The 72,089-nt window shown below is 32.6% G+C and overlaps 6 protein-coding genes, 2 long non-coding RNA genes and 1 pseudogene across 10 annotated transcripts in view; 2 read left to right on the forward strand and 7 right to left on the reverse strand.

Annotated features, from left to right (window-relative positions):
* Positions 1-1,836: 1,836 nt before the first annotated feature.
* Positions 1,837-5,932, reverse strand: LOC100811047 (BTB/POZ domain-containing protein SR1IP1). Of its 3 annotated transcripts, XM_041011244.1 has the most exons (7): positions 5,778-5,932; positions 5,505-5,573; positions 5,241-5,384; positions 5,054-5,123; positions 4,208-4,810; positions 3,169-3,711; positions 1,884-2,620 (listed from the first exon to the last, which is right to left on the reverse strand). In XM_041011244.1, exons 3-7 carry the CDS (start codon positions 5,258-5,260, stop codon positions 2,105-2,107), a joined length of 1,752 nt encoding a protein of 583 aa, XP_040867178.1. In that variant the 5' UTR covers positions 5,261-5,384; positions 5,505-5,573; positions 5,778-5,932; the 3' UTR covers positions 1,884-2,104. The 3 variants fall into 3 exon arrangements, with proteins under 3 accessions (XP_006600924.1, XP_040867178.1, XP_040867180.1); XM_006600861.4 differs by lacking the exon at positions 5,778-5,932 and having other exon boundaries at positions 1,837-2,620; positions 5,505-5,700; XM_041011246.1 differs by lacking the exons at positions 5,505-5,573; positions 5,778-5,932 and having other exon boundaries at positions 5,241-5,482.
* A 9,931-nt stretch (positions 5,933-15,863) lies between these two features.
* Positions 15,864-19,886, forward strand: LOC100811586 (ribonuclease III domain-containing protein RNC1, chloroplastic-like; annotated as a pseudogene).
* Positions 19,887-22,780: 2,894 nt separating this feature from the next.
* On the forward strand, positions 22,781-30,549 carry LOC100820471 (casein kinase II subunit alpha-1-like). The gene is given in 10 exon segments (NM_001255935.2): positions 22,781-23,100; positions 23,789-23,918; positions 25,699-25,893; positions 26,138-26,295; positions 28,791-28,881; positions 29,020-29,085; positions 29,341-29,423; positions 29,868-29,931; positions 30,044-30,112; positions 30,235-30,549. Coding segments are annotated over 10 exon segments (1,197 nt in total). The 5' UTR covers positions 22,781-22,819; the 3' UTR covers positions 30,295-30,549.
* Positions 30,550-33,097: 2,548 nt separating this feature from the next.
* Positions 33,098-35,041, reverse strand: LOC100499805 (uncharacterized protein At2g23090). Its single transcript, XM_003549972.4, has 3 exons — positions 34,677-35,041; positions 34,516-34,556; positions 33,098-33,468 (listed from the first exon to the last, which is right to left on the reverse strand). The coding sequence occupies exons 1-3, from the start codon at positions 34,750-34,752 to the stop codon at positions 33,349-33,351; spliced, it is 237 nt and encodes a 78-aa protein (XP_003550020.1). The 5' UTR covers positions 34,753-35,041; the 3' UTR covers positions 33,098-33,348.
* A 4,977-nt stretch (positions 35,042-40,018) lies between these two features.
* LOC100776115 (probable prolyl 4-hydroxylase 9) lies at positions 40,019-46,292 on the reverse strand. Its single transcript, XM_003549973.4, has 8 exons — positions 45,979-46,292; positions 45,716-45,835; positions 45,021-45,178; positions 44,308-44,410; positions 43,135-43,230; positions 41,964-42,029; positions 41,765-41,884; positions 40,019-40,331 (listed from the first exon to the last, which is right to left on the reverse strand). Exons 1-8 carry the CDS (start codon positions 46,108-46,110, stop codon positions 40,245-40,247), a joined length of 882 nt encoding a protein of 293 aa, XP_003550021.1. The 5' UTR covers positions 46,111-46,292; the 3' UTR covers positions 40,019-40,244.
* Positions 46,293-47,384: 1,092 nt separating this feature from the next.
* On the reverse strand, positions 47,385-47,988 carry LOC102665824 (uncharacterized mitochondrial protein AtMg00810-like). The gene is made up of 2 exons (XM_006601411.1): positions 47,570-47,988; positions 47,385-47,442 (listed from the first exon to the last, which is right to left on the reverse strand). The coding sequence occupies exons 1-2, from the start codon at positions 47,986-47,988 to the stop codon at positions 47,385-47,387; spliced, it is 477 nt and encodes a 158-aa protein (XP_006601474.1).
* A 17,898-nt stretch (positions 47,989-65,886) lies between these two features.
* Positions 65,887-66,618, reverse strand: LOC121173848 (uncharacterized). Its single transcript, XR_005889369.1, has 3 exons — positions 66,554-66,618; positions 66,185-66,261; positions 65,887-66,104 (listed from the first exon to the last, which is right to left on the reverse strand). It is a non-coding gene; the product is annotated as an uncharacterized lncRNA (long non-coding RNA).
* A 1,023-nt stretch (positions 66,619-67,641) lies between these two features.
* Positions 67,642-68,598, reverse strand: LOC102668867 (uncharacterized). The gene is made up of 4 exons (XR_005889370.1): positions 68,523-68,598; positions 68,267-68,342; positions 68,084-68,192; positions 67,642-67,674 (listed from the first exon to the last, which is right to left on the reverse strand). It is a non-coding gene; the product is annotated as an uncharacterized lncRNA (long non-coding RNA).
* A 737-nt stretch (positions 68,599-69,335) lies between these two features.
* LOC102666357 (uncharacterized) overlaps positions 69,336-72,089 on the reverse strand; it is a 3,206-nt gene continuing 452 nt past the window's right edge. Inside the window, exons 2-10 of the mRNA XM_041011393.1 lie at positions 71,946-72,089; positions 71,588-71,854; positions 70,794-71,489; positions 70,442-70,695; positions 70,186-70,353; positions 70,010-70,114; positions 69,837-69,909; positions 69,644-69,739; positions 69,336-69,543 (exon numbers count right to left, since the gene is read on the reverse strand). The exon at positions 71,946-72,089 is cut by the window's right edge and continues 69 nt beyond it. Coding sequence (XP_040867327.1) covers positions 69,436-69,543; positions 69,644-69,739; positions 69,837-69,909; positions 70,010-70,114; positions 70,186-70,353; positions 70,442-70,695; positions 70,794-71,489; positions 71,588-71,854; positions 71,946-72,089 — 1,911 coding nt within the window. The 3' untranslated portion in view covers positions 69,336-69,435. The remainder of the gene's footprint in view (positions 69,544-69,643; positions 69,740-69,836; positions 69,910-70,009; positions 70,115-70,185; positions 70,354-70,441; positions 70,696-70,793; positions 71,490-71,587; positions 71,855-71,945) is intronic.

Here is a 72,089-nt window from a genome sequence, read left to right on the forward strand (position 1 = left end):
AAAAATAATAAAATATCCAAATTCCCAACTGAAAGTGAATGTTTCTCCAAATAGATCTCTTAAAACCCAATAAATCGTGTTCTTGAAGGAGTGTGGGTGGTTCTTTGCACCTGGCATAAATTTTGGGTGAGAGATCAATGCAAACAGCCAAAAACATTTGATGATATTGCTGTTTTACTACCCTAAACATATTAAGTAGGTAAACAATTTTTTTTTATTCTCTTTCCAATCCAATGTGATTTATTTTCCACCTATCATTCACATAGTAACCAACAAGAAGTTGGAGATCTAGTTCCTGTCTGCCATCAGATGGACATCAGATTCTCCAGCTAATATTAAAACATCCTTTTAACATAGTTTATGTTAGGTCTGTCCCAAAATATATATGTATAACTTATAACTACATTTAATGCCTTTGGAATGTGCATGAATCAAACCTAAACCATGATCTATTTTTCTTGTTAGATGATTAGGCTCTCAGACATCAGCACGGACACTGCTAGGCTGTCACATGAACCATATTACCTTTTCCCAAAGCCTTTTTTATCCCCCAAAGGACTCAATAATTCAAAGACAGACCCCACTAACTGCTGTTACCAGATGTTGTATTCTTCCAGGGATCTTATGGTCGTTGGAAAGATGTATTGTCTGTGTCGCTGTACTGTTACAAGTTGACCCGCTTAATTTTCATGACCACATTTATAAATATGATCAAATTGTACTTTCCTCATATTTACTCTAATAACCCTTGATTCTTTTTTTCTTTTTTTCCTGCTATGTTGATACTAAGCGAAAAACGGATTATTTCTGTTCCTCTCTTTCTTCTTGATCACAGACAGAATTATAAATATCTTTCAAAGAAAAAGGATTATACAATTATCATGAAAAAGTTTTATATTATCAACCAATTACAATCAATCATAATAATAAGTTTATTGACTTTTATAATAATTACTTTAAATGTTATATTAATAGTAAATTATGATTGGACAATAATGTAAAAAAAAATGCTTTAAATTATCCGTGCATGACCATTAAATTCATAGGTTAAACTATTGGCTTAGTTATGTCTTTACTTATACCAGAAAATGATAATTTTATACCTACACAATTTGTTGTACTGATTTATCACCGGTAGAAAAATATTTAGAACAGTTTTATATTGCTTGAAAGTTCTCCCATGTGTTAAATGATAGGGAACTTAACCAAAATTAACTTTTATGCATGTGGAGATATTAAAACTTAACAAAATTCTCATATAGATATTAAAATTTAAAATGAAGACAACTACACTGACTAAATGAATAGTTTAATATTAGAAATCTAAGGGATACAAGGGACCCCAAGTTGATGAGACCAAAAATTTAGAACTCAGAACAATAACAATATAGGACTTCCATAAAAATGTCTCATTGTATTGATGATATGAAAAAAAAAAAAAAAAAAAATATATATATATATATATATATATATATATATATAGAAAATGCACATGATACACTTATTTGTACTTACTATGAAGCACTAACAAGTAACTAATTTTAATAAACCAAGTGATTAACTAACTCTAACAGAATTTTACTCACCTAATAACATTTAACCTTATATAAATATTTGAATAGTCAGCAAGAAGCTATGCACTTTTTTTTTTCTTTTGCACAGCACAAGAGGCTATGCACTTTTTAATTCGTAGAATTAAATGAAATTTCACTACTTGATCAAATTACGCTTTCGTTTGTTGTTTGAAAGAACGAATATGCTGTCATGTAAGATTTTATACTGATTTATGTTTTGTGCACATGGTTGATAAGAACAGCAATGATTTTTCCAATGATAACAGATGATAAATTATTGATTCTATTATTCTTGTAATTATAGAGCATCTATGTCACCTTAGGATGCAACACAATCAGAAATTCTGCATTACTTTTGGTTTTTACCAACCTTTACAAATTACATATTAAAGTTATTATTTACTTAAGCATAATTAAATATAATCTACACAAGTATAACAGTGAAGTAAAACTAGTCCTGTTTACAAGCCTAAGAAAACAAAGATAGAACATTAGAACTTGTATACCCTGCAGACATAACGATCTTATTCTTAGGATATGGAATGGCGTCGATTCTTATCAGGTTTTACGCGACCTTTGGGAGGTATAGTGGCAGCATCGCCACGTGAAAAAGGAGAAAGACGACCAAGCTTTTTGGACACAGAGTTAATGAATGACTTTCTAGGCAGAGGAGGCTTATCAGCAGAGCGTGAAGCATAAATCACAGGACTACTTGATGCTGATCTAATTGAAGTTCTCTCAAACTCTTTTAGTCTCATTTTCAGTTTCACTATCTCTAGTTTCAGGTCTTGGTTTTCTCTTCGCAAGATGGAGAGCTCGTTGGGAGATGAATTTACCTTGTCAAGGAAGTTAGGAGAATCCCAGCCTGCACTGCTATCCATGGAATCGCGAAGGCGTTGCTGTTCGTAGTAGAGAACTTGAACAACCATTTGAACTGGAAGCCTGTCGTTTTGAGCAGCGTGTGCACACGCCTCTCGTGATAACTTCTGGCAGTCCATCACGCTACACACTTTCTTTTTCTCCATATCACTTAGAATAGGATGAGCCTGAGAGTTTTAAATTTCTACTTTGTCAGCAGTATTCATGATAAACTCGCGTGTAAATATTTTACATAAGAAGAATATTAGAGTTAAATCCTTGAATTCAATGACAATACTATTGTATGTTCAATGTTGTTTCAGTGTTACCCCAAATGAGGTTAAATAGCCTATAGTAGATAACTGAGAATTAATTATGTACTTTAAGATGATTGATACAATTTTCTTAATTAACTAATCATCTTCTGTGGGGTTGTTTAATCTCATTTTTACTTGGAGTAAGTTAGATAACCCTGGCAAATCAACTAAATCAAAATCTAAAGCCAATGTGGTGAAGCCTTAGTGTATGTGCTTTGTAGAAGACAGAAATCTAATGTTGTTTTGCAAAATACTAAAATGTGATTGTAAGTTCCTGTACTAACAGAAAACACATCCATAATTTGTTACACATGCAGATAATATCAATGGTTGAGTTGGATTTAATAAAAGTTATATCAGTAGGAGAAAATCAGTTTCTATTATTAGCACTAGTGAGAGTATTAGTTTTAGAACCTCACCTTAAGATAGATGTCTATGGCTCTATACATCCCATCTTCTGTTTCTCTTGATTGGTCAGGAATTAGTTCAGCAACAGTGATGAATTTTGAAACAGCTAAATTTCTGTCAGTGGCTATCTCAGCAAGGTAATTCTCCATCAACTTTCCAACCCAATAAACATCACTTTGAGGAGGAGAAAAATACTCATCATCTGCATTATATGGTGAATGATCTTCCTTTTCAGATTGAAGGTAATTCATCATGATTCGCTGCACCGTATCTACATCAAATAATGTGTCCCCAGTGAAAGAATAAGAAGGAATTAGAAGATCATCTAAAACAGCATGTCCTAACTGCAGTGACATCCTCTTTTCCAAATCAAGCCTGCAAGCAACCGTTGTCTCAAGATATATTGCTGCCCTAAGCAACATAGAAAGAAAGCTCACTGACATTGCATTCTTCTCCCTTGGCAGAAGGCTCACTAGTGTCTCCAAAACAACCCTCTTTTCATGCTCTTCTTGTGCTTCAACTTCAATCTTCTTCCTATCCTTTCCAAATATCTCCTGCTCCAACAAAAGAATGTTTCATGATTCAGTTTGTATTTTGATTAAATGTGGTAGTTAATCATTATTATTTGTTATAATTAATTATACAAATTATGTTTTAGCTTTAAATATATTATTTTATATAAAAAGTAATTTTAAGACAATTATTTTTGTTTAAATTCTTTAAAGTACTAATATAATTTTCATATGTTGTCCATGTAAAAAAAATAATTTACAATGTGAATTAATCAGAATTCATTTAAAGTATAACTTTTAAGTAGTTATTAAAAAGTTTAATAAACTTATCATAGAAGTGACAATATAAAAATTCTTTACAACAAGAACATTTAGAAAAGATACACAATTATTTATAAAAGTTGATTTTGTATTTGAAACAATTATTTGTTAAGGGTAATCACAAGAGTGAATATTTTCAATGCACAAAGTCAATAACATATCAAACCATGTTTATTTGTATGTTTTCAATCTTTTGGGTAAGGGGTCTTAGTCTTACCAAACCTCGTAGAGATTTCTGTGCATAGAGCATAATGACAGGGCCAAGAGCAAACTGTTTAAACCCTCTTGCCATCATTGCAATAAGAACTCTTTGAAAGATGTCAATTCTGAGAACTGTGAGATCCTCAGCCCACCAATGAACCACTGGCCTTTGGTGAGAAGCCATGCCAATGCCATCAGTACCAATAATGTCACCTCTCATAGATGAACAGAATTGAGTCTCCTTGGAGGCTATGAATGCAATAGCATCTATGCATCTGCTCACCAGTTTTGCCTTCTCTGCAATCGGAAGGAGGCGTTCCGACACGTGTAAGATCGACGCGGCCCCGGAAATAGTCTTGAGTGCCACTTCATTCAAGTAAGAATCAGCCCTTCCCACCAAATTTCCAACTGAGTAATCCTCTGTCATGTCAAGGTACTCTGCCACGCAACGAAGCATAGCGATGTTTTCGATGCTTATTTCAAAGTTTATGCCATAGCAGAACTTTGTTGCCAGTTCAAATGCTTCTGCTCCACCAGGGACATCATAGAGTTCAATGAAGGCATCACTTGATTCTGAGACCAGTTTCCCTATGTATCCACTCTTGGAAACTAATGGAAACTGCAAATTGCATATCAAGATATAAGAAACTCAGTAATTATTGAATCCCAAATTAACAATCATTAATCTAAGTGTTATGGTTGTAGATAAAAAGCATAAAATTGGGTGAATAATATTAAGCAAGTAACAGTTGCTTGACAATTGCCAAGAAATAGAAAGTGTTATTCTCCATTTAATGATCCTATCTATGATTAATAATTTAATATATGCTGCAAAGTGTTTGTGTATGAATTGGTTCAGTACCTTATGTAACGAAAAGGAAACTTCGCCAACTTGAATGGTGACATCACTTGGAATCTCATGAGAATAAGCCCTGCAATCAAATAGTTCAAGTCACGAGTTTTAGCAAATGTACGTTACATAAGAAAGTTAGGAACGTTTGTTATAAAGAGCCACCAAAGAAGGAGTTTTAGAAGATGAGGAAACATACCATTCACTTGCTCTCTTCATGGCACTAGAAATAAAATAAGCTCCTAATTCTTTCAGAGACAAATCACTAGCAGCTGTCGTAGATTATTATTTCTCTTGTCATCATCGACCATGTCAGAGACAGAATTCCAGGTGGCTATAGTTTCTTTACCGTACGGTTGACGATGAAGCACAAAGAAAGGTAGCAAAAATATTAAGACAATATTATATATATATATTATATATACATGTTCAGGGCAAAAGGGTAAGGAAGTAGAGTGCTTACTTTATATTATATCCCTTTGAAATATTATTCGAATGAGAAGCTCCATGGATAATGAGGGGGAGTTAAGACCTGAAGATCATGAAACAAATAATTAACTTTTATGAAATCCCAAAGTAGGGTCTTGTTGCATGCAAGAAAATCAACCCTATTGAGGGTACAGCGAGGAATATGTGTTTTTGTGGTGTGTGGTGTGTGGTGTGTGGTGTGTGGTTTGTGCTTTAAGTGAGTTTTGAGTGTAAAGGATGAGATAGTTGCATGTTGGTTGGCGTCTACCGGGGTCTGGTCTGCACTTTTTCTCCACATGGAAAGTCTCAAGCCACAAACAAGGCTGTTTCATGAACACTTTCCTATCATCGCAAACTAACTGGAAGATTGTTGGGGCTTTAAGATATGTTGATTAATGATAAAAGTTCCATACTTAGATGTATGTTTGGAAAATATTTTGTTAGAAAAGGTAAAATTTAGTAGTATTTATATTGTAATGATTTTTACTTCTTAAAAGATATTTCTTCACCTTCAATTCATGATATCTCTGTACTGTTGTGCATACACACACACACAAAAAAGGGTTGTGACCATTGCAAATTGTGCTACACTGAAATGCAAAAGTAAACATATATGTTGATCCAAATATTATCAAAACGGCCAAAGGAGAAAATGGTTGAAGTTCAACAACCACGATGAATATTAATACATCCTAGGCCAATTATTTTTATATCTGAGTTGATTTTAATTCAAGATGCGGATTCTCGTTTGCACTATTCTTTTATTAGTTTTTTTTTACTCTCTGTTTGGTTAAGAAGAAATTAATAACATGGAAGGAGAGGGGAAAGTAGTAAAGAAAAAGAAATTACACACTTCATATTTGTTATTTGTTTTTTTTTAAGCATCAACTTAATTTTATGAGTGTGATTGATCGTGTTACTAATAAATGGTTGATCTGAATGATATTGAACTTGATACCTTTAAATAAGATCTTAGTACAAATCTTATGGATGAAAAAAATGTGATTAATAAAAAAAATATCATAATAAAATATATCAGGTTTTCTGATAAAGATTAGTTATCAACAATATAAATATTTTGTTTCAATATCATGGTTACATAAAAAAAAACAAAAGAATGATGGAACAAAAAAGCTTTACATCTAACTAATTGAAGTAAAAAAAAAAATCTTATTTATTTTAAATCTCACTATGGGATTAATAGGGTACTTTTTTGTTCACTTACTAATTTTGTTAGCCCTAATTATTATCTCTACATCTATTTGTCATTATCATTACCCCAGTTATTACCACTATTACTATGATCATTATCGTTATCATTTGTATTGCGACAAACTCGATATTCATATTCTTCGTCATTGTTATCATATTTTTCGTCACTACTAGTATGATTAATCATTATCATCCTTGTTCCCATAGTTAATTGTCACTTTTAGATCAATAATTTGTAGTCCAATTTGACTTAACTCACCCACAACTCCTCATAATTACATGTGTAAAAATAAAATTAAGTTTAAATTATTTTTTCTCTAATTTATTATTTAGGTTCAATTTGATCTTTTAATTTTTAAAATCGATTCAACTTGGTTCTCTAATTTTTAAAATCGATTCATTATTTTAAGAAATATGTATTTTATGGTGATTTAAAACCACTTAGTGATAGTTTTGAACCACCACAAAGTATAATTTCGTATGATTTAATCTAAAACATCAAATAGAATCGATTTAAAATATTAAAAAACCAAATTGAATTCAAAGAAAACTAAAGAAATAAATTGAATCTAAAAAATAAACACTAATTTAACCTAAAATTAATAACTTAATTTAAAATTATAATTTTACACTCTAATTCTTTAAACTCAAACATATAAATCATGTTCCTAAACCAATTCGATTCTATCAACCAATAATTTCAATTCATGATAAATTAGTAAGTTGTTCATTTATTAACAATATATATCATTTGTAATTAAAAAAATTCCTATGATGTATTAATAACTTGTTAAAATACTTTTTTTTTGCATTTATATTAATTATTTATGACTATCTAATCTGTAGATGAATTAAACCTATGAAAGACCTTATCAAAATTTGGGAAGACCATCATTCTCCTCTATCACCTCCATTAAATCTATAAGAAATATCCTAACATTGACACCTGGGTATTGTTACAGAAGCAGTGGTAGGATATGCCCCAATATAATGAAAGGCTAGCTCATGTACCAATCAAAGGCATTTTCTATCATCTTGCTCCCTCATCATGTATAATAAGCCAATAACTGTCCCTTTTAGAAGGCAGACTTATCATCAGACAGAAAGATCATTCATATAAATCCATTTCAGTACCAAATGAGTTCTTTATGGATCTTTTCCTTGGATTGGCTCTCCAAATAATGCACCACATAAATCTTATGGCCACCTGTCAAATTCGAAGATACCCTACAACACCACCATTGCTATTATTTTCGTTACAAATCGATCAATCCACTGCTTCTGATACTTCTCGATCGTTAACCACTACGCAACAAATGTAAATAAAAAGTATAAACGACCCAAGTGCATGCCTTAAAGTAGCTGCCCATGCTTGTCGGATTGCTTACTTATTGTGTGTGAGATAATAATAATCTCAGTAATTTACACAATCCGACAACAATATGATACATCTTAAACAAGATAATTTACACAATCAGATTCCAATATGATATATCTTAAACAAGATAAGGAAATAATCATCCTTTGTGCATTCATTAAACAACTGTAGCAATATCCGTGTCAAACAATTGTTGGCTCTCTAATCTTATGCAAGGAAATCTCTTCTTTCTGTGATTACTCAATTTACCATTTTTTTTTCACTTCACATCTAGTTTATTATAAGTGTATTTTGAATTAATTTTGTCTGCGAAATTTTATACACGTTGAATAAACTTTTTAAGTTATTATGATATAGTATGCTGAACCAAAATTTATCCTTTCGAATGGATGAAATATATTCTTGGTTAAATTAAAACATTAGTCTTTACACGTGATTCTTAATTTATTTTAGTTTCTACATAAAAAAATATAATTCAGTCTTACACTTACACATTAAAGAATTATCAAATAAATCTGTGATTTACAATTGTTGTAATTCCATGAAGTATTCATCTTTTTTTTCTTAGATAACAAAAAATTTAGGTAAATTGAATCCTTTTAAATATGAGCTTTTTTGTTATTAATTCGACCGGCCTTTTGTTGGTTTCATAATTTTTTTAAATGCCCATGAACTACTAAATTTAACTATATGACTAACCCTTTCAAAAAAATTACATGACTAACAGATTACATTGTGATTATAAATTTATTTGAAAGCTTTTTCATGTAAGAATTAATAAAAATTAAGTAGTATCATGATTAGGAGAAAAAGTTTAATTTAACATATAGAGTTACATGGAAATATTCTCCATTTCATGTTGTATGGATCGTTCATTATCGAGTAAAATTACTTACAGATCCAAATTTCAGGCAAATGAAAGGATATCAATCCTCAACGTAAATATTACTAGCATTTTTCCTCGGGCTTCATTGAAATTATATTTTTTATGTGTGATAGTACTCTGAATTGGAGGTCAGAGAGCCTCCTAGAAGAAATAAGAGAGAGAGGAAGGAATAATCAAATTCTCCTTCATTCCATGCAATACCAAAATCAAGTATATATCCCAACCACAAAGTTTGCTACTAACTGAATCCTAGCATAATGGATTCCCCTCCCAAAATATCCTAATAACATAATACTAATATATATGCCCCTTCTAGAATTCAATAGATCATTCCCCCTTAATCTAACTAGTACTGATGACTAAGACACATAGTCTTGCCATTTCCTTGGAGTGACAATAGTCCTTTTGGGCCTGATATTGGTCTCCTTAATGGGTTGCCCACCGACATGTTGCTCAAGTGTATCAATTTTTACAATAAAAAATATGGTGTTATAGAATATGACTTTTTTAATGTATTATTTATTTATATTATAAAGCAAATATTGATCTACAAAAATACAAAAGTATTTTTTTCAATATTGATCTACAAAGCAAAGCCAAATGGTCAATGAGCATCAACCTTGGTGCTCTGAGTTAGAAATTCAACCACGACCATATTAGTCTTCATTCCTTCATTCCTGTTTGTTCAACCTTCGACTTTGATTCTTTGTAGGTGTCATATAATCATTTAGGATTAGACGATTCATAATATTAAAAAAAATAATACGAATTCCAGAATAACCATTTTGGAGGATTACTTTTTGCCTTTTGAAGAGATAAAAAATCAACAATGTCAAATGCATTCCGAAATAACGAATCTAGAATATACAACAACATAATTCACCCACCCTTACAAAGTAGTCAATACTAGAATTATGAAAACATAATTCCAAATTAAGTAATTCAAAATGCAGGTTGTTACCGGATTACCTAATCCGAAAATTTTGTTATCATAATTTCGGATAGGTTGTTCCGTAATGGCCTATTGGGCAAATAAATAAATAAAAACCTTTTAATTTGTTTATTATGGATTATCGAAAGTATGGGAAGCTATTGCAAAATGATGCATTTGCAAATGAAGGCTCGGTATTGTTAGGGAACAATAATTTGTGCTTATGCATATAGAAGTTGCGTCTTGTGCGAATTGCAGTTTGTGTTTTGTGTTAATTGTTACTGATATGAATTTGTGAGTTTGATTGTATAAAATTTGAACCAAAAGTTGCACCAATTGAATCTTTTTGTGCTTTAAGTGTTTTAATTGCCTTATACCGGATTTAAGCGGTTAAGGAAAATATGTGAAGACCCACCCTTAGATTTCAGGATGAAATCCAACACACTAACACCACAATTGCGCTGAAGTAATGTTCTGAAATACTCGATCCACCCTTTTCTTTTCATTATCAAAATTTCCTATACACCACTTGTATGTTGGGCCATTGCTTCCTGCCGTTAAGGTGTCAAAGTTGCAACAAGGGAGGTGGGCGGCACCACCACATAAAGGGAAGGAGGAAAGAAGGGTGGGTACACTAGGGTTGAGACAAAAAAAAAAAAGGATTTGTCCCTTTAATTTTCTATAGGGGTGCAAGAAGAAAAAAAGGAAGTGCAGGAAGTAGAAGCCTTATATTTTTGCCCCCTAAAAGCTTAAAGAGTCCACACACCTTAACCCAATAGAAACTCAATATCAATTTACACACCTAGATGACTAAGCACCAACTTGACACTTAGAAGTTGACAACTTCAATAGCATGCAAGGAAGGAATTACCTTTCACTCTATCCTTGAAATGAGTGTCATTCATGTCTCTTCCTACCATACCAATCATACAGTCACCTTCATGCTCTGTTCGGTTGTGAGAAGAGAAATAGAGTAGATGATATTCTAGAATAAGATTTCTCCTCAAGTTAGAGATCTCATATTCCAGAACACCAAAGTGTATTTCACTCTTTCCCTTCGGTCGAGCATGACTTATATAGGGATTCTTAAATATGGTAAGATCTAATAATATCTTATTTCCACAAATCACGGAGATAAAATATAATCCAAGTAAGATATGATTGAAATATAATTAGGATATGATAGGATATGACTAGATTCCCCCAGGCTATAGAATGGGGTGCTATTAGTAGATATGGTCGAAGTGGTCAACCCTAGGCATATTGAGTTGGATTTGATCAGTCCATTGGGTTTGGCTAGTAGCTTAATCCATAGGGCACCACTCAATGGAGACTAAGAGGTACATAGTCTACCAAGTATGATAGTACGAAGAAGTATCAGGAGTATATGCATTTGCTATATCCACTCTCCATTTTTACTAAGTACACTCTCCTTCTTCTTATTTAAACCAAATGACTTAAATAACCTTCTTATCTCAAATCCCCTTCTTTCCCTCGCACAATCGTACACTCTCCTTCAACAATGCACTCCTTCCACAACAAAAAAAACTTTCCCTCTCTCTTTCATTAGAATCCTTCCTTTCTTTCACTTTATTTTTTACTTTCATGACAACAAAATATTATTTTCTTCCTCATTTGCTTGGATTTACTAATCTAGTAGCTTTATCCTCTTGCTATAAACTAGGAAAAGTGCTTACAATCTTTGAATCTCCATACATGGTTTGCGCATTTTGTGATTTGGTTAGAGGTTCAAGTGGTGGGGTATAGATACATTAGAGAGCTTTCTTTGTCTATCACTATACTGAAATGATCATCTTTTTGGATTTTAGAATAGATGTAACGTGTTTTTTTCATTAAATTTTGAAAAATACATTTTTCAAATTTTTTTACTTCGAAAAAGTACTTTCCAGAACCTATAATTATGTGTTTTGAAAAGTAAATTATGAAATGATGTTTAAATTTCTCAAATACAAAAATTAAAGCATTAATTTTGAAGTGTACTTTCTGGAATGATGATATAGGGGCATTTTAGGTATATTGAGTATTTATAATACTAAAGGAAGTATACTTAGAAAAAAAGGAGAGTTGATATAGCAAATGCCAGAGTATAAGTTCATGATCCATTGGGCTTGACCCAATGAAGATCGAAGGGTATATAGTCTTTCATGCTCAAGTACGATAGTACAAAGAGTCTCAAATATAAAGTTTATGATCCATTGGGCTCGACCAATGGCTTAGTCCATTCGGCACAATCCAATAGAGCCCGAAGGATACAAATAAAAACAAAAAAGATATAATTAGGAAAAAAAAATAGATATAAAATAAGATGTTAGGTTATTTGGTTAAAGTGAAATACATGAGAAAAAGAATAGAAATAAAATGGTAAAGTTATATAAATATTGATATAGCTTTATCAATATATGTGCATTATAATTATATTTAAACAAGTGAAGATTATTTTATTATATTTTAAATTTTTTGTTTAAACCACGTGTATCTTCCATCACATAAGACAATCATGTTTTTGCTTGAATCATGTTAGATCATTATGAATGGCAATTCAGATAAACTAAGTTAGAACTGGAAATCCCCCTTCTAGTTAATAATAATATTTATTATATTACTTTCTTTATAGTAAGTAATTTTGAATATAAATCAACTCATTCAAATATATTTTTTTTAATAAAATTCAAAAATCAACAAATGTAAATAAAACCAAGTGTATACTATTTATTTTGTAAGCATAGTAGTATATCGTGACATGTCATCCCTAACCAACCATTAGTTATATTATGGAACTAAAAGCTCAAAAACCCTGCAAGTAATAATATCGAACCCAAAACCCTCTAATCAACCACCAATCCATGCTATCGAATCCCAACTCTCGTTTCCACACACACATCAACTCTAATGTTCATACCTCACCCATGTAACTCTCTTCTTCTTTCACACTCTCCCACACCTTCTTTTCCTTCTCATCCTCCCTCACTCCTAACCCAATCCAAAAATCTCCCCCAAACCACTCAATCCCACACTTCAACTTCAAACCCTTCACATTTCCGTTGTAACCATAGACCCACTACAAGAGCTTCTGAAAAACAACTCCCAATGTCTTCTCAAGGAGTTCGTCGAGTATAAGCATCGTTCCTCTTGAACCCCACATGCCCCCCGTCGAAGGTTCATTCTTATGCGCCCGCGAGACGATAAAAAAGTTGTAAATAGGTTTTTTTTGTCGGCAAATATTAATTGTTTGTTTTTGTTAGCAAAGACTACAACCTCCTTTCCATTTTCCTTCACCATCAGATCAATCTTCTATTTTTTCTCTCTTCGCGAACAGGTTCCTCAAGAGCCTTATCATGCAGTTATGGAGAGCTTGTTGGATACGAATGACAACAAAGTTGAGGGAGATTGGATGAAGATATGGAACCTAAATATTCCTCCCAAAATCAAGCACTTCTTGTGGAGATCCCCTCGAAATTGCCTCCCAACCACTCTCCTTGCTGCAAAAGGTGTTCATTGTCAATCTGAATGTTCTTTTTGCTCCCAACATTTTGAGAATGAGAGGCATCTCTTCCTGTCTTGCCCCAAAGCTAAGGAATATTGGCAGCATGCTGGTCTCTCGAACACTATATAAGCTTCATTGGATTCTGTAGATGACTACAATCAGCTTATATTCTACCTCCTCCATTCCATTCCACAACATCAACAAAACACCTTGGCTTTCACGCTTTGGAGCATCTAGAAGGCTAGAAATAAAAAAATCTGGGAGGAAACTGAAGTTCAACTTGTCACACCGATTAGACTCTCCGAACAATATTTTTGTCAAAATGGCTTGTGGTCAAACATACAACTCGTGACAACCAACATCGTAGTCCACCTCAACATATGTCATGGACAAAACCATATCAAGGTTTCATAAAGTGCAATCTAGACATTGCAATATTTAAGAAGGACAAACCTTTTGGTATTGGAATGTGCACCTTTTGGTATTGGAATGTGCCTTTGAGACAACAATGGTCTGTTCTTAAAAGCTCGAACATGCTACTTCAATGGGCTACCAAATCCTACAAAAGCAGAAGTATTTGGCATGTTAAAAAGCATACATTGAATTTCTGAAATGTCACCCTAGAGTAAATTGATCACACATAATATCACAGTTGTCGCAACATGAATTAATTCTTACCATAAGATATTATCAAATTGTAGACAATTCTTATCTTTTATTCCAAACTCTAGGGTGAGTTATGTAAGGAGACAAACCAACCTTGTTTCTCATAATCTAGCAAGGGCATCAAAGTTCAATCCATGATCTTGATGATTGCATTCCCACTATCTTTCCAAATATTATGAATGAAATGATATGATTCTCTTTTTGTAAAAAAAAACTTACTTTTATTAAATTGATTTTTTTTAAAGTTTTTTTACTTATTTTATGTAAAAATAAATAATTCAATAAAAAAATTGAATAATTTCTTTTTGTTATACAACTATATTATTTAATATAAAATTATATAACTACACAAACAAATTTTACCCGTGCGTGCATCGCAACGCAGAGGTGAAAAATTAGTTTTGATATAAGTCAATTCATTCAAATATATACTTTTAAATAAAATTCAAAAATTGACAAATGTAATAAAACACTAAAAGGCAAATTTACGACAGAGGGCCATATTTATAAAGTATTTACAGATTAGGGTCCCTTTTGAAAGAAATTGCAGGGGGGTCTGTTCTGTGTTGGATGCCGCCAGTTGCATCAGCGATTCAGGTGGTGCCGCCACTAACTGTGGTGAGAATGGGGCTGACGTGGCTGGGTGCCGCCAGCACCAACTACGGTACAGCGTGTGCCGCTACTAGCACTAGCGAGACACTGGACAACCCGCCAATGCCAGTGGCGGGACATTTGCAACGAACCTGCATAAAAAAAATCAATTAAGCTTACTCGTTGTTTTGAAATAAAGTGATTTTAAATTGAAGATTGTTTACCTTGTCCACTGCTTATGAGGTCTTTGCATGTATCATCTAAGCAATCTGAAGCCTCATATGTTGAAGAATTTAATGGATTAAATCTTGCATTGGCTTGTTCATAGCATGACTTGCATGTATCATCTAAGCAATCTGAACGGCAAATGCAGTAAAAATAAATAGTGCTCCGAATTAGTGCCCCACCAAAGCATGATGAGATTGAGAATAGTGCTCTGAATTGGCTTCACACATGTGGTGTTGATCCTTCTGCACTGACCTGTTCCTCTTCCTCAGCATTATTATCTCAAAACACCTGCACAACACAAACACACACAACCAACCAATTTCAAATCAATTAGCCACACCCCAGAGGAAAAAAAAATCAAAACTTTAAATGCATTTTACACTGCAAGTGCAAGATTCTCTAGAAACCCAGAAGAGAAAAAACATGCAAATGAAGAAACCAATAATGGAAGCCAAAGCCTTTCATTATTTCATTCCAACCCATATACTCCAAATGCAAAAAGTGAATTAAAAAAACCCCAAAAAACAAAACTTTTTTATGCCATTGAAAGATGAGTGAGTGAGTGAATGTACCAACTCCCAAGTGAAGCCACCACACTAACTAATCCAGAGTGAAAAAAAAAAAAGCTAAAAGGCACAATCAGTGAGATGAGGTATGAAAACTAGAGAGTGAAAAAGAAGAAAAATCTGAGGGAAAGGAAAAGAAAACCATTAACCCACCCAGTTTTCTCTCTGTGCAGTACGACTCCTCTTTCTTCTTGCATGCCTCAAGAAGAGAAATGTCCCATCATTGACATTGGCGGGTTGTCAAGTGTCTCACTGCTGTGTCGGCCCTTTCTCGCCACAGTTAGTGGCGGCACCACCTAAATCGCTGATGTAACTGGCGGCATCCAACACAGAACAGACCCCCCTGCAATTTCTTTCAAAAGGGACCCTAATCCGTAAATACTTTATAAATATGACCCTCTATCGTAAATTTGCCACACTAAAACCAAGTGTATTTGCAAGCACAATATTTACTGTGACACGTCGTCCTAATCCAACCATCAGTTATATCGTTGAAGAAGAACTAGAAGCTCAAAACCCTGCAAGTAACAAGACCGAACCCAAAACCCTCTAATCAACCACCAATCCATGTTAATGTTATCAGATCCGAATTCTCACTTCCGCACACACATCAACTGTAATGTTCGTACCTCACCAATGGAACTTACCTTCTTCTCCTTCTCGTCCTCCCTCACTCCAAACGCAATCCAAATCTCCCCCAAAAAACTCAATCCCGCATTTCCGCAGTAACCATAGACCCACCGCAGGAGCTTCCCAAGAACAGCCCCCAGCGCCTCCTAAGGGAGCTCACCGAGCGCAAGCGCCCTTCACCCCGAACTCCACGCGCGCCCCGCGGAGGTTCATCCTCACGCGCCCGCTAGACGACAAAAGAGTCGCGGACAGGTTCCTCAGCAGCCCCCAGCTAGCGCTCAACACATTCCCGTTCCTAAGCTCATGCCTTCCCTTCGCCCCGCTCGGCCACGTGGACAACATCTGGATGGAGAAGCACGCACTGGGGTACCCTCTGGAGCCCTCGGTGACGCTCAGGGACGATAGCAAACCCGCCAGGGAGCTCGACACGCTGTTGTACTTGGCGTTCCAGCATGAAGTGTGCGAGAAGAGTAGGGCGCGGCACGTGCGGTTCGGGCACTCGAGGCTGTTCTTTCTCGGGCAGTATGTGTTGGAGTTGGCTTTCACCGATTATTTTTTGCAGAGGTAACCGAGGGAGTCGCCGGCGCCGATGAGGGAGCGGGTGTTCGGGTTGATCTGAAAGAAGAGCTTGCCTGGGTGGATTAAGGGGGTTGGCTTCCCGTATGATGATATGGACAAGTTGGTTCGAAAGGAAAGGGAGGCAACTGTAAAGTAAGTAGCTCTTATCTGTTGCTGTTAGTTAATTTTCAATACAAGGAATGCGCTTCCATTTTAGGATGATAGTGAATTTTGTTTTACTGTTTCTTAAAGTCATGAGATTATGTAAATAAATAATCGGGGTCTAATTTGATATCCTTCAGTTTAGTTGCTAAGTTGATATATTTTACTAGCATTTGGGGTCTAATTTGATGGATTTTTCAATACTATGACGTGTTTACATTTTAGGGGGATAGTGATGCTAGTGAACTTTGTTTACTGTCATTTCTTTTAGCCTTTTCCCTAATGTTACTTGCTTCATGTTTTGAAATTAGCTCTCAATGAAGTCGTTGATGGTAGGAATTGTAGTCCATCTAGCTGCTTTACAATATGATATGCTCACTTTTAAGGAATAAAATATTTTAGAAAATGTAAACATGCCTTCATTCCTGGGGTAGGTCTTTTCTTAGTAGGAGTTTACATGTATCCTCTACGTCCTACGAGAGATAACCATGTTTGAGTCCATAGAACACAGAAATATTAGGGGTGGCAAAGTTACCCCCCTCTCAGTATTTAAAGCAACTGTATGACTAGGGCTCAAACCTGAACTCTGAGTATTCTAGGGGGAGGTCTGCTGTGATGTATTTATGTAAGCACATTGATGTGGGGTTTATTTGGTAGGAGTCACCTAACTGGCCAAATTGAATTGATTGATTAGATTAACACATTGTGTTTTTAGTTGCTTTTAAGTTCCTAATTTTGCCCCCTCTCATGGTATAATGGTATTCTTTTAAATGTTAAACAATAGGGTAGGGGATTTGGATTTGGAAATTTTGTTGATGTTATGTTTTATTCAAACTGAATACCTGCCTGGCAGATTTGGACATGGATGCTTGTATGTTGAGGCCGGCTCTTTGACTCTACTTTTTGTTTCTCCCTATGCCTAATCATCCATAATGTGTGCCATTAGTTTGTTATATCAGGATGTGTAAATATTTTTGAGATCAATTAGTTTTTCTTTTGATGCTAGCTTCCTTTGGAGACCAATCTGTTATGATTCATGAATAATAGTAATAATAAAATATGAGTGGCATATTGTCAAAAGGAAATCTAGGACAGAGAAGAGAAAAAAATGCTCATTGGCCTCTCATGATGATATATTTTGCTGTTGTTTTAAATTTAATCCATATACTGTAGAACACCTTAATCAGTGAAGTGTGTGCCCGTGCCAATAATTTGTTTCTTAAATGTGTTTTTTTTATTTGCTATACTATATTGGCAGGTCTGTATTTTGGGCTTTGTTTGGGGCAATCTATCTTTGTTTTGGTATGCCAGAAGTGTATCGTGTTCTTTTTGAAGTCTTTGGAATGGATCCAAATGCTGAGGATTGCCAGCCCAAATTGTGTAGGCAACTTGAAGATATAGATCATGTATCTGCCGAGTTTGAAGGCAAGATAAGCTGGCAAGATATGGTTGCATATAAGGCAAGCTCCACTTATATTCTGTCATCGTATTATTTGTTTCAAAAACCATAGCTCATAAGGAACTGAATATTGTGGACTATGGATGTCAAACCTAATCTTCCTTCACTATAAATTCAAAATTGTTTTTCTACTTTATTGTGAGTTGTGCATGCAAAACTCCTGTTGTACAATATAATTTGAAGAACAAAATGATGTTTACTGCTCTGCATTCTGCCTCCTGCAGATGCCTTGTTTGCACACCCACGACTGTTCAGAGCTTGTGTTCCTCCAAGCATGCATCAGTTTAGAGGAAATTTATGGGATTATGATTGCAGACCCCAGATTATGCAAGTCCTTGGATATCCATTAAAAATGAAAGATAGAATTCCAGAAATTACTAAAGCCAGGAACATAGAGCTTGATCTTGGGTTGCAGGTATATTATTTCCTCTCGTTCTGGTTTTCATTTTGCCTTATCAGGCTATCACATATACGTTGACTTGACTTTTGACGGTTAGGGAATAAGGATATCTTTGATGCACCTCTGAACAAATAGATAACCATGCATGCTTCTATTGCTTCCATCCTTGGGTTCAATATTCATATTACAATGGCCATCAAAGTTGTTTAAAGACAATTAAAGTTGTCAGAAGTGGGGCTTTTATTTAACCTGTAGTGATACTTGAATGTGATTCAGTGGAAATGGGGAAAGTAAATATAAAAAGAATGACAAGTACTGAGGTATTGGTATAACACAATTGATAATGAATCATGCCTGCTAATTGGATCATTTAATTTGTTTGTTGGATGTTTTAGGTATTTTTATTGCTCTACGGTACTTGGTTTGCCTATGCACAGTCACCTTATTAAAACGAAGTTCATCTTAAAAGCACCCAAATATTGAGCATGTTAATTCTTAATAGTTTAATCAAGAAATATTCAATTCATTTACAACTTTCTTTAATCTCCCTTGAACCTTCCTTGGAAAATGTGAAGTCAGTAGATCAGCTTCAAGGTTCCCTAGATTCTGTTATGAGTTTGATGCTATTAATTTCTTGTTGAATTGCAGCTATGTTTCTTGCATCCATCAAAGTACAAATTTGATCATCCTCAATTTTTCTATGAGAGATTAGAATACCTTGGCCAAAAGATACAGGTACTTTCTATTCATTGTATGTCCGTACTAATATTCGGTTACATTTATGGAATGAAACTCTTGTTTGATTCAGGAAAATATATCATATACAGTTTTTTTATGTCTTCTATGCTGCATACTAAATAATTTTTCTTTTTGGGATTTTTTTACAGGATTCGGTAATGGCTGAAAGATTGTTGATGAAGCATTTAGATGCTCCAGGGTTATGGTTACAAAATAGGCATCGCAGGTTTCTTATGAACAAGTATTGTGGAAGATATTTGAAGGCCAAAAATTGCCACCATTTTACTATATATGACGAAAAGGTTCAAGACGCATAACAACGTGCCTATAGACTGAAATACCCAGTCACTACAACTGTTAAACAGGCCCTTCACGGGCTTTCATATGTTGTTTATGGGAAACGTGATGTGAGACGTCTGATGTTTGAGGTTTTTGACTTTAAGCAAACCCAGCTTGAAGCGAAGTAAATATGAAGAGACAATACAATAGTGACAAGGATACACGAACTTTTCTTTTCCTCATATCCTTCGACCACCTTTCCCTTCTTTACATATCTCTTCCTTTCCTTTTTAACCCTCTTGATCTAGGTTTTTACTTATGATGATTTGATCCACCTTGTTATAATTGATTTGCAAGTTCTTTTGTAGTTGCTCTTGTATATATATTCATTGTATTCTATTAATTTTGAGGTCATGAGTCCTAGATTCCTAAAGTTGCATGGATATGAGGATGCATTATGCGTATGTGTCTGGCTATATGTTTTTTCCCAATCGCCTATAGCCAAGGAGTCTAATTGGACAAGTAGGCGATTTAGAATAAATATTGCCTAATACTTGCCTCATATGACAAAATTATGAGATGAAAAAAGAAATCCAAGTATTTGTTGTGGCTCTGAGAATCATTTTCATTGTCTTCTATTGTTCACCTTTATACTTTTCACATAGTGATAATCATGCTACAATTTCATCGTATAGTTTGAGAAACAGTGGTCATCTTCAAAATTTCCAGTTTGGTTGACAAAATTCTGCAGGTTTGTAAACCTGGCTTTTTTTTTCCGTGATGAATTCTAGTCCACATGCAGTTGTACTTGTACATGTATGGGTCCATTGACAACAAGATTTCCATACGTTGATTATTGCTTTCAAATGTTTCTACTTATTGTCATTTTTGCAATATAATAATATTTGTATCGTTACAACTCCGTAACATGCACCGAAAGAATGTTGTGGTGCGTGGGAGAGAGGTCAAATGACCGGCAGAACTTGCTGCAACCAGGTTGGAACATAGTGAATATCATTCATTGATTGGCAAATGTTTATTAAGTCCAAAAATAATTAACTTTCAAGCACTCGTGTATTCTCCTAGTCATGTTTGAGGAAGGCTTAAAATCCTAATTTGGCAGGTAGATTAGAGACAGATCCATCTAGTTTAGTCTTACATTAAAGTCGGTTTGGATACAAGGTTAAAAGTGCTCTTGAGAGCTTCTCTATTGAAAAAGTTTTATGTTTTCAAAAAAAGTTGTCAAAAAATACTTGTTTTGTATCCAAAATAGGCCCCAAATAAGTTTTGTGCTTAGTTAGGTTACTTATTCGTACCAAGTAGTATTTACGAGTTTAATAATTATCTTGAATGTCTTTTAACTTCTAGGGAAGTCTCAAATCCTAGATTACTATTAAGATTGATTTTTTTTATTGTAGATTTATGTTTATAAATACATGGCGATTAGAGTGTGAGTGTTGATATTTTTGCGAGAAAAAATCGGAATTCAGTATTGTTTCAAAGGATGCATGGTCCATTGCAAGCTTGGTTTCAAAGTTAGGAACTTGTCCATTCTACCCTAAATTGACAGTTTGTAGGTTATATTAAAAAAGGGGCAGCAACTTGTTACACGAGAATTTACTTTTGAGAGTTGGTATTCAATTCGTATTGCGCACTTGCTGGTTGCTACCATGGGCTCACATTAAAGACCTATAATAGCATGCATGAAATGAAGCTACTATAAATTTTGGTGCATAGTAGATATTTATCGCTATATCTTTTTAACCTGTTGATACAAAAGTCAATGTGTCATGGATAAAATTGACTTTTTAACTTAAGTTTGGAAATGATCAGATTTTAGATAAAAAAATAAAAACTTCATTTTTAAGTTTTTTAAAGTTAAGACAAGATTATTTGTTTAAAATAAAGGGAAATTTTAACAATAATTTTTTTAATACACTCTTTTCTCAACTAAAACTTATTAGAAATTATAAAATATAACTCTCATTTTATATGTTTTTTTTTAATTTTTTTAATTATGTTATTGATATAGAGTTTTACTTTTTGTTGATAATTAATTCTTATCGAAAAATCTTATTAATCAATCATCTTTAATATGATTCTCTTATTCTAATCAAGTTTTTTACCTTAAAAAAACTTGAATATAATATTTTGTATAAAAAAAAACTAAATTCAGTATTACTCGTACAAATAGTTTATTGCTACTCTTGTTTTATATTTAATAAATCTTTCCTCAAATCTTTGTATTAGAAAGAGTGTATTTGGAAGCCTCCGAAATAAACTAATCAACTATACATTTAAAAATGTTCTGATCGTTGTGCTGCAGAACTCAACGTTTTTTGAATTCAAAATTAACATGATCGATCGTATTAATATTTTTTAGACATGATATGGTTGTAAAATATTCAAGTCATGTTACATGTTGCATTCTGATTGAATTGATACACTGCTCTAAGGAAACATTAGTGTCAGTTTGGCCCAAGCATCTACACCTATTGGTAAATGGAATAAAATAATTTTATTTACACCCAAAACAGCATAAACGGAGACACGACTACGCAGCTTTATTGCGTTTTGTTTTTTTTTTTGGCAAAAGCGTAGAAGCAGAGAAGAAGAAGATGATGCTGACGTGGGCACTTTGTACCGTTCAGGAAGGGAAAAAAAAAAGTGATCCTCAAACCTCAAAGCATTCCAAAAAAAGTTACTCTAAATCGAAGGAAATCAAATAGGTAAAACTCAATTAATTAAACAAGTAAATGAATTATTATAAATTTTTTATATTATTTTTAATTTTTAATTTCTATTGATAAAAGAAACAAATTGAAGGGAGTATTTTATATTTTAATCTTATAATTAATCAGGTTAATCCTACATTTCATTAAGAAAAATAAATTTTAATTAATCCAAAATTTAACAAAAAGATAAATAAAATCTAGTGTATAATTATTTTCGTCGAGATTAAACTACTTCTGAAATAATTCAATGTTAACTTAATTACATTAATCTTCAATGACTGGGGGAATATTAATATTCGTTTATTATATATAAAAATAAAAATAGAGAATGTAAATAAAAAAGTAGTATGTGAAATCTAAATAATATCGCTATACGCACATTAAATATGCGCATTGCGCACGAAGCACCAGCAGCACTACTTCTCCGCTTCTTGCTAGTGTGCACCATTGTCGCCTTGCGTGCGCCGGTTGCGCAGCCCCCTATCTTGCGCATCCCCAATCACCTCATCGAAACTACTAACACCTTCACAATCGTTCACCAGCGCTACAGAACCCAGATCTCGGGTTCCAATCGTCGAGCCATGTCCAAGGCACGCGTCTACACCGATGTCAATGTTCTTCGCCCCAAAGAGTACTGGGATTACGAGTCCCTCACCGTTCAATGGGGGTAATAATGTTCCCAACCCTAATTTTGTTTCTGGAGCCTTCTGTTATGCTCAGATTAGACACAGTTAACAATCAATAGATTGTATATTTCGCGTTTTAGGTTAAGAACTGTGAGTATGTGCTAGTTTTTTAGGTGTTGTTTTTGTAATTTTACTCGTTCTTGATTTTGAATACCTAGAGGTTCAACAATTTTTGTTACATTCCTACCAAATTATGCTGAATGATGCTGTTTATGTTATCATTATATCCAAGATTTTAAATATCGGTCGTGGTCCTGTTGCGGTCATGGTCGTGGTCTTGTTGTGGTTCCGTCACGTTTGTTGATATCACGGCAAATCGCAGAGAAATGCAGCTGATGCGGTCCCAATTGCGATCATGGACAGTTAAAAAAGCTTGATGTTGTGGCCCAAATCACGGTTGCCGACCGTTTTTTAAAACCTTGATTATATCCTTTTGATTGAATCTCTTGTCCTTGCTATGTTCCGTCTCTGTGGTATCTATGAACTCTGAGAAGCTGATTGAGCATGAAGAATCACCTTGTGATTTGAAATTGGTTGATGCTGTTGTTTTCTGGATTCTATTGTTAAATACTTATAAACATTGATGTGTATTAGGACTGATTCTTGTGAGGATTTAGATTTTTCCTTCCAATTATGTTATTTATGAATTCTCCGTGTGCTCTTTTTCAGTGATCAAGATGATTATGAGGTTGTGCGCAAAGTGGGAAGGGGAAAGTACAGTGAGGTTTTTGAAGGCATAAATGTTAATAGCAATGAGCGTTGTGTAATCAAGATTCTCAAGCCTGTCAAGAAAAAGAAGGTGAGATTTTGTTTTTTTACATTGTTGTTGTTTTCGACCTTTGGGATCCGGAGAGTGAATAAAGCCAGCCAGTGAAGCTTCATTTGAACTATTCTCCTAAAATTTGCATAATAAACAGTAATTTACTCACAAATTTCTCAGTATTTTCTTGTGAACTATTGAATAACAACTGGACCACTCTGGCACAATCTCCCTAACACAGTTATGCAATAGTTATTTCGAAAACAGAAAAAAAAAAACTTAAAATTCATCGTAAGAAGAGTAGAAGACATTATATAATCATTTTGTTAACATAAATATATTGAAGAATAACAATATCAGCCATAAAAAGTTTTATCAATAAATATAGGAGTTCACAAGAAAAGAAAAATATGGACATATATTATGATTCGTAAGAATGATTTCATAATTCCTGATATAATTTTATTACATAGCTCTGGTACCATCATATTAGACTACACTTGATGAAAAAAATCTTTGGAAGTTATGCTTTGAAATAAGACGAGGGGCTTCAAAGTTCAAACTAGATGACTTTTTGTTGATGAAAGATGTGTAGTTCTGTGTCCCCTTAAAATATTGGAGGTGAGCTTGAATCATATGTATAAACTTCTCCTTTTGAAACATTAACAACAACAAATCCTTATCTTGCTAGATGAGATCAGCTACATAGATAACTTGACACTATTTGACTCAGTCAAAAATCAATGTTTTAGCGATGTTATTTACCATGAGATCCTTCTTGACCACTTCCTCTAACGTTCTTCTTGGCCTCCCTCTCCTCCTCTTCACATGACTAAAAACCATACAATTTATTGTTCTCACTAGTGTCTCTCAGGGTGTTCTTTGTACATGTCTAAACCACCATTGATTTTCTGTTATCTTTTTGTCAATTGATTGTACACCAATCTCTCCTTGTATACAAGCATTTTTATTTTGTATTTTTGGCCACATTCACCACCATCAAGTGTAGTTGGACATATAGAAGTACCATGGAGTGTGGTCACAAATAATCCCTGATGCCTTTATCCATTTTAGCCACCCTGCATATATTCTATGTGTGGCATCCTTGTTAATTTCCACTTCATTGTGTAGTATTGATCCCAGATATTTAAACTTAGAAAAATGTGGCAAGACTTCTTTTCCCATTTTTAATTCCATGTCATATTCTTCTTTTCTCCTGCTAAAATTACATGGCGTATACTTTGCACTACTCCTACGTAAGTTGAAACCGTTTGTTTCCAAAGTCTGTCTCCAAAGTTCAACTTGCGAGTAAGCTACTTTCCTTGACTCCTAAATCAAAATTATATCATTTGTGAAAAACATACAATAAGGGATAGACTTTTGTATGTCTTCAGTAAGCATATCTCTAATTACTAAACAAGGACTTAAGGCTGGGGGGTCCACATTAAGAGCAGGACAGTGTGGTTCTTGGTGCACTGCAGCAACCTGTTTCTGCAAATTCTAGTTTGGAAATTGTTATTGTTATTGGTAGCCAAACCTTAATTCTAATCGGTGATGTAAATCATTTAGGGTATGAACAAATAGAACTTTGATTCCAATTTTTTGAGTAGGAACTACAAAGAGCTCCTCATACTTTTGGACTTTTGTGATATATCTTCTATTTTTTTTTAAAAAAAAAAAACTCTCACAATTAGACTAACTGGTTGAAGTCTTGTGTTAATTTGAATTTATTTTTTGGTTGTTTGTTGTACTAACTTCAGCTTTCAATTCTTGTGAGATTTTTGTCATAACTTCTGAGATCTTCAACATCATTTTGCAGATTAAAAGAGAGATAAAAATACTTCAGAACCTTTGTGGGGGGCCAAATATTGTCAAGCTTCTTGATATTGTCAGAGATCAGCACTCTAAAACTCCTAGCTTAATATTTGAGTATGTCAACAGTACAGATTTTAAAGTTTTGTATCCAACCTTGACTGATTATGACATACGCTATTACATATATGAGCTTCTTAAGGTAACATTACCCTTCAATCTCTCATGGTATACCTTGACTGATGCTCTGTGTCCTATCCATAATGTATATATTTCTCCTTTACAGTAATTGGAGCATCTTTGTCTTGGACAAGGCTTATATCAATTTTGCATCTGGTTCATGTGTATAGGCTTTTGCTTATGCATCATGAAAATTACTTCACATTAGCACAAACATGTGTTGATGACCTTTTCTTGTTACTTGAATGCTTTAGTTTTGAATGTAGGCCTTAGATTACTGTCATTCTCAAGGCATAATGCATAGAGATGTCAAGCCTCATAATGTTATGATAGATCATGAATTACGGAAACTTCGCTTGATAGATTGGGGTCTTGCTGAATTTTATCATCCTGGAAAGGAATACAATGTTCGTGTGGCTTCAAGGTAATGTTCTGGTCTCTGGCCTATTATTGACCATGGTTGCAACTATATTTCAAAAGTAAAATCAAAGAAAGATGTATACAATGGATTAGCCTGAGTTACGTAGCATAAATCAAAATCAGTTAGGCATCCTTAGCTCATTCAAGCATGAGTTTTTCAATACAAATGGATATTGAAATTGTTGCTTCCCAAGTAGTGGTATATCCACTAACTTCATTCTGAAAATGTGGAAACTTGAGCGAACAGTGCATCAATAATACAAAATCTAGCTCTACTATAATTTTCTTAACTGAAATACAGGTCTAGAAGTGATTTCTTTCTTGGTCAATTGAGATGTGCACTCTATGGTCTACTCTGTTGCCTACTAAAATAGTGACTCTTAGGACTTGCACAAAGTTTATTGTAAATTACTCCAACCAGTTTATGCTAGATAAAATATTAAATATTAAATGTTACGTACAAATTCCAGTATTACTGTATTAGTGAACCTAGCGTTTTGAATAGATCGCCCTATTTAATTATATAAAGATTGCCAATTCCTTAGGGCTTGTTTGGGGAGATTTTTAGTTTTGAGTTTCTTACAAACAAACCAGTTTTTAGTTTTATTATTTTAGTTTCAATTTCTTGTGTTTTTTTTTTATATTTTAATACCAAATTTTAAATCCAAACTATAAAATCACTATTTTATTTGGGTTTATTTGGTGGTGACGGTTGGGGTGGCGGACGATTGAAGTGGTAGCCTATGGTGGTGGTTATAGTGATAGCAACAATGATGGTGATGGAAACCAATGGCGGTTGTGGCAGCAGCAGTGAGGGTGATACTGGTAGTGGTGGCGGCCAGCAATGTAATGGTGATGTTATGGTCATGGTGGTATTAGGTTGGGGGAAGGAACTATGGTGGTAACGACCAATGTGAGGCAATAGTTGGTGTTGGTTGTAGTGGCAACAATAGTTTATTGGTGGTGGTTGCAACAATGATGATGGTATTAGACTATTAGGTCAGGGGAAGACACAATGCCATCAACAACCTCCAATGGTGGGGGAGGCAATGATGATGGTGGTAGCAACTAATGATTGTGGTGGTTATGGAGGCAGCAGTCAGTGGTAGTTGTGGTGACAGTGGCAATAATGATTTACTGGCAATGTTTACAGTATTAACAGTAGTGGTGGTGGGTGGGGGAACAATGAAGGTGGCAAAGGCAATCAATTATGATGGTTGTGGTAGTGACGGTGGCAGCAGCATCAAGAGTGGCAATGGTGGTGGCTTTGGTGGCAATTGTAGCAACAATAGTGGTGGTTGAACTAGTGGTGGTGGTGGGTAATGGCAATGGTAGTGACAGTAGTGTATGGGTTTTTTTTAGATGGGATTGGGGGATTTTTGAGTTGTTTTTACGACTGAACCAAAAATCAAAATAATTTCTGGTTTTAAAAAATGAGTTAAAAGTGTTTTAAAATTGAGTAAAATATTAGTTCAGCTCCATTTTAGCTAAACACATTTTATTTTTAAATTTGCATTTAAAAACCAAAAAATAAAAACCATGCAACCACCCTTATGCTTTTTGTTTATAGTTTCTTGTAAGAGACTCTCCTTAAATGTTTGCCAATGCATTATATTTTCAGCTACATTTTTTATTTACTCTTTAAAGAGACAAATTTTATAAACAACTATTAGACTATTCTTTCAGAAGCCTATAATACACTACTCTCTTCCCAATCATGCATTATAGAATGAGTAGTTGTAAAGGATCATTGTGCAAGACTGTTACTGAAAGCCAAAGGAGAAATAGTTCAGACATATTTTTAATTGACACTGAAGCAGTTTGACCTTAATGACACAGACCTAATGTAGCAGACTAGCAGGCTAATATGCCACATGCCAAAGTGAACATACTTTTAAGATTTGTTAAATAACCCAATTTCCTCATTTAATCACAGTTCCTACTAAGCAATTTAAAGGGATTAGTGTATTAGGCATAGCTGAAGATATTAAGAACACAACAACGAGTCATTTGTTGCCATGTGCGAGGACTGTTTTAGACAAAAGGGACAAGGAAGAACAAATGGGGTTCCAAGAACTGTGTTGGGGCTCCATGAACTGAGGTTTTGATTCTAGTTTGGTGGTATTCTCATTTTTCCGAACCAGCTCCCCTCTTTTCTGTTTTTTTCAGCTGAAATATACCCAAGTTCATTTGTCTAGTCATCTAAATTTCTGTCAACTCATATTTGTAGCATATTTCAGGTCCCTAATCTTCCACTTGGTTTATACTATATAATCATATAGAAATTCTCAGCTGCCTTTTAGGCCAGCATTAATTTACTGTTGCAATGTTTCTTTTAATTTGCTTATATTTGTTAGTTAGAGATAAACTTGACACAGGAAAAATGATCATTTAAATTTTCCTAGACTTCTACAATATTTTGCTATGTGAGGGTGAGTTTTGGAAGTTTTTGAATGACACTGCCAACAACCTGTCATATGCTATGCTTTTATTTCTCAGATACTTTAAGGGCCCTGAACTTCTAGTTGATTTACAAGACTATGACTACTCATTAGACATGTGGAGTCTTGGCTGCATGTTTGCTGGAATGGTGAGAATTATAGCTATAGGCTACAACTTACTGGTTATATGTGACATACCCTTGGCGTTATTTAATATGAAGTCTAATTTTGAATCTACATGTACAAAATCGTGTAATTCTGGGTTATGATCATTTTACTTAATGCAGATATTTCGCAAGGAACCTTTTTTTTATGGTCACGACAACCATGATCAGCTTGTCAAAATAGCTAAGGTAACATTTATGGAGGTTCAGTAATGTATAGAATTGCAAAATTATCTTGTTGATGCTGTGCAAGTTAATGTCATGTTTTAGTTTCTGACTATAATATTTTATCTTTTATTATATGGGGATAATTAAGTATGCCTAAATTATTTCCTGTTTTGCATGCTAAAAGATTGAATTTTAGATCACTTGCCTGTTTCTAGATACTCTTCTTTCCAGATCTGGAGGTTTCATTGTCTCTTCTTTTTTAATGTTAATCCGCAGGTGCTTGGGACAGATGAACTGAATGCATATCTGAATAAGTATCATCTGGAGCTTGATCCTCAACTTGATGCACTGGTTGGAAGGTATCATCTTCTATTTGATTTTTTGGATATTGCATAGCAAGTTTGATTTAGTGAATCCACAACTTTCTGTCACTGTCTTCCATGGCAATTTAGTACCTCATCTCACTCTCAGCTCTCTTAGTCTATGTTTGGTTTCTCGTTTGGGGAGCTCCAAACTCAGTTTGGAAAGTAAACTCATTTTGGTAACATGTTTGGTTACTCCCAAAAGTATATATGCACATGAAAATTGTCTGAAAACTCAATTTTGTAGAAACAAGACTTGGGTTGCTTTTGTAAACACAGTTTACAAACTTAAGTTTGACCCAAACTTTAATTTGTAAATTTTAATCCAAACATGGACTTAGAAATTTACTGCTTTTATTTTGACTTTATCTACTGATGATAGATATATTCAGTATAACTATTTTTACACTTTTTTTTATGTTACACTATTACCTTTTCCAGGCACAGTCGCAAGCCTTGGTCTAAATTTATCAATGCAGATAATCAACATCTTGTGTCTCCTGAGGTAATTTAATCCATGTTCCAACATGTCATTGGGACCTAACCAATTAGTTTATACTGTAATTTAACAATTCTCCGTTATCGGTTTTAATTATTTCAATATATCGGACATGCAGGCAATTGATTTTCTTGATAAACTCCTTCGATACGATCACCAGGACAGGCTAACAGCAAGAGAAGCAATGGTAATTATAAAGAGCTCATTATTTTACCGTAACATGGTTATTTTGTTGTGTATTGCTTAATTTGCACAATATTTTCTGATCTTTTGATTTAACAATTTTTTATGCTTGATGTATTCCCGCAGGCACATCCATATTTCTCTCAAGTAAGGGCAGCTGAAAGTAGCAGAATGAGGACACAGTAACTTAAATCATTGGATCCATCAGCCTGAGTTTCATATATGTGGGATTGTTTTATAATACACCCTCAAATGTGGCATGGTTGCCTTCTGTTAAAATTATAGTTTGTTAGTTTTGTTGTGGAATGTAACTATATCATAACTTGTTCCAGCTGAATAATTTGTTAGCCTGCTGTTGAAAATTCAAATTCTATCTTAAAAAAGTTGTGATTATAACATTACCAGGCAATACCGACACAGAGTATCATGTATTTTTATCAAGACTGTCACCATTGATTCAAGCTTACTTATATTTTTTAGTGAAAAGATATTTGTGTTTTAAGACGAATTATGACCATTAATTATTTTGATTAAATGTAAATAAATATAAAGATTAAGATATGTGTTTTATGTGATATTAGACTATGCTTCATGATCCTATTATGTCTGAAATTTCAGACGAAAGTAGGTTTAAGTCATGATCTTACAAGACATTCTCCTAGAATCTAGCGAATCCCATAAAGAATAAATGAAATTCAAGTTTTGTGAGTTATCAAACATCAAAAGACGCGTTATGCCATAATAAATCTATTTTGACTCAGAAAGTGGTTTTTTGTTGTAGTGCTCAACATAAAAGCCAACCAAAGTAATTTCTAGTATGAAGAAGGAAGTGCATTTAATGCAAACATTAAATGTTCCAACGATCACAAACTTTAGACGCAGAGCTCAAGTGAAGAATTTTATCCATTTAGAGACAAGCACTTAAAGATGAAGCCCTACACATACCAAAAGCTTTAAAGAAATGGGCTACCATCTTACACTTACATTCAAATTCTTTATGTAAAAAACTTTTAGTTTATTCTCTTGTAAAGTTCATATCTTTCAAAACACATTAAATATCTTGAGAGAAATGACTAAGTGTTTAGCTTGTATACTTGTTTGTTAGACGATTAAGATCTAGTCAGTGAGCAAACCAACAATAAATCTTTTGATTTGTATTGGAGCCAGCAGTGACTTGGTAGGACAAAAAATATTGGATTGTTGAAGCTTGGTGATAAACTTTGTTTGTAGAGTTAGACGTGACAATGATTAGTGCTTGTAATTTCATGAAGTTAGTGAAACTTAATTATTAACCAATAATTGAATGTAGTTTTAAAGGTAGAAACGAACCAATATAATTCTTTGTATTTCATATTTCTTTTGAATATCTTGTGCTCTAAACTCACCTAGGTTTGAATTTGATTTTGTTTAAAAACACAATCTGTTTTGTAAAATCTATTTCTATAGTCTAAACTTGTTATTGGGAAAATCTATTATTTGTTTTACAAAATTAAATTTTCAGATGATGATTTTGTTTTCATGAAAAATGTTAGAAAATTTTTAAAATCACAATTTAACTTTTTTTCTTATGATATTTGTCTTACATATTCGGTAGCCAGTAGGAGTAAGTTTAGAAATTAAGGAATATGACATTCTTAAGTCATGATATGTCACAAGTGTTAATAAAAATTCTAGGTTAGTGACACTTAATATTAATGTAAGTATAAAACAGTTTTATTCTGTCAATCAATCACAAATTATTACTAGTATAACTTTTAAAATAATTATTGTAAAAATCAACAAACAAACCTATTATATATAGCCATTATATTTAAACGATAACCTACAAATAAAAGTCTACCAACAACGATTGAGAGCCTATTTATATTTAGAAGATGGTTTTCATTCTACTAGCTGAATCAACCATCGTTACCCAGACGCAGCATATATTTCATCAAGAGCTTCCCAATTAAGCTTCCTATATGAAAAGGGCCAATCCCATCCCAGGTAAGAGTTCTTGCATTATTATGGTGCAGTTTTTTTCAGGAAATTTGGAGCCCCTCTTAGTAAACTCACGGTGGCGTTGAAACTGATCTTGTAAAGTGTGAAGAATCACATTTTGTTTCTTAATTGGAACGAGAAAGGTACAGGAGATAACGATATTGTTGGCAGTTGTGTATGTAACTACGGTAGATTTTGGATTTAACTTGAAAAATAGATGCTCCTCCAATTGATTTACATGAAATTCTTTGTTCATTGATTAGAAAAGCTACTTTAATTTTTAAAATTTTCTCTAAATTTATATTTAACTCAACTGCTCTTTCTTAGAAAACCAGCTACCAGCCAAATACTATACAAACTGATGATGAAGAACAAAAACAAAAAAGTTAAGCCAAATACTATCTAAATCGATAATTGATATTCGTTGTTCCTACGTAATTTGATATGGAGGTAAGGCTCATAGAGTGTGGACTCTTCTCAACTGTGGCAGCCCACTGTTATCAGTGGTGTGTACGGATGGCCATAAAAGGAACATTAAATCCTCACCATGCAGCTGTTTTCTTTACATTGTATCATCTTATATCGCATGCCATGGTTGTGTTCTGTGAAATATTAGTCAGAGTCAACAAAAAACTTGGCAATACAGATTTGAATGATATATTATTGACATCAAACTTCAAGATTTACTTGATTTCTGTCCACTTCACCACTTCGGTTTCACAGGAATCATATTCTCTTGGTCATAAGATAGAGGGAGGGGAATTTCTGTCAAGCTTAGCTTGACAAAGCTCTTAACCAATTTTTCTTGGTCTTGAGTTATTCGCTTACTAATGCAGTTATTCATTTTCCTTAATACCAATGTGTCCACTCACAAATTATATTTGCTTTCGGGGCTAAGAAAAATAGAAGGAAGCAAATAAGATTTCAATAGACATTTTCCCCAAATTTTAGGAACGGAGACCCTTATTTTCATATTTGTCATTCCTAAACACTTTCATGTAATCTATGATTCTGTAAGAAGATTAATATTGACACTAGCAATCATTCATAAGTTACAATTAGACAAAAAAAGAGAAAATTAACACAGTTTCTCACGCTTAAACAATGGAAAAACTTACTAATTATCCCCTCTCGTCTCTCCCTACCCCCCAAGACACAAACACACAGACATATTTGTTATAAAAGAAATTGAAGATCTCTGTGGATAGAGACTATATAACAGGCCATATATTGATATATCATGTCTCAACATGCACTCTTTCACTTTTTAAGATGAGGAAAACAAACATGGAGATCAGATTTGGGGTGTTTGGCTTCAGCATGCTCCTTGCACTTCACTTCTGATGTGGTGCATATAAATGTTTGCATGCACACCTTGCACTGCAATCATCAATCACAACATTATAATCGGTAAAGAGCTCCCTTATGCTGAGTCACTACAGTTTATGCAATGAGAGAGGAAGAGCTCCCCCGTATAGGAGATCCAAAACCAAACAATCAATGGTCTTCAATGTGTAAATTTTGACAATATTGTAATGGAACATCATTCATAAAGTGTAAATGTAAATAATTTGACAAAAGAATATCTTCCAAGACAGATTGAACAAGAAAACAATTATTAGGTTGACATAATGTAGTATACAGTTTGTGCATTAGAAAAATAAAAACAAATAGGCCAACACTTCAAACAAACTGCATTTTGCATACTAAATATATAATCATGTTTAACAAAGAATCAATCCCTCAAGCCCTGTTTCAATAAACTTCTCAGTACTTACTTACAGGAGAAGAAAATAAGATAAAAATGAACTAATCATCTGATTCTTCTCCCATAAGTTAAAATTGACTTATGGGTAAACTAATTTATAAAAGCTACATGAGATAATTTATACTTATGGGAGAAAATAAAGACCCTGCTTGGATTGGCTTCTCCAAAACCACCGATTTTAAACTTATGCATTAGCTAAATTTTAGGTTATAGAAGAAGCTTATTTCATTTTTCTTTCTTATTTTCTTCTCTTACAAGAGCTTGTGGAGAAACTCATCCAAACAGAGCCTAATTCATTCCACCTCCTTATTTTCTTCAACTAAGTGTTTACTGAAAAGTTTTAACCAAACAGGGTCTTAGTAATAAGCATATATTAGTAGCCAAACAAAATTCGATGAATTTCAACATGCACCAATTGCTGAATAAAAGACAACAACAACAACAACAACAAGGTGACTTTATTAGAGATATTTCTCTCGGAAAGAGAAGTAAATAAAAGACTTTCAGCTAAGTATTTAAGCATTAACAGTGTCCTCGCATGAACTTAACATAATTTTCAAAGCTTTATTTCCAAGCCATCATATTGCTCTATTTTACAATCTTTGATACGAACACGGGGTTATAATATAACACAAAGAACAAAACAGCGGAAATTTTACCTGAATAGACATGGCTTTCTTGTTTGAATCCAACTGGCTTCCTGCACACATACCAAACGATTATTAAAATCAATAACTCCATCAGATCTAACACATATAACCCCGCTAAGGTATTCGAAAAGAGAGAGAGAGAGAGAGAGAGAGAGAGAGAGAGAAATTACCCTTAGCGGCAGCCCTCTGCTTCTCGAGGTTCTTCTCGCGAGCCATCTTTGACTTCTGGGCATTGCCTCCTCCCATGTCTGAGTCTGTCTGACCCGAAATGCAAAACCCTAATTTTTTTTTCTCTCAGAGGATTTGAGTGCTGAGCGTTGAAGGAAGGAAGGAAGGAAGGAAGAAAAAAGAACGGATATATACGGGGGACTATGAACAACAAGTGATTCTCACGCGCAATTGTTTGGTTCATTAAATGTGGGTTTTAAAGAGCTCTTTTCCGCCCCTAGTTTTTCCACACCGGTGTAAGTGTAGGGATCCTCACGTGGCATCTGTGTCAGCACTCAGCACGTAATTATTATATTACGCGGCAAATGTCACAGCTAGATGCCAATACTAATGCACTCATGCCCATTTACCACAAATCATGCTTTTTCTCTTCTTTTTTTTTTTCTTTTCTTTTCTAATGTTGTATTTAATTTTAAAGATGAAAATAAAAAGATTTTTTTAAAATTAAGATAGAGTGTAAAATTTAAAACGTCTTACATGAAACACACATATTTTTCTCTTATTTCTCTCTTTTCTCTCTAAATAAAACTACTAAAACCTTAGATATGGCTCTTTTCCCTCTCTAAGAAAAACTTTGTTAATAAGAATTTTTTAGGCTGTACTCCTTTCTTATTAAGAATTCTTGCTAGGAACGATTCACTTTAAAAAGTAAGCAATTTTCGTTATTAATAAAAATTAATAAGAATATATATTTATAATTTAATATATGGGATAAGATTCGCTTACACCGGGCTAAATCTAATGTTTTAATGTTGATGGTTAGTTTTTTAATAATTGAGATTATTTATTTTATTTTTTAAAATGAGTTTTTGGTTTTAAAAAAATCTTAATAAAATTTAAATTACATTTATAAGTAAAAGATTTTTTTGGCATCATTAGAGTCACTATTTTTGACATATTATTCACTTTTATGCTCAATGATCGGTCACAATTTTACATTTAAAAGATAAGTGGATGTTTATAAATTAGCATTAACTTCGATACCTAAACTACAGTGGAAAATTTTGGGCATATAAGAACAATTATTATACTTAATAATATAGTACAAATTTCTTCAAAAAAAAATAATATAGTACAAATAAAATAGGAAATTTACTAAGAGCATTAATTAACAAATTAATTAAAAAAATACTAAAATTCGTATTGGAAATACATTCAAAACAATGGTAGAAGTAGTATATTAATGATTTTTTTTTATAATAAAAGACTTTCATTTTTATTGTGTAATCAGTTTCTTGGAGTGTTTTGATGTTTATTGTGGACATTTGTTTCAAGAGTCCAAGTATCTTTAATTCTCTAATGGATGACTCTCCTTGGTAATTTTAATTGATAAATATATTATTTTATTCGTGAGACTTAGAATCAAAATTAGTTATAAGTTCTTTTATGTCGAACTAGCAATGTTGTGTTTTCAATTTGAGGGCTCGAGATAAGTTAAAATCTTAATTTGTATGTGAATAAGACTCTTATTAGTATATATAATATCAAATTCAATTTCTGAAAATGGAACCAAATGATGGTTTTTTATTCTGCCAAGGTTAACAAGTATGAAAACTTGCAAATGAAGTGTATATGCAACGGGTAGACATGTAAATTTTGTCCTTGTGTCTCCTACTCCGCATGTCCTTTTTCATGATCCCCTGTTTTGACAAGTCAAGGGGTGAGATACTTGCAAATAACACACCAATTCTCAAATAAGGTATCGGTCCAGAATAATAAATAAAAGTATTAAATAAGAATGAACAATGTCTTTACCGCAAAATTCGGATAGTTATTTATGCATACCTTAGTAGGCCTTAGATCCATGGGCCCTTGTGTCATAACCTTATTAGCTAATCTACCCCTAATTATCATTAAGGTGTTAATATGGTTAATGAGCATGATTAGGATGATCATTATTGATTGGATGATGGCGGGTACTTGGGTTTTCGGTCTAGTTGAATACGTAAATACCTTGGATTTCTACACATTTTAGATTTCAAAGGTATATGGGTATGTTGACTAGGTTGAATTTCTAAGAGTTTTATGTTCTTTGGCTAAGCCAAATACCTGGATGTCTCGGTATTTTAAAGGTGTTGTTTTGAGAAGTATTTTGTATACAAAGGATTTAATATAATCGTAATTGAATACAATAATTTGACCCAAACTATGAAGGCTATCAAAAGTTCCAAAAAAAAGTAGTGTAATATACTTTTCACTAAGTAAATAAATAAGTAAAAATGTAAATAAATTTAAAAAATAAAGGGTTTGAAAAGTACTACTCCCTCTATCCTAAAATAAGTGTTGTCTTAGATTATCTTACACTTACAAAAAGAAAAAACTAATAAATAGACGTAACAAAAGTAACATTTATTAAGGGTATGGGTGAAAAGAGAAATTAATGCTACATTGAAAAGTCCAATGTGACAATCATTTTGGGACAAATTTTAATAAAAATATGACATCTATTTTGGGACGAAAGAGTAATTAAATAGAATTTGAAAGACAAAGCAAAAAAATTGAGAGTTTTAGTTTTGAGAAAAGACGGATAGATTGCAAAACACTAAATTGCAATAAAAGTAAATGAAATTTGAACAATAATGGGAGAAGTTAAAGAATTTGAATTTTGAGAAGAAAATTAAGGAGAAAAAGAAATTAGGGCTGTTATGCTTGTGGTTGACGTCACATTTGGAGCTAAGGCATAATGTTTATGCTCGGTGTCATTTGGAATGTTATGTTGGTGATTGACACCATGATGGAGATGAGGTGGGATATTAAAGTTTGGTGTTATTAGGACTATTATTCCCAGCTCCATTTTGTTTTGGAGTTGAAGCATAATGATTTTGGCAAAATCATCAATTTCTCTAACTTTCAAGCATTTGAAAGAAATTGAGGATTGGTGAAAAAAATAACAGTATGACTTATCATATTAGCACACCATTTTCTTGGTACACTCACAATGATCACTAGTCAACAAAGTTTATGATACTTGTAATCATGGAAGATGTTGCATCAATGAGATATGCAATTAACTACTCCATGATTGGATATTACATGATTTTTTTTAGATGTAAGATTAATTAGATGTTGTATCTTGATCATGTGTTTTTTGTTCACGAAATGTAAGACTTAGAGTAATTTTCAAAAATATTTTCTACAAATTAATATATCACAATTGATTTTGCTCAAGTGTGAAAATATTGGAAGATTTCTAATATTTTTGGGGGCTTCAATCAATTATGACTTTTGACTTGTGAACAACAAACTAATGCCATGATCCATCATATGATACTCAATTTGTTGATATGGTAATCATTAGTAATGAACTTTAATATTGATATATGTGGACAACAATGTAGATCTTAACCACCAAGTTTATTATGAGATGTGATTAGTGTTAATTTTTTTTTTATCTAGACTACAGATATATTTAATTGAAATAATCATATTTGAGTTGGATAGGATCATTATGGACAGAAAAAATATCTTCAAATATTTAATATAATTGCATAGTTAGAATTCAAACCTTAAACTACTGATTAAGATAAAATAATCTCTAGTTAATCCACACATGTAATGATTGTTTAGTATTAATATATACTCATGACTAGATTCTCTCCATTGGTATGACACTCAATTATTCTACGATTTGTCCTATTAAAAATTGAGATCTTGAAAATTGTGATCAAATAGAAGAAGGCTTAATACTTTTATTTACATTTTTTGGTAATTTAGGTAACAACAATGTTGATGATCATAGCTTCAAAACAAGTGGAAAACTATTATGTCATGTCCTAACTTCATATAATATTATAATTGCTAAGTAAATATTTCCATTAAAACAGAAGTTTAAGATATTATAGACTAACATTGATATTTAGTATTGTAATGTTAGACTTTCAAACAAATTAAATGAATAACTTGTATTTTATTGTCTTGTCAATGTAATAAATTAGTAGTAGCCATTTTAAGTTGACCTCCCTGCTCCTCTTTTAATGTCGTAGATAATTTGGTGCTTAAGTAGTTTGGTATTGGAACTGCAAACTAAAATCGGTTGATAAGAGTTGACGAATATAAATGAATTTGGTTTTGGGAGTTATTTCGTGGTGTATTGCGGTGCTTTATGTCGAGTTGTTATGTGTTGGTATGGTCAAGTTCGGCTGCTGCATTTAATGCTCAGCTTGGTGTTACATTTACCTTCAGGTTCAGATTATATTGGTGGTTTAGGTTAATTTCGTGCAAACGAAATGCATACAACTGAGCACCAAATGCAACACCAATAATTGAACACCTTTATTTGTACCCCACTCAGATCCAGATCTGTAGCAGCCTTATTATTACGTATTCACAGTCAATGAATCAAAACCAATGAATAAAGATCGAATGACATATTGAGATTTGAGCCATATGATCCAATAGTTCTGATTTGCTGACTATGTTAATGCATAAAAACCTAGCTACAGTAAATCCAGATCGAGTACAAATAGAGGTTGTCTCAATTGTATGCATTGCACTGGTCACGATAAGTATTAGATCCCCCTTAATTAATTTAGAGATTTTATTTTTTGAAAACAGTGGGGGGGCACCACTGATCAAATTACTTAAACCCACGAGGGTAAGAAACACACTGTACATCCGCTCTAGCCTCTAAGCAATATTTAGAGATGTTTTTACGAAGATATAACACTACTGATCAATGAATTTTAATGATTAAAAAAATTAAAGTAGAAAATATTAAATGAAACATAAGAATATACTTTAATTATTCTACACGTCCTTGTACTTTTACTAAACTTTTAATTGAGTCCTTAAACTTCTATATTTTTCAATTAGGTGCTCTCATTTAATTGTTATGAAAAATTAACCTCAAAAACTCTGGAAAAAAAAACTCTCCAGCAATTAACTTGTGCTTATATAACATCATTCCGCTATCTTAACATCTAATGAAATGTTTGCAGTTAATTTTTCACAACAATTAGACTAGAAAACTCAATTGAAAAAAATAAAAAGTTCAAGGGCCTGGAAGCCATGGATCAATTTAACCTAAAAATATTTAATAGTAGTATTATTATTTAGATAAATGCAAAGTTTTGCGACTAAAAACTAAAAAGTGTTATCAACAAGGATACTATAAAAAATCCTTGTGTCATAAAGAACAAGAGCACTTGTCAGCGTACATGACTATTTTTTTTTTATCCATATAAGAATCGAAAATAAGTACTAGATGATTTATAATAACTCGTACATCCTAAGACAGAAAACAAACACGCTCTTAAATTAGAGATCGAGAGAGTAATGCAAAAAGTGAAGAGTAATGAATAATGGGTCTCAATTTAATGGTCAGCTGGTAGTGCGTTCATGCTATCAAACTTTGTACTGGTGTTATTTCAGCATCTAATTAAATTTACCCCTTGATTATTCATGAGTATCTGACCATATAAAAATAAAATGTATGATGGTGACCTTGCTTATGAGACAGAATTGCTTCGATTGATGTCGGAACTCGAATCTCGATTGCAGGTGCCAATTATCTAATCATCCAATTCTTGATCTCTTATCCACTTTGTAGCCACCCACTTCTCCCCTTTTATCACGGGGCAGCTCCCATGGAGTGATGTCTGCCAAAGATACCTAGGACAAGTCAAACAACCAGAATCTGGTTTGCACTAACACAAGTCTATCACCCAAGTAAAGAATAGACACAAAGTAAAAATGGTTTCTGCATAGCTCGTCTAAAATACCTTGTGTTGTCAGAGTCATCAGTCACTTTTAACAGCTGAGCTTAATGTTTAGACCACTTAACTAGAGCAGTTGTCTTAGCTAAATCCCTTCAGCTACTCCCACCCTTGATTTATTGTATGTATATGAACCCATATGTAATTCATGGTGGATAAATTGATCAAAATGTTCTCATTTCATAACTTGCGAAGTGATATGTGAACACCTCTGTTTTACAAACATTCCATTAGCACTCATCACTTCTCTTAGTCTCTTCCTATCACATTATATCACTTATTATATTACTTAATATTCTATCTCTTTCTCATCCTAGGTGTTAAATAGGATGTAATGTTCTATACAACATTTTCCTCACAACTTTGTCTCTCCTTTTTAGTTTTGATTTCTCAGTTTTGCCATCTTGTCGGCAAGGTACACATTGTCTAATAGTTTATATCAACTTATCTTGCAAAAAAAGTAATAAAATCGTCGAACATAAACAAGCTATAAATTTTGACATACAGGACATAGGATAAACCATCTTTTCATGTACCCTGATTTTGGACAATGATATTTATTTTTTGGCAGAAATTCTATAATATCCCTATGGTTTAGTGGAGGTTATGTTTAACCATGATGACTGTTGGATGATCTTAGGTAAAACTGTGAAACCTGCTGTTTTATAGCTTCGACACAAAGTATGTTCTATAAATTCAACAGAAAAACTCCATCAAGTAGCTTCAAAGAAAGGTGTGTTTTAAGAGAATAAAAGTAACAGAATAGAATTGATTACGTTTGTTGTATGATGTAAATGCAAGCCTGCCAAAGAAGCTGGTTAAAAATTTAGTTCACATGTTAGCACAACAATTGTTACCCCACCAAATAGAACATTTTTTACTGACCCAAAGTTTATAGCTTATATATTAGTTGAATTATTAAGTTCCTATCTATTTCTTCATTTCTTCATATCTACAAATTAATTTGACATATCAGGGTCTACTTATTTAAAAATCCTATAAGGAATTTGGTCCAAATTTGGTTAGTTGAAATATTTTCCCTTCCATATATAGTATATATGGGAAAACTCGGTAGTAAAAAGATCGAAAAAAATGTCAACCACACATTTCAATATTTGAGATGTGCTGAAGTAACAGTACCCATTTATCTTTGCTTGGTGAACCCCTCGGAAACACGCTGAGTTTAGAATCCATATCCACATTGAGGGACAAGAGTTTGCAGTCTTACATTTTGTCCGTTGGGATTGTTAATCTAGTCTTACCCACACGACAACCAGACAAGTTAAAAATCATGAGAACAAATGAACAATACTAACCGGATCAATTGTACCATTAGTGAGCAATGAATAAAATAGAAGACCATCTCCTTGGCGTGGCTTAACTTTTAAACCAATGCAATCCTCATAACCATAGTTACCATCCATGTTCAAGCCATTCTGCAGAATAATAATGCACTAACTACCAAGGAAAAAACTGAGTATGTGAAACAATATATAATGATGGACTTGGTTTTACCTCAAATGGAAACATAGTTTCCCCACCTTCCTCAACATCAGTTAAATATAGCAAAAATGATGCCATCTGCATGGTTAACCAAAACTGAAGCTAAGAAATGATCTCATAAATGTGTTTGGCGTAAGTTATTCTGTGGTAAAACTGTTTATGATCAAAATGCTATTGAAAGTGCTTTGGCTGAAAAGTTGGTTTTGTAGAATAATTAAGTAAAACCAAACATTCTGAGACTAGATACTTTAAACAAAGTGTACTTTGGTCATTAAAAAATTTCACATTGGTCATCTATTTGTTCTCATCAAATTGATAATTTGATATTTCTGTGCAACAATTCGTCATTTAGTAAACCACTGGGATTGAGCTAGTGGTCAGAGGTTTGAATAATTGGTGTGAGGTCATTAGGTTCAAATCTTTGTCACAGTGGTACCAAAAGAAAGGTTATTTGGTGAGAATTAATGCCATTAATTTCATTTTTAAGTGTCAATTTTGTGGCAGTTTGAAGACCAATTTCATGACATAAATTGACATTGAAGGACAACTATGACATAATAATTGGGGGACCAACCTGCAAACACTTATATATCTTTAGAGAAACAAAATGAACATTTATTCTAAAAGAAACAAATTGCACTGGTTCAAGAGCTAAAAAGTAGAAAAAGCAATAAACTAGGAACAAAATTATTATATCATATTGAGGCAAGTACAAGCAACTCAACATTATGCCACATTTCAAGGACCCACATTAAAAATTTCATTGGTTTATAATCTTTTGATATTGAAAACGTTTCTTCACCATTCATAAGATAGCACATCAATCATTACATCGTAGTTTTAACTAGATCAGTTTAAACTTTAATTGGACCCAGGCCTACATAATAACACCATTTTGCTCTTTCCTCCGGAATCCTACAGTTTGATGATACAGATTAGATCATACAACAGAATCTTTTAAGTATTAATTTAAAGAAGAAGATAAAAACCTCCCCTTCACTAAATAAAAGCATCTATTCTATTTCATCCAAACCCTCATCAAGTAACCATTAGATAAATATCAATCTTGTAAAATGACAAGCCATGTTTGACAATAGGCATGACCACTACATCGTCCTCACAACCAACACAAATTTTTTAACTAAAATGAATCAGAAATGTATGAGTTTTAGTTCAGACGTACCCGTTGGCTCTTTTGTGGGCCATATTCAGCAGGATTGAATGCATCATAATGAGAATTATATCTTTGATTGACCTCATAGCGTAGGATATTAAATGCCTGAAACATGGTGATTCCTCAGACAATTTAAAATCACCCTGAAAATGAGAGAGGTTTACAAATTCAACAAAATCATAAAGCACCTTAGTTGTTGCAGATAACATAAAGTTCAGAAAGGGAACATATTACATTCAATTGTTTAAGCCTACAAAAATATTTCTCTAAAATGTTATTAGGATCATTCTTCCCTTTATTCTGTTTAAAAATATATGATTATGGTTAATTTAAGATGAAGACAATTGCCCTAAAAATTACTTTTAGCCTAGAGAGAAGTTTAGATTGCACTTCTCCAAAGAAAAAATAAAGATTAGAAATTTAAAAAATCACAGAAGGAAATATTATCTTCTCTTCATCAGTGACTCTATTCCTGCCATAGACATGTAATTGGTAGTTTTGATTCCAAAGATATAGAAGACAACTACAAAACTTAGTGCAGATTCACCGACAACAAGTGGACTATTACTCAGCTAGATCACACAAGAGTAACGACAGCACATGCCATGTTAGTGGCAAAGGGCTGACAAGTGAAGTGAATCATTCAAGATTTGTATACATAAAATGTGAAAACCTAGACAAACAACATTGGCATTAAATGTCATATGCACTGAAATTTCTCACAAACCCATGAGGAGCAAATTTACCATTCCAAATGTTATAAATTTACACAGTGATTCTCTCATATCAATTATCCCACCCTCAATAATGTGGTAAATTTTATTGCATCAACAAAAATTGCACCATTTTCACTAATAGAAGGATATTCCCAGTCATGGGAACTGATATTTAAGGTTATGCATAAGTACTAGCCTGCACCTATGAAAGAACATTTTTTTCCTTGTGCATAAAACCTTTTTGCTTCCCCTAGAGTAAGTACATTTACATTACAAAAGTAGTGGACATGATGCCAGTTTTGCTACTGAAAGAAAAACAGTATTCTAACAACTTTTAGCATAGATAGAAATCCAAACAATCAATTAATAAAACGATAAAACAAGAGAGAAATATTTTCAGTAAATCAGGTTGATAAAGCCCTCCAAAATGCCTTTCAGCAAAGAGAAACCTTAATAGGGATGTTACCTCTCCGTGACTTCTGGGAATCATTGTTGCTCTAGCAATTTTCTCCTCAATGACATCTAAAGTCCTTGTTTTATCCTCAGAAGCACTAACAAACACGCCAGAGCTGTTTAAATAAAAAGAAAATACAACATTATGATTAAATTAAGGAACTATGTGACATAAGTCCATCTAGGATTTAGCACAAGGTACTATAACAAAAATTATATATTTTTTCGTGGGTCAAAATCATTTGTCTAGTGTCTAAGGTTACACTTGCATTATACTAAAGCATATAAAATATCTCGTGTTAATGTCTTGATCAAAAAGTTGATGGTCTATATAGAGACAAGCAATAGGTGAGCCAGTATTAGGATTTAGGGAATCCAATTAAATGCCCCTTAATTTCTAAGATACTGATAGTCTCAGACAGATTGATAATCCTGATCAGAATATATCATAAATTTCGGACAAGCCAATAATCTTTCAACTTGGGCAGCCTTCAGTGATTCTTTACATTTTATACAATTTTGCCACCTTAGTCGTTCCAATATCAAATTCTTTCTAGTGACTTCTGACTTGAGCAACTCATACATTTGCCTAGTTTTTCATAAAGAAATATAGTTAATCATTCATCTTCATCCAATTAATGATAAAGTAAAGTTAGCTATTCTACTTTGTCCAGTTCATAGTGAGGCCAAAGAGTTAAGTATTTTACAGACACACACACAGAATACCTTGTTCTAATTCCCTTGGTATTGTCCTCTGTTTCTCCCTGGCGTAACGCCAAGGTTGATGGTTTGAGGCCATCCTTTGCCACATCAATTATGCTTTCACATTGTTCCGCAGTTGCAAAATTAGGAAAATATACAGCTCGAGGTCTCCAGCTCAAAACCTAATTAAGCAACACAACCAAAAAATATTTTTATTTGAGATTCAACAAACAAGAATTAATTCTTTATGAACACGACCAAAACTAATCATATATTTCTTCCTCTTTATCAACGACGAAAACTATTTTATAAAGTTAATCCTCAATTAGAACCGTATGCATAAGACTGGACTTTAGTCAAATAATAATAACAGATTCTAGAATTCCACTCCTTCAAATCAACGTCTATAAAATCAAAATTAACATATCTGGAAAGGAATCATGCGCAAACAACGGCTATAATCTGAGCTTTGATTCAACTTTAATTTCAAATAAGCCGCAATTACTAAATATTGTCCAAAATTACCCTAAATCCGCGAAATACTACACTATTAAGAAACATAAATCTAAACAGGCAAGTAATTAATTAAAAAAAAAAAAAACATTTCAGCTAAAAGCTAGAATCATTCACAACAACATTTCAGCTAAAGATTCAAGAGCGCTTGAAGAGCCTTTCAAAAAAAAAAAAAAAAGAGCGCTTGAAGAAACAAAATCACACACCTGGAAAGGAATCGAAGTAATGGAATCATCACCAAGCTCTCCAACAGGCATCAAATTGTACTCCGCCTCGTTCGTCGAATCAAGCAGCCTCTGCCTCGGCCTCAAGCCATCTCCATCGCCCTGCAAATTCTCAGCGATCGATTAATCACTTCAATATTTTCCAGCAAAAAAAAAAAAAAGAAAGAAAAACACAAAAAAAAATGTCAAAGGAAAAATTGCTGAAAAACTGAAACAACGTAGCGATTAAAACTTAGAAGGAAAACCTGAGAGTGAGAGAAGAGAGTGAAACCGAAGAATCCAGCGAGAAAGAAGAAGATGCAGACGAGGAAAACGTAAGGGAAGCTGAGCTTGTTCGTCCTCAAGCTCCAATTTCCTTTCACCGCTTTCGCTTTCATTTGGACTCTTTATTACAGTTTTTTTTAGTTACTTTTTTCTTTTTCTCTTCCACGAATGGTAATAACTAACGAAGACGAAGAAGGGACTTATTATCTTGCGTTTGGTTTGGTGTTCTCTCACTTTCTGTTTTTGTAGTGATCGATTTCCAGTGGATCTCCGGTCAACAGAAGAAAATATTCTATTCTTAGTAAAAAAAAATTATATATTCTGATCCAGTCCTCATTTTTAAGACTAGTTAAATGAGGCAGTAAATTCATTGGATTCGGAATTAATTTGGATAATTTAGTAATACCATATACTGCTGCTCCCTTCCTTCTTTATTAAAAGGGAAGAAAAAAAGATTTTACATATATTAAAAAGTTAATTAATTTCATTAAATTATTTTTTTATTGAAAATAAAAATAATTAAATGTCACTTATATTTGAAAAAAATTAATTATTTTTTTAATAAAAAATAACGAAGGAAGTAACTATTTATTTACTTTTATTGAAAGTTACTTTTATAATTACAAAAAAATTTAAGTGGGACACTGGCTGGAGCCCAATCGGACAGGATTCTTGGGTGAAAATTGAAAACTGTTTCCAATCTATAGGAGGCTGTACTGTAGTGCGTTTACTCGTTGGATACTTGCATTCTGAACGTCTCACAAATGACACGATTATGCCGCAAAATAATGATTGTTATTTGTTAGATTTTAAAAAATAAAATAATTTTTTTCTTTTGAAAAATTAAATTCAATAAAATTTTATATATGATTTGATCTTTGGCTAAATTATATGTTTGGTCTTCTTATTGTAAAAAATAAAAGAGAAGATAAAAATAATTTAGTTGTATTTTTATTCAGAATTATAGAGGTAATATATACACAAATACGTATCTCTAATTAGATGATTTTGCTCCTATAAATTAACAATCTATTTCTACAATCAAGTCATTTTAATATGACTAACTGTTATCATATTTAAAGCAAAAATCATGAGATACAATTAACTCTCATAATAATAAGAATCATAGAATATTGACTTTCCTAACACTTCCCCTCAAGTTGGAGAGTGGATATCAAAAACTCCCAACTTACACTTCATTGTAAGAAATGATTCATTTCCTAGTGGTTTAGTGAACACATCGACAACTTGTTCTGTTGAAGGAACATACTTAGTTACAACTAAACCATTTTGAATTTTATCACGAATAAAATGACAATCTATCTCTATATGTCGAGTTCTTTCATGAAATACCGGATTAGACGCAAAGTGAAGAGCTACTTTGTTGTCACAATACAACAGTGTTGTCGTTGAGTGCAATATCCCCAAATCCTTCAACAATGAACCTAGCCAAGCAACTCATAACATGCGCCTGTCATAGCTCTATATTCTGCTTCAGCTGATGATAATGAAACTGTCTTTTATCTTTTTGTTCGCCAAGAAATTAGAGAGGATCCCAAAAAAACACAATACCTTGTAGTAGATTTTCTAGATATTGGACAACCTCCCCAATCCGAATCACAAAAAGCACATAAAGATAAATCATTTTGGGAAGAGAAAAATAAACCTTGACCTGGATTGTTCTTTAGATACTGCAATATTCGCATGGCAGCTTCCATATGAGGTTTGCGAGGAGCATGCATGAATCTACTCAATATGTGCACTGAGTAGGTGATATCCGGACGAATAACAGTCAAATAAATTAGGCATCCTACAAGTCGCCTATATGGGGATGGATCTTTCAACAATTCTCCTTCATCTGACAATTTTACATTTTGCTCCATGGGAAAATTCACAGGCTTAGCTCCCAAATATCCTCCATCTTTTAGAATTTCCAAAGCATATTTTCTTTGTGAAATGAATATACCTTTCTTTGACCGAGAAACCTCCATGCCCAAAAAATACTTCAAGTCACCCAAATCTTTAATCCGAAATTGATTATGCAAAAACTTTTTAAGAGCAATTATGGCATTGGGATCATTACCAGTTATGGGGATGTCATCAACATAGATCAATAAGGCAGTAAATGATTTGCCTTTCTTACATGTAAACAATAAATAATCTGCTTTTGATTGAATAAATCCAGCACCTTGAATAGTTGTAGAGAACTTGGCAAACCATTAGCGAGAGGCTTGTTTTAATCCATATAAGCATTTGTTGAGGCGACACACAAGGTTCTCCCCCTGTCGCTGAAAACCAGGAGGAAGAGACATATAAATTTCTTCAGAAAGATCTCCGTGAAGAAATGCATTGTGGACATCAAGTTGATGAAGTGACCAATTTTGAGCAGCTACCAAAGCTAATAAACAACGTATTGTAACCAGTTTAGCAGTAGGTGAAAAAGTGTCATGGTAATCAATCCCTTCAAGTTGTGTGTAACCTTTTGCTACTAACCATGCTTTATAGCGTTCAAGAGAATCATCTAATTTGCGCTTGATTTTGTAGACCCAACGACAACCAATAGCTTGCTTTCCAGTAGGAAGAGGTGTGAGAAACCAAGTATTATTGGCCTTTAAAGTAGCCAACTCAGATTGCATTGTTATTTGCCAATGAGATTAGGAAGCAGCTTGTTCATAATATGTAGGTTCAACATCATTAGTAATAGTAGCAATAAAGTATCTATGTTGTGGTGAGTAAGTAGTAACAATCATATGAGATAAAATTGCAAAGAGGATATCATGTACCTTTACATGGAAAAAATGGCGAGAATGACAATGATTCGGAAGAACTTACTTGATTACAAACATAATCACTCAAGGCTACAGGGGGGACATGAGCTCTTTGAGAACGACGCAAAGGGGTTGTTGGAGAAATAGTAATGGCAAGGTTAGATTCTACATGTGTTGGCTGGATAGGTGAGGAATCTAAGACAACAATGGGTAGGACAAAATCTGTTTTAGTTGGGGAAGGAGAAATGGATTCCTAGGGAATAATATCCTTGAGGAAAATAACATCACGACTAGTGAAGACTTTATTGGTTTCAATATCATATAATTTGTAAGCTTTCTGACCAACTGGATAACCAATAAAAACACATTTGGTGGCACGAGGAGCAAACTTATGGGGTACATGAACATTTGTAGCATAAGCTAGACATTCGAAAACTCTAAGGTGGGAATAAAAGGGAACTTTTTTATAAAGTTTTTCGAAAGGAGTTTGGTGAGAAAGTATAGGTGTGGGCAACCTATTAATTATATGAACAGCAGCGGAGATACATTCTGCCCGAAAGTGTAAAGGGAGATGAGATTGAAAATGAAGAGCTCATGCTGATTCAAGGATATGTCTATGTTTGCGCTCAACCACCCCGTTTTGTTGAGGTGTGTAAATGCAAGAATGTTGATAATTAGTGCCCTGTTGGGGAAAAAAATCTCGCATAGAGAAAAACTCTCCTCCATTGTCAACCCGAATATTTGTTATTGTAGTATTGAATTGGGTTTTCACATATGAAAAAAAATTGGTTAGAAATTTTTTTGTCTCACTTTTATGATGCATTAGAAAACCCCAAGTAAAACGAGAAAAATTATCCACAATAGTCAAAAAATATTTTGCACCAAAAAGGGAAGGAACTTTGAAAGGCCCCTAAATATCACAATGTATTAATTCAAAAGGTTTATCAGAGGAAATTGAACTTGTGGAAAAAGGAAGGCTAGTTTGTTTTGCAAGAGCACAAATAGTACAATCATTATTTTGCTTGAAAGGGAAATGAAGGAGGTTTTTGGCCATAAAGTCTAATCGAGAAGAGGATAAGTGTCCTAGATGTTTATGCCACAATATACTTGAGGTGTTTGAAGTGGAGGCAGCTTTGATGGTATTTACTTTGTGTGTCTTATTCATTGAAACCAAGTAATATAGTCCATCTCGTTGTTCACCCAAACCAATCGTCATCCCCGTCATCAAATCCTACAAAATACATAATTGAGGGAAAAAGGTTAGTGAACAATTTAATTCTCTTGTGACTTGACTCATAGACATCAAATCCATCTTACAAGATGGTACCCCAAGTACATTCTTTAAACAAATAATAGGACTCAAAGGTAAATTTCCAGTAGAAATAATTGGAGCTTGATCTCCATTTGGCATAACAACTGGTTGTAAAGAAGTGTTTTCTTTACTATTCACAAGTATAGATGGAGAAGAAGTTGCACCACTATCAATTATCAACTTGGATGCGGACAGACCTGAAGAAAAAGTGACATTATTTGCCTTGAGAGCAGCTAATTGAGATGCTCCATTGTCTTGCATAATAGACAAAATTTGTTGTAATTATAATTCAATCAATCCATTCACAAGGGGCTGAACATGTGCTGATGAGACCATTCCAGGTTGATCGGAATGGTGAAGAGAGTAAGAGCTATTGGAATCAGATTTGTTTCCATCGTTAGCCATAATGGTTTAGAAAAAAAAATGTTTGAAAGGTAAAAAAATGGGAAAGAGAGAAAGCAGATCGTTATTGCTCTGATGCCATGTAAAAAATGGAAAGAGAAAATGAAAATAATTTGGTTGTATTTTCATTCAAAATCATAGAGACAATATATACACAAATACATATCTCTAATTAGATCATTTTGCTCCTATAACTCAGCAATCTATTCCTACAATCAAGTCATTCTAATATGACTGACGGTTACCATATTTAAAGCAAGAATCATGGGATACAATTAACTCTTATAATAACAAGAATTATAGAATATTGATTTTCCTAACACTTATTTATTTATTTTTTAAAAATTGGTTTTTTATATTTTAAAAATTTTGACATTATCCCTAAAGATATTTTTAGTAATATATTTTTTTTATGTTAATTTTAACTCAAACAATGTAAAACTTGTGATACCGGCGATTGTGGCTCCTTTGATTCCGTGGCAATGCAGTTTCATGTAAGGGTTCTGTCTCGTAGATCCACGATCATGGAGAGGTAATAATTGTCGACGAAGCTCACGTCAAAGAATCAGTCCGCCGACATTGTTCAGAGTGAACTCCGCTTGCATGGCTGGTGGAACGGTGGGATGATGTTACCACCGATGCATTTCACACCAAAGGAGTCATAATTGACTCACCAATGACGTAAATTTAACATTATTTAAATTAAAACTAACAAAGGACAAACATGTTACTAAAAAAATCTTTAGTAGATCATTTTAAAACTTTTAAAAGATAAGAAAGTAATTTATAACAAAGAAATAAATTAGGGAATCAAACATATCCTTAAAAAGTTAGTTTAATTGTACTTTTTACCTTCAAGTTTTTATTTTTTTATGAGCTGTACTCTTAAAAAATCAATTTAAGATATTTTATCTTTATTTTTTAAGAAATTCATAAATTTTAACTTTCATAATTTATCTGCCAATAAGCGCAAAAGTTGATGAAAAAAATGCTAAAAAACATTAAGAGTAAAATTCGTTAAAAAGTATAAAAAGTGGATGCAAAATTTGTCAACAAAATAAGAATTTGAGATTAAAAAATGTAACTATGTTACCATTAAAATAATGAAAATAAAATTTACAAATTTCTTAAAAAATAAAACTTGAAAATGTCAAATTAATTTTTAAGAAATAAAATTCGTCAAAAATTAAAAAAATTGAGGTAAAATTGCAACTAACCACAAAAAAATTTACTTTAATTCCTTAAAGTTTCTTCATTATATCAAAATTGGTTTAAATTAGTAACATGATAAACTGTTGGAGAAGTTATGTAAGTCAAAATTAATATTATTAATATAAAAAATTGACAAATTGACATATTATTTTTTCTTATATTTTAATTAATTAAATCATTTTTTCAGTGTATCTTAAATGAATATCTTAGGATTAATGTTTAATTGGAACAAAATAAAAAAAATCATATGCAAAATTGAATATAAAAAAATTATTAATTTTTGAAAATTAAAAAACTAATTATCTCTATTTTAAAATAAGTACTAAAATTATCGGTTGATTAAAATTGGAGAATCAAAGTTGTATTTAAGCTAAAACATAAGTAAGTGTTTTTTTAGATTATTATAAGATACTAAAGTAAAAAATTTAAAACAAAAAATAGCAATTGAACTAATACTTAAAATGTAAAAGAGACAAAAATTCGTTTTAATATTTCTTTATAGGATATAAATGTTAGTTTCATTGTGCTAAAAGATATGGTATTAGAATACAAATGTTATTCCAGTTTGATTTTAAAATATATATAATGAGATACAAAATTTAAAAGAGAAAAGATAGAATCAAAGCTTAATATTTTTTACTCAATAAATAAGTTATAGGATAGGATTCTGACTCAAATATAAAATACTCAAAAGATAAAACTATCTATATTTTTTTTATCTAATAGCTATATTTTCTTAACAGTGAAAAAAGAAAAACATTATCTAAATCGTTTAAAGAAAAAAAAATAAGAAAAATATAATTTGTAAGGAATAAAACAAAAAAAATTATAAGCATAAAATAAAAAAGATAAATTAGAAAGACTAAAAGTATTTAAACCTATTTCTTAATTCTCAAATTTCAAAAATACATTTTTTAGTCTTTCTTGCCAAAATTTGAGACATGGAAAATGTAAATTTTATCTGAGGAGAAAGACTAAAAAGAGCATCATTTGGATTTGAGGGACAAAAATTATAAATTTTGATTTGGGAACTAAAAAAATATAAATTTGAAGGACTACAAACATAAGGTTAAAATACAATTTAGGTCTCCTGTTTATCTAATTTTTAATTTTGTTCCCCTTTTATTTTAAAATAAAGGCATTTAATTTCAATTTTCAAAAATTCATAATTTTAGTTCAATTCTCATTTTTTTCTTTATATTTATTTTTTCTTATATTTTAATTAATTAAATTATTTTTTCAATGTATCTTAAATGAATATGTTAGGATTAATGTTTAATTGGAACAAAATAAAAAAAAAATCACATGCAAAATTGAATATCAAACAAAAATTATTAATTTTTGAAAATTAAAAAAATAATTTATCTCTATTTTAAAATGAGCACTAAAATTATCAGTTGACTAAAATAGGATAATCAAAGTTGTATTTTAGCTAAAATATAATTAAGTATTTTTTTAGATTATTATAATATTAGTGTGAAAATATTTATTAGTTTTATTGATGATTAATTATTGATGAAAAATCTGACTAATTACTTAGTCGTGCACTAATTAATTGTCACGACTAATTAATTGTCAAAAAAATCTTATATCTACTGTGTATGCTTATTTAGTTTACCGTTGTGTAAAAAAAAAAAAAGTTTACCGGTTATTAATCTTTTGACATTATGAATATTTTTTTTACTACGCAAGACACGTGATAATATTTTTTGAAACACCGTCAAATTTATATATTATAGGTCATAGGTAATTACAAATGATAATTTACGCAATTGCCTATTAAAACCTTTAGTTCTTTTAAAATTTTTCTTTTTAAATATGATATTTTATTTTTAAAATTAAAATTTTTAAATATAAAGATAAATATATAATAATCAATTAATAAATACATTCAAATATTCATTAATAACATATGCCCATTTTATGCTAGCAACTTTACTCAATCTAGATTGCAAAGCATTTCTGAGGTCTAGTGCCGATAAAACTAAAGCCAAACTCTCTTCTTAGAAGGATTTGTTGGAATTTTAGAGGATCCTTATAGAATACCACTAAGAACACATTATGCTAGATTATCAAGAAGAGACCACTAGGAACACATTATGTTAGATTATCAAGAAGAGTTTTAGGAAAACCTGAATCCATAATGAATGATCAAACAAATGCAACGGAATATGAATCCGTAGGTGATTTCTGATCTATGTACTCTTCTTAAGATCTGTTACAGAATAGATAACCGGTTAATAGTGTAACCGGTAATTTCATGGTTCTTCCTCAATCGAACCTCTTTATTCCTTAATAGGACCTTCATAACTCTTGAGATGGGGAGAAGAAAAATTATATATGACAACACGGTATATTGGGAACCATAGACTTCTTATAGCGTATTAACCTAATAGGGTTTTCATTATCCCCTAATGGGCCAACACTTACATTGTTCATTTAAGTTCATATCCTTTGATTTAGTTATCTTACAGGCTCACTTAATTGTATCACACAAAATAAAACTCATTAATGATAAAAATGATAAATAGTTAATATAATTGTCTTATAATATTAGTCCACATTAATTATTGGAATAGAAAATTTCAACAATCTCCCACTTGCGCTACATATTGTAACAATTATATAAAAAATCCTTAAGCGCGCATCTGTATGTTATTTACCTTTAGACTTTCACCTTAACAACCTGGTTCATTTCATGTATCAATAATGAAATCAATGCGTCTTTCATCACTACAACAAATGTAACTAGATCCCAATGACCACCACATCAATACACTCAATGACATAGGTCAATATGGATAAGTAACATGGAAATTACATCCAATGTGATCTCAGTCAAGCCTATTTCCAATTGGTCCAAACTTTATTCTTTATAGAGATCTATCCAAACACAACATAAATATTGCAAACAAAACAAGCTTATAATGAAATGATAAACTTCAACTTTATTTCTGCAGAAAACCCAAACAACAAAATGTTTGTAAATCATAAGATATATAACATAAGTAAGACTCCCACTAAACTAAGGTATTATCAGGAATTACACCCATATGAGTAGTGTGCTCATGAAAAACTTTAAGTGTCATACCTTTAGCAAGTTGATCAGCTAGCATGGAATGAGTTCTTATATGTTCTATATGAATCTATATTTTCTGAATCCTTTATTTAGCAACCAAATAGTTTATGTCAACAAACTTTTACTTGGTTGAATCCTTAATAATACCGCTAAGATATTGTTCCAATAAACATCCGATAACTACTTAATGTTAGCGACAATAGGCAAACCAGTTACAATAATGTAGCAATCATAAATTCTTGTATGATGTCTATAGCAAAATATTAACTTCAACACGGTTAAATGTGGATCCTTATGTGGAGTGATTGCTATTAAGACATTTTGAAAAAATCGAAGTCAGAATACCCAATGATCTCTAAACTTCTAGACTTTTGATATGAAAATATGTAGTTTCTTGTTCTCTTCAATTAACGCATAATGCACTTTACTACTTTCTAGTATTGCATACCAAGATTACTCATATATCACCTTAGGACTCCCACAAAAAATTATTCCAGGACAATAAAAAAAATAAACTTAAGCATACATGATAAATTGTAATATAACTATTTTGCAATAATAAGTCGTATGATGATAGTAGGATGTCATCAACATATAATACAAAAATAATAAATTTACTCTCATTGAACTTTTAGTATATGCAATCATCAACCAAATTTACCTCAACACCATAAGAAGTAATCTTGATGAATTTGGCAATACCATAGATGAGAGACTTGTTTAAAAGCATAAATGAATTTCTTTAGTTTGCATACCATAGATTTTAGATAATCTTAAACAAGGTTTTTCTGGTTGCACCGTATAAATTTTTCCATCAATGTTTTCATTTAGAAACGTAATCCTTACATTCATCTATGCAAAACAATTATAAAACAATGATCTACAATATCATTATAGTCCTAAGAAAGTCTTTCTAAGAAATCAGAGAGAAAATCTCTTTGTGATCAATGTCTTCCTTCTTGTAAAACTTTCGATGACAAGATAAACTTTATATATCTCAATATTACCCATTGAATCTCTTTCGACTATAGATATTTACCTACAACTTATGGGTTTCATACTTTCAAGCAATTTGACGATATCCCAAATGTCATGTTTAACCATCGGTTTTATTAGATCATTTATGACATCAATCCACTTGAGAGTTAGAGTATAACATGACTTGACTAAGGTCAATTAGACCTTCTTAGTCAACCTAATGTCATATTCATGTTCTTCAAGAAATATGACATAATCATATCAAATTATATTTTCCTTTTCTCTAGTGGATCTTCTTAATGACACTTCTTGAGGTTATTGAGTTTGAACTTTAGGTGGTTCTTGAGAGGAAATCTTAATGTTGTCTTGTCTTTTTAATAATGTTAGGAGTAACATCATTATTTAATTACCATATCCATTTCTTGAACAATGGTAAATACAAAGGCTTATCTATTATCAATAACAAGTTATTCTTTAAAGATAACATTCCTTATGTTTCCTTCCCCTCCAAGCTCAATTTCCTCAAGGAATCTTGCACTTCTCAAACATAATCTTAAAGTGGAATTGTAAAACTTATACATGCGAGAGCTTTAAATGTAATAAAAAAATTATAACTAATTATCTTTAAGTCCAACTTACCTTTATGCAACCTATAAGACATTACTTCGACTAAACATCTCTAAATGTGTATATGCCTAATGTTGGAATTTTCCTGACTCATACCTATAGGGTAGTGACTACTTTAATTGGTACCCTAAAATGATATAAATTGTATTCTTTAATGTCTTTCCCCAAAGCAACTTTGGTAGAGAAGAATTAAACTTTTTACCATATTTGTAGAAGTCTAATTTCATCATTCTATAACTTTGTTCATGCTAGATTTGTCTAACATTACATGTTGTAAAACAATTTCACAATTTTTGAAGAAAACACATGGGAGATTCCAAACATTGTATCTTATGTCATTTATACCATAGTATTTCCCACGATCACATTTGACAATCTTAATTTTTTTTTCTTTTTCTTAGTTGAAGTTCAACTTCATCTTTGAAAGACTAAATGTCTAGAGACCAAAACTTTACATAATTTAAATAAAGAGGAATCATCTATGAATATACTAAAATACATTTGTTCATTCCATGAATTCATAAGAAATAAAATACAAATATATGCATGTATTAGTTCTAAGACATCCTTATTTCTTTCAGCATCTGAATTCCATTTTGTTTGTTTATTTTCCCTTTATATACTCAATATAGACGATAAGGTTCAACCAATATAAAGGATCCAAAATTTCCTATAACACAAGCATCCAAATTCTCTATTAAGAGATATGACTTAAGCACTTATGTTATAAAGTAACGAAATTCTCATTTAATTTTAAGTTTTGTACCACCCAAAAAATGTTTGCAATAGGAACACTGAAATATCCATAAAAAAACTCATAACTTGCAATATTTGAATCACACGAGAGACTAACTATATTATTTCTAATTGAACAAAAATAACTGAATTTGTCAAAATTAGAAATAAAATTTAGTTTAATAAATAACTCAATATATGTCTCAACCAAATTAAAATGAAATTGAGTTTTTTAAAACAACATGAAAGTTCTGATAGCTTCAACTATAACTTTATGTCATCGCCCACATAGAAGAATCTTTCATTATCACTTGGCGGATGACTCCATAGGTAGTATCGTATAGACATGCTTTTGTGAGTAGTAGAACCAAAATCTACCCACTAATGTCCTTCAGTACAAAACTAAATTAACTTTAAAACAAAAAAAATGAGAAGTTTACTATTTTCACATACTAAATAGTGTAAATGAGACCTTTTTTTATATGCCTCATCTTACAAAAGCAAAAAAGAAATTTCTTATATTGTTCTCTTGTTTCTTCTCTAGAAAAAAAATAAATTATACAATATGTTCAACTTTCAACCGACTCCTCTCAAACTCTAAATTTTATACATGCAACTTTGAGATTTAAATAATGAGTAATTTAAACCATAATAGTAACAACAACAATAATTAAAGAAGAGAACAATAAACATACAATGCACAAATAATCTTTATGGTAAATTTCAAGACCCAAACAAGATACCTAGCGCACGATTAATCTTCAATCTTTGGATTGAAAAAGACTAACTGCAAGTGGTACTCTTAACACATCGATCAAACATTGGTGATAAGTTCTGTCAAATAAAGGTTGTCTTTAGACACTCCATTGCTCACATGAAAAACTTATATGATGATTACTCCAGTCAAATCATGATTGTCTTTGAACATTTCATTATTCACATGGAAAATCACATTATTTAAAATTACCACATGTTTACCATCGCAAGCATGTAATTGTTCTGCCCAATTATATCTTCCTTTGGGCCGAACACAATTCGCATGAATAATTTCATGCAACATCCATGTAAATTTAATCAAATCAACTTACGTAACAGAGATTACTTTGACAACATGTTGTTTCAATTAATTTAACCAAAACATACAAAACAATTTAATATAATAAATAGGAGGTCATAAAATTACACAACTTTCACATATAATTTAGTTATATAAAATATATATAACAGAATATGCAAATATTTTGTAGAACAGACCCATCACAAGATACCTAGCACAACATTAATTCCTAGAGAAATTAATTTGTAATTGGTACTCTCAACACAATGATCAAATATTGACAATAAATTCTGTCAAATAATAGCTTTTCTTTGGACTGACTATTATTCACATGAAAATACCTTTATAATTGTCACACATTTATCATCATAGGTACAAAATCTTATTTTGCCAAATTGTGTCTTCCTTTTAGCCAAACACAATTCGCATAAATAATTTCATACAAAATCTATGCAATTTTAATTAAATCAATTTTCACAATAGGGATTACTTTTGTAATATATCGTGTCAATCAATTTAATTAAAAAACACTAAACCTACAACTAAATGAGAAATATCTGTTATGGCTAAATTTACACTCAATCATGATAGCAAAAAAATATAAAACATTAATTACGGCAAGTAAATATCATATCTTTAAATTATATTTAATGTTATCATTGATTTATACTTAAAATATCCCAAGTAAATATTGCATTCATAAATAAAGTTATAACAAATTTATGAAAGGAATTAAAAAAATCATGTATAAATTCCTAAAAGAAATCTTTAAAAGATTTTATATAAATAAAAAAAATAATAAGATTATTCATAAAAAATATTTCCTTGGTACTGATTTATGTTTGTAATGTTTGTATAATGCACCTTGGAAACTGGAAAAACTTTACGTCATCTTTAATTTTAATTTGCTCCCACGTTAGAAAATCAGAGTTATATAAATAAAATATATAATAATATTTCTCCTTTAATTTATTAGCATTACAAGAAATGTGAAACACAAATTTTATCCAAAAGGAAGTGAATCAAACCAATACATGATTAGATGGCGTTAAAAGTCAATTGTCAGAAACCAAGATCAGGAAAACAGCAAAGCAACATTAATTTTTTTTTTGACGAAATAGAAAAACAACCCAATTTCTACAAATCAGTCTATTGCAAAAAAAACTTTAATTCCCAATAATCTAATAGTAATGATGGTTTTGATACCACTTGTTGGAATTTTAGAGGATCCTTATAAAATACCAATATAACCACTAGGAACATATTACGTTAGATTATCAAGAAAAGTTTTAGGAATACCTGGATCCATAATAATTGATCAAACATATGCAATGAAATCTGAATTCGTAGGTGATTTTTGATCTATTTATTCTTCTTAGGATCTGTTACGGAATCAGATAACTGTTAACAGCGTAACCGGTGACTTCATGGTTCTCTCTCAATCCGAATCTCTTTATTCCTTAATAGAACATTCATAACTCTTTAGATAGGGAGAAAAAAAATTATATGTGATGACTTGGTATATTGGGAACATAGTCTTAGTGTATTAACCTAATAGGGTTCTCATGATCCCTTAATGGACACACACTAACATATGCTCATTTAAGTTCATATTCTCTAATTTAGTTGTCTAAGAGGCTTATTTAATTTGATCACATAAAATAAAATTTATTAATAATAAATAGTTAATATAATTGTCTTATAATATTAGCTCATATTAATTATTGGAATAGAAAATTCCAATCGGTTCATATGCTCTCTATTATAGGTCGTGTGCAATGGGTTAAGTCTGTTATCCAGGGAATGTTGAATTTTAGCATTCATGTTATCCAGGATGTTGAATTTTAGCATTCATGTTATCCAGGGAATGTTGATTTTTAGCATTCATATTTATTCCTGGCCAACTTCCCTTCTCAAGCTTATTAACAACTGGATGTGCAATTTTGTTTGGGCTGGTGACCCCGATGCGCAAAAAATTACTATTCTCATCAATGAAGCTGCTGTGTTAAAACTTTGTTGGGACGTATTAACTTCTTCTAGCCAATGGGCTTCTTTCTGTCCAGCCCGTTTCCTGAGGCATGATTCTCACAAATATATCAAATCATTCATTTGGCCAGGTATCAACAACAAAATGAGTCTTGTTAAGCTTCACTCCTCCCGGATAATTGGATATGGTAAAAGTATGAAGTTCTGGAGCAATAAATGGTTGTCTGAAATAATAGCAGATGCCTTAAATTTGCCCGCTGAGGTCAGATTCTCTCTCAAAGCCACTGTCAGTGATTTTTAAATAGATAGAGCTTGGCACATTCCGGCTTTTATCATGGATCATGTTCCTGCTGGTTTAGCAGCCGAAATTGTTTTACTAGACTTCCCAACTTGTCCCAGGCCTGATGAGATAATCTAGCAGCATTAATATTAATTCGGACTCAAGTTGTCTCTCTTTCAAGCTTGCTTTTAATTTCCTACGTCGGTGTCTCCCTAATGCTTCTTAGGGTTCCAAGATTTGAAGTGCTGCCATGCATTCCCCCTTCTAAGTCCTTTCTCTTGTGGAGGATATTTCATAACCGAATGCCTACTGATGAAAATCTTATTAAGAGGGGTTGCACTATCGTCTCTTGGTGTAGCCTTTGCTGCTCCACTTCTAAAACCACCCATCACCTCTTTTTTGATTGTGCATTTTGCGAAAAATCTTTGTGCTTGGCTTCCCAGCAAGCTTCAGTGTTGTATTAATTTATCTTCTATGCATACTGTTCTTTCTTGCTGTGAATCTTTCTCTAGCAGCTAGGTACAGGACGTCGCCTTGGCTTCCATAGCTAACACTATTTGGGCGATTTAGTTTGCTAGAAACAACAGTCGTTTTCAAGATACAAGCATCACCTTCTTGGTTGCCACTCAATTGATATCTGCAGCAACCACTCTCTCTGGAAATATCTCTAAAGGCTCTATGAAAATCCTCAATTGATGAATTCATTGTTCTAAAGAATTACTCTATTTTGTGCCACCCTCCGAAGGGCAATCAGATTCGGCAAATCTATTGGTACCCTCCGCTTCATGGATGGGTTAAAGGTATGGCGTTGCCTAGAGTCATCCTAGCTTGGCTGCCCGCGGGGGTTAGTTTCGAAATTACTTGGGAAGAGCAATTGGTAGCTTTGTAGTCATCTTGGTAATTCAACAACTTTTGTCGTTGAGCTTTGGGGGGCTATTTTGTCTATCGAGATTGCTTGGGAAAAAAGGATGGATTCTTTTTTGGTTAGAATGTGATTCCACATTGGTTGTTCAATCTTTTTCTAAGCCATCCTTGGTTCCTTGGAGACTATAAAATCGTTGGCTCAATTGTCTTGATCTGGTTTCTAAAATGCAGTTTCGCGTTTCCCACATTTGTAGAGAAGGGAATTCTTGCGCGGGCAAGTTAGCTAGCTATCCATGGTTTAATTGTTAGCACCCTTCTTGGTGGGATTCTATTCCTACTTTTTGTATGGTTGATTATATGCACAATAGGTTAGGTCCACCTAATTACAGATTTGGTTGATTCCTCCTTCCATGGGTTTTGGTATAATCCCCCCATGTTTTATGTTTCCTTTTATCTTCATCTATAATACTTTGGCTATTTGAGGGTGTGTGGGGGAAATGATTGTCAATATATAGCTGGGATGCACATCCTTTTTCATGACGGTTTTTAGCCTTTTTCTAAAAAATGATATTATCTAAAAAATACCCTTCAATCAATTAATTGTAATTCTATTTTGAATGACTTTTTTTATTCTTGAAAACAAGTTTCAATGAAAACAATATGGGGTCATCCCAGGAAGGGTGTGCAAATCAAGCAGGTCATGTGGCATGCGCCCTTGACAGGTTGGGTTAAAGCTAACACTAATCGTGCAACTAAGGGGTGCTCGAGTGCTGCTAGGTGTGGGGGCATATATATTCAAAAATAATAAGGCAACCTTTCCATGGTGGTTATGCTGCAAATATGGGCATTCAAAAGTTTTTATTTGCTGAGCTCATGGGAGCTATTCTGGCTATTAAAATAGCTATTAAGAATCAGTGTTTGGCTAGAGTGTGATTCAATTTTGGTAGTGCATACATTCCAAAACTTAAACTTGGTTCCTTATAAATTGAGAAACAGATGGATTAATTGCATAGAAAAAAAATATATACATTTTTTAGTTGGTCATATTTATAGAGAGGACAACATTTTTGCAGACCTATTTGTCTTCCATGCAACATCTATTATTGGTCTCAGCTGATGGGATTCTGTGTCAATCTCTTCTTTTGTAGAAGTAAAGTTTTATAAGAATAGAGATGAATTATCAAACTATAGGTTCAAATTGTTGTTTTGTTTACACTGGTTTAGTTTTGCCCCCATGCCTTGTACCTTCTCTCTTTCTCTATTGTTAATGCAATTTCTTTGGTTTGATTTCTAGTTGGTACCATCTTAGTTGGGATTAGTCTACCTTTCTTTGCGGTAGCAAGTCTTCCTTTTTCTTAAAAAAAGACACTTAAGGAAAAAGTTTATTTCTTAAATGTAAATAGAAAAATTAAATGATATTAACTAAAAAAATTATTGTAAAAGTTAATTAATTTTTCTTATATTTAGGTTTTAAGAAAGTATTATAAAATATATACACTTTTTAGTTGAAAGGTATGTTTAAAATATGCTGATGATTTATATAAAGGTTATCTTTAATTGTAATTTACCTAATTTACGTAGGAGTTGGTCCCCTAGCTAAGAAAAGTAAGTATAGTGAATGCCAATACACATAGAAGACTATGAATCAAATTATAAGCGCGCGTGCTGACAGTGTCATCCCAATCAATTGCAAAAAACTAACAAAATAATCAAGTAGCTCATAATTATTTGAATTTCTAAGAAAGCTCACAATCAAGTGGTATGGATCAATATTGCAATTATAACTATAAGGCGAACGAACTGCTCTGTTCATATATCATTTTAAAAAAGAAAATAATAATTATGAGTCTTTAAGGTTATCAAACTTGAGAATTTACACAGACTTGTGTTAGAATTTTATAGACTCGACTCGTGGGCTCAAGTTGTAGACTCTTAAAAGTCTATTTCATATGAAAATAATAATAAAATATTTATAAATAACATACTAATTAAACATTTCAATAATATAATAAAGCAAAACAGTAAATAAAAAAGTCTAGAATATTTAAATAACCAAGCCTAATAATAATGCATCACTACTAGATAATAACTTGCAATCGTTATAGTAATGGTAGATCATTCTCATCGAGACTTTGATATTAGTAGAGAACAAGAGTTTAATATTATTAAAGATGAGAATTCTGTAGTTGAGAATAATACACTAAATAAAAGTATGTTAAATGCTAAACAGATAAAAAATAATAAAAAATTACTTATATTTTGATCTAAATTTTTTAACTTACTAATTCGTTCACTTTGTGATAAATTAGAGTCTACCGAGTTTACTATATGGAGTTTGTTCAGAGTTCACTAAAAAAAAGAGTTTATTCAAGAGTCAACTCGCAGAGAATGAGTCTAAATTCGTAAAAATTAACGAGTTAACTCGAGAGTTTGATGAGCATGTGAGCCTCAATTAGAGATGGTTTTATAAATTTGATCTTGGGCTATATCTTAGACAGTTAGACTGGTATCTCAGATTATACAAAGCTCGATCGTGATGGTTATGCTCTTGTGATTATGATACATAATATGCGTGGAGGAACACGTGAATGAATTTTCCATTTTTTGGGCAAGTGTTATCTTATCTGTGTGCCGTTTCTCTTCCAGGAAAAGGAGACATCGAGAAAATGAACATGAACCCGTGGAAGAGATAATACGTACCATCACAAATCAGACAATACGTAACATGATGCAATAAGTATTTCTAAAATCTAAGTGATAACACTGATACTTCTTGTTAGCGTGTAAGTGTGTAACTTACCAACGCATTGAGAAAGCGCGTCATCAAAGCCGCGAAAACATGAGGTGCGAGTGGCGACCCACTGGCTAGCAGAAGAAGACATTTCGTTATCCCTGCGCGAAAAGAGAGCCTCTAGGCAGCTTTTTCCAGCGCAATTGATGCTCAACAGAATCTGTTATGTTTAAAAATGTTGCATGCATCACTCTACTATCTAACCGTATCATTGGAGGGAAAAAGTTGGAAGTGAGATAAAGTGTGATTCCTATTAGGGTGAAAATGACAAGAATTGATTTTTTTCTCTTTTTGAACGGTTGGAAACTGGAATTCAATACATGAGCAAAACTCTCAATCAAATAAGCTAAACTTCCTAATAACAAAAATTGATTTCAATTACAGTTAAATTTGATTTTATAAAAATATATTTGTTTACGTATTAAATTTATGCTAAGTTTTTTTTTTAAAAAATACATTTAAGATAAAAGTTTCCAAACAATTATTAATTTATTTAAAAATTAATTTTAACTGTTTTTTTAACTAATTTCATTTAAAATTAATTTTACTAACTCATACCTAAACACATATTAAGTATAATACATAATATGATATTGACGTAAGGAAAAAAAATAAAAATAAAAAGTTGATAAAGTGTTTATAAAATAAACATATTCATTAATAACCCATCACTTATTATATATTTACAATATTCTATCTTTTCTCTCTTTCTCTCTATACATTAAATTATATTTAATTTCTGTGGATTTTTTTCTAAGCTTATTAGACAATCTCCTTTCTTATGACTAATAGTCATAAAAATATCTATAATGTATAGTTGTATTGATGAGGTATTTATCTTAGTTTTTTTAGTCTTATAATTCTATATAAATTTAAACACTACACAAAAATTCACATCAATACTAAAGTTATTAAGGAAAGTGCATAACTTAATTTTGTAGGTCATACAATATTTGAAAAATATATTATTTATGGTATATATGTTTTAAACAATGATGTTTATATAAACAACTCTATCTCATCTACTCCAATGAATAAAAATTTAAGTAAAATTGCCTAAAGTTAAACAACTCATGTAAGTACTCCTATTAGAGATACTCTAAGGTGGGTTGTCCATTATTTGGCAACACAGGTCATGCCTCCATACACGGTAGTTATCATCCATGAAACAAAGTAAGACCCATACAAATTTTTTGCTTTTTCTTTTCCACAATTGCCTTCTTCTACAACTTGTTCATCTTCATTTTACGTTTTTTCAACTACTTTAGCAACCATTCGGTGAAGCACATCCAAATCACCATTCTTCACACCAGCCCACCTAAAATATGAACAATGCATTCCCCTCTCACAACTAGAAAAATGGCTTTTTACGACGGTTAATAAGTGCTTTTAACGACGGTTGTAAACCGTCGTTGTATATAACGTCGTTGAAACGCAATTGCTTTTTATGACGGTTATTATAACAACCGTCTTTGAAAGTGAAAAATTTTCAAAGACGGTTATTACATAATAACCGCCTTTGAATGTTACGTCTGGTCGACATTCAAAGACGGTTATTACATAATAACCGCCTTTGAATGTTACATCTCCTCGAGATTCAAAGACGGTTATTATGTAATAACCGCCTTTGAATGTTACATCTCCTCGAGATTCAAAGACGGTTATTATGTAATAACCGCCTTTGAATGCAGTGTCTGATTTTTTGAATTCAAGGTATTTATTCCCTGGCAGAGGCTATGACTGAGAGTCTGAGACAACTTAATTTTAGCATTTGTAAAAACACACCATCACCAGACAAAATTAGGAAGCTCTGAAATAATGGAATATCCTATCAAACCAAACTACCAAAGGTATCCCAACATGAAAATTAGCAAATATGGCATCCATTTGAAGACAGACACAAACAAATAGATTGAAACACAAGTAAACCTGTTTTGAATTCACTTCTTGGTCCTCTTTGGGCTTGTCACTCATCACTTTCAACTGCAACTGCAACAAAGCCCTTTGCCTGTCTTCCTGCAATATATTCCAAAGAATAAATATAATAATAAAAATTATGACAAGAAATTAATTTATCATATCAGGGTATTCCATACTTTGGATTTTTGAAGATGCAACTCCTCTTCCAGCTTCTGACACTCATCTTCAAGTTCACACCTCAATGCTTTGATCTCTAGACCACATAGTCATAGAGAATTTCGTACCATGTCATTAACAAACTATCCAAAAAGCTCAAGCTGCTAGGTAACGATACATGAATGACTTTATATTGCATCTCTAACAAATACTAATCAGATAGTAACTTTATTTAAAAAAATGGTTTTTTCAATTAATTAGAACATTAAGTAATTAAAAATATAACTAAAGACAAATCAGAACACTTATGATCCCATGTAATAGAATGCAATGATAGAATATTTCTAAGCAGCCAATAATTTCAAATTCAAGACTTTTTCTATGCTTACGAGCAACGTGTGTTCATCTTCAATGCGCATCAACTGCTGCCTTTGTTCTTCTTTGCATTCTTCAATTTTTTGGCCACACTTTGCCTCAATTTCTGCAATGGCTTTGTCAGCCTATAAAGGTTCAAATTAATTAGAAACATGTTGATGGAAATTACTCCTCAAGCCATGACTTGATTGGTCCTCGTGTCTTGGTTGGAATTAAATGCAATTACAAGTATACAACCTATAACTTTTTTTTAATCAATTAGAATATTACTAAGCAAATATTTTTGCCACTGGGATGTGATCATAGAGTATAAAGCTTTTCTATCAAAATATTCTTGATTCAAAAGTAATGTGTACGTACAATGAATCTTGATTCAAAAATATTCTTCACAAACTGCAAAACTACAAACAAAATTTATACACAGAACACATTAGCACATCACGTACATTGTCTTTTGTTTTTTCTTTTATCTAGGAAGGGAGGGACAGAGGAGGCAAGTGATTAGAAGGATACAACCAACAACACTACCTGTGCAGAGCTGCTTGCCTTATCTTTAATGCTCCGGAGCTGTTCCAGTGCGTGGATATTATTCGAATGAGAAGATATGAAATTCATATACATTGAATTCCTTGATGTTGCATGGAAGTGGTCACAGAACTGCTCAAACAACAGATAAAGCTCCGTTTACTGCCTAAAAAAACCAGATTATTTCTATAATTTATTCATAAATAATGAAGTCTGTTTACTTCTTGAGTCTGATATGACAATCCTCTATTTCATGCATCAAATTTTCCTGCATTTGGCTAATAAAAACTATTTTGAGCCGCACAAAAGAAAAAAGAAACAGTGTACATCTAAGTGTAAGGTGTCAAACTAGAAATATACCTACTAGAGTCTCTCGACCACAGGATTTGACCTTGATTTTGCAAACTCCACTCAAAAATCTGACAACAAAGAATAAATTAATATAAATGTACAACCCATTTCACAAGCTGGAATAACATTAAATTTATAATACTTGCCTTCCCATCAGAGCCCAGGCTAAAAATGCTAGTCTCATCTGGTCCAAACAGAATTGAACTGATGGAAGAATCATGTGCAGGCCAGCCAGTGATTTGTAGACCAGCAGACATGTCTTCGACTAGTTAAGGATGACATGATTGTCAAATCATGTGGCCACTGCTAGAACATTCTAAATACATTTATCTTTAAAAGAAATGCACCATTTTATTTCACTGAACAAGAAATCCCAGCAAATTGGCAACTCCAGCAAGGGAAGATATAACTTAATAAATGCAACCAATTGTTGAAATTGTGGGGATTTAAGTGTGATGGATATTATTGATAAATAATTAGAAACTAAAGAATTAAGAGAAATTAGAAAGAAATCAAATAACAATAGAAATATGGAAATATGACAATCAAATCAAATTATATTGGAAATATGTTTAACAGCAACAAAATTACATTATATTTTACTTCACATATTAATCACTAAGTATATCAAACCAAGGAAACAATCAAATGAACAAAATTAAGGATACCAAACATGTGAATCATTCCATCAACGGCAGAAGCTGCCAAAATCTTTCCATTGTGATTAAAGCATAGAGAAGTAATTGCTGGTGGATCTTCTCCAAGAGGAAGGACTGTCTTTATGAAATCCAAAATTAAAAATAGCCATAAACAACATAAACATAAAACATTTTATACAAAGAAGAACATACCATGGCTTTCCATGTCTTCATGTTCCACACAGTAAGTGAAGCAAAACCCAGGTTGTCAATATAGTTAGAACCAGCCCTACAAAGAAAGTAAGGTCCTCATATTCCATAGTTCATCCTTATGTCCGAAATCAAAACAGCAAAACATACATATCATAATAAGACTAACATTTTATTAAAAGTTACAACAGAGGATCAAATCAATAAATTAAATTACTAGTTCAACAAAGAATTCAATATTTAGAAATTTAACAAATACCCTCCAGATGCTGCTGCAGACACAAAAATAGGTTCCACAGGACTGCACTTTATGTCCAATACACTGTAAAACCACAAGTAGGAGAGTTAAAAAGGCAATACACAGAAACCTGGAAAATATACAAGGTTTAAATATGTTTCTGCGAATATTAGGCCAATATATAATTAGGAAATACGTTGGAAATGCTTCGGTTGTGTTGAGGTCACAGACAACTCTCTTTGCATCCACATTCCATGCCTTAATGCACCCATCGGATGTACCTATAAGAAGCTTTTTATCAAGAGGAACAACTTAATAATTTAATTCATAATCTCATCTCATAATCATTACAACTGAATAAACTCAATCACCATGATAAATCAATTCACATACCAAGCGGTCTGATTTACATTCCCAGTCAAGTGACAAAATTTCAGTGCTGCAATATATGGTTGCATTTCTAGACACTGGAGTTGATGTATCATATGATTTGCCTAGGGCCAGCTATTCTGCCTACAAAGCAAAAGCCTCAACAAGGAAAAATTAAACTCATTCACAAATAAATAAAAAATGTAAAATTACCATGTTGTGTCGGGATCCTTTGGCTCACAGAAGGGTCTATTCTTGGAAGAGTTGTGTAGGTGTCCTCCCCATCATTCACTCTAAATCTGATAGAGGCAAAGAAATCTCATTGCCAATAAGAAGCATTGCTTCTTTATAGTTATAAAAGAATAAGTATGTACAACAGTTAGAAGTTTGTGAATTTTATGTCTGCTGTCTTATTAAAAAAAAGAATAAGCGGTATAGCAAAAATGTAAGCGGTAGAGACAACAAAACACAAAGTTTCATAAATATATTTCCAAATAAATACAAGCCAATATAGTGACATTTGTCTCAGTAATGTTCACAATAACCAAAAGATTTCCTATGTCAACTAAGACTTTGTACATTGAATGCTTTGAACTTTAAGAAAATATGCTGCCCATTTCTGGCGAATCGTTGTAATTGTTTCGTTGTCTAACGCCGTTCCATCAAGAAACCACTACAAAATATGAAGAATACAAAGGGTGTATTTAATGAAGATGTAAAATGAATGAAAATACTACTAAAATAGTAATTTGAAGATGTTAAACCGAACATACCATGCTCCAATCATTCTTTAAACCCCCACCGACGATGTTCCACATCCAATGCATCACGTAGTAGCCACACTCATACCCTCCGCTTTGTACATGGCTCTACATTCAATATAAATAATAATTCGATCTAACAATTGTATTGAGGTTATCATTTGAAGATCAATACTGGAAAATAATGATTAATTGCATCACTAACCTTGACTTCAACCCACTTAGGAGTTGCTGGATTATTTGTACCATCCGCGGTTGTGTTTGCTGACTTCATTGCACTGCTTATAATAATAGCATGATCAACATCTATACGACGATAACAAATGGTTGACACAAAATATTACACTGCATGATATGAGGGACAATACAAAACTTTACTTGTTAATTGCAGTTTTGATATGAGTATCAGGCTTCTTACGTAACGAACAAAACCATGCAACAACATTGGTCGCAGGACACAGTACTACCAGTTGCCAATGGCCCCTACAAGAAACAAGTATTAGGTACGTAGAACTTCAACATTATTTATAACCATTTGAATTAATAGTACTTACTGATTTAAGTAAGCTCCTAGGTACACCTCTCGTTGCGATTCCTTGAGCCATGCTTGTAAGTAATGCTCACATTCAGCACGTCGATCCTTTGCATTGTGTATCGATTGTGGCTCAAGGAATCCATACACGGAAGCATGACCCAAAGTAGAGCTCCACTCATCCAAAAACCTGCTTTGATAAATTATACATAAAAATTGATACTGATGCATAGCATACAAAATACTACTTATCAATGAATCATATTAAATTTACTTACAACATCCATAACTGTAGTATAGATATGTTCAAACATTTGTATCCAGCTACTATTTCATTTACATCAGAGAATGTCAAGAAGAATGAAGCATCAACATTTGAAAGCCCAAATTTGCTGCCATCCCACTTCAACTCAACAGGTGTGTCGTACATGAAATATAGGCTCTTAATCAGTTGACGCAACGGATCATGGTCAAAATCATTCGTCCCTCTTTCATCTGTTTCAGGAAGTTTCTTTGGACTAGTATCGGACTCCTAATTGTGTAATGAAAACAACAATTTACATAATTTCATAAACTAACATATATTCATGTAAACATGTCATGCAGCAAATATAATAACACCAAATTTACCTCATGTGACACTTTTTTCACAAGATTTGTTGGCCATGCAATGAATGTTTGAAGAGCCTGCTTGACATATTGAATCTCTGATGTCGGGAAGGGCACTTCGGCGTCACCTTCTATAACTTTGTCAACACTCACCCTCACAACATCATCAGCATAAGTGACATTGTGAATGGCTGATCCACCCTCACATATTTTCCCCAAGGCCACCAACACTGTAGTATTTTGTCGTTGCACGTATAACCCCATAGTGGGTTTTAAGCTCACATTTTTGTCGCCTGATGGGTCAACATCAGCAGTTTCTACATTACTTCCTTTAGTGCTAAGACGTGCAGCCAATGCCTGTAAATCCACCTCAATAAGGGGAGAGTATTGTGATCCCATCTGACTCAATTGAATGAAGATCTGACTGGACAACTCCTTCTTAAATTCCTCCAGACTCCTCTTGTGTTGTTCTTCATATTCATTCCTTACTTGTTCCTTTATGTTTCCAATAATGTCAGCCCACTGTTGTTGCATTAGTGTTGCTGAGGAACTACTCGACGTACGTGTTGCCCTACCATAAAATTGAGTAAGGGTCATACCAGATCCCGCTGCACGAACTCGACCTGGATGTTCCGGTTTGCCAATGGCCGTATTCAAGATGTCATCCCGACCATGGGGAACAAAACTACCCTGTGTCGTCTGCTCTTCTAACGAGTCCTAAAACAAGCACAACATATTGAAAGAGTTAATGAGGTAGTAATTATAAAGCAAACAAAAATTAGTTCCAAATTGATTATAATCATGCTGCAACTCACAATTCTATCCGAAATTTCTTTTGCTGCCTTTGATGTCATCTGGCCATATCGTTTGGTTCTAGCCATTTTCCACTTCACGTGCCTTTTAATGGGAGATGGCGGCTCCTCCAGATCAGACAATGGATTCTCAGTCAAAAGTGCCTGCTGTTGTCTTTGCTTTGTTTTCTCATCTAACATTTTTTTCTCAAGCAAGTCATAACCCCCACGAGACAGTACGTGGGGGCAGTCATTGTATTTTTGACTCTCCTTTGCCTTTTTCCGAATTTCCTGTCATTGACAATATATTATTTGCATTTATTTAATTGTTAAAAATGTACATTTCTAAAGAAATTTAAACTAAATTGAACAAACATGTTACCTGCCAATCCGGGGTCTTGCGACTTGCAACAAATTCGTCCCAAGTTTGTTTATCCATACCATATTTTGCTGAAGGATTTTCTTCCTGTCCGGCTTGTGTGTCAGCATAGACAAATTTAGTGGTTAGCGAAGACTTAAATTGCCT

Source organism: Glycine max, chromosome 17, assembly GCF_000004515.6.
Source record: "Glycine max cultivar Williams 82 chromosome 17, Glycine_max_v4.0, whole genome shotgun sequence".
Taxonomy (NCBI): domain Eukaryota; kingdom Viridiplantae; phylum Streptophyta; class Magnoliopsida; order Fabales; family Fabaceae; genus Glycine; species Glycine max.

Bases quoted from the DNA above. Each gene is read 5' to 3' on its own strand.
- LOC100811047 (XM_006600861.4), bottom strand. From the start codon at position 5,260: ATGAAGAGAGCAAGTGAATG. The intron at 5,124-5,240 runs GTATGTTTCCTC...ATTTGATTGCAG, and splicing joins ATGAAGAGAGCAAGTGAATG to GGCTTATTCTCATGAGATTC. The intron at 4,811-5,053 runs GTACTGAACCAA...TGCAATTTGCAG, and splicing joins TTTCCTTTTCGTTACATAAG to TTTCCATTAGTTTCCAAGAG.
- LOC100499805 (XM_003549972.4), bottom strand. From the start codon at position 34,752: ATGGGAGGAGGCAATGCCCAGAAGTCAAAGATGGCTCGCGAGAAGAAC. The intron at 34,557-34,676 runs GTAATTTCTCTC...GTATGTGTGCAG, and splicing joins GCAGAGGGCTGCCGCTAAGG to GAAGCCAGTTGGATTCAAAC. The intron at 33,469-34,515 runs GTAAAATTTCCG...TGATGATTGCAG, and splicing joins AGAAAGCCATGTCTATTCAG to TGCAAGGTGTGCATGCAAAC.
- LOC100776115 (XM_003549973.4), bottom strand. From the start codon at position 46,110: ATGAAAGCGAAAGCGGTGAAAGGAAATTGGAGCTTGAGGACGAACAAG. The intron at 45,179-45,715 runs GTGTGTGATTTT...TTGCTTAATTAG, and splicing joins TTACTTCGATTCCTTTCCAG to GTTTTGAGCTGGAGACCTCG. The intron at 44,411-45,020 runs GTATTCTGTGTG...TTATTTAAACAG, and splicing joins ACCAAGGGAATTAGAACAAG to CTCTGGCGTGTTTGTTAGTG.
- LOC102665824 (XM_006601411.1), bottom strand. From the start codon at position 47,988: ATGGAGGTTTCTCGGTCAAAGAAAGGTATATTCATTTCACAAAGAAAA. The intron at 47,443-47,569 runs GTATTGTGTTTT...TTGCTTGGCTAG, and splicing joins TCTAGAAAATCTACTACAAG to GTTCATTGTTGAAGGATTTG.